Below are 69905 nucleotides of genomic sequence, written 5' to 3' on the forward strand. Positions count from 1 at the left end.
CATCAGCTGCTGGAATTGATTAAGCAAGATCTATATTGTAACTTGGTAGACTGCTAGGACTGCAGCTCTGTAACATGGTGTCATGGTAATTCTGAGCTTAGTCTGGAACTAGCTGGAGAAGGAGGAGCGTAACAGTGAGTCGCTATAGGCACATGACTCAGGGCAGGCAGATACTCCAAACCACGTGATTTTTTTTTTTTTTTTGGCTGCGTTGGGTCTTCGTTGTATCATGCGGGCTTTCTCTGGTTGCGGCTTACGGGGGCTACTCTTTGTTGTGCGTGGACTTCTCATTGTGGTGGCTTCTCTTGTTGCGGAGCATGGGCTCTAGGCATGCAGGCTTCAGTAGTTGTGGCACGCGGGCTCTAGAGTGCAGGCTCAGTAGTTGTGGCGCATGGGCTTAGTTGCTCCACGGCATGTGGGATCTTCCTGGACCAGGGATTGAACCCGTGTCCCCTGCATTGGCAGGTGGATTCTTATCCACTGTGCTACCGGGGAAGTCCTGCCTAGGCTCTTAATACGGCAGTTTGACCAGGGAGACAAAGTGGTTTCCACAGGGAAAGAGAGCAGCAGACCCTTTGATCTGAGCACGGCCTTTACCGTATCCACATCCATCGGAATCTCATCTTTCAAAGCTTAACTTTTGGTTGCCACCAGTTCCATATGAAGATGTTTCTGATTATTTTTATAAAGCTCAGTATACATTGAAATGGGAAGGTACCAAATAAATGTTCTCCTTATGAGTTGCTTGTGCTTTAAAAAGGTGATAATCTTCAATTGTCTGGATTTGTATGAAAACCAGAAGGGAATAAGGGAGAAGATTGCAAGTAAAGGGTAAGCACATGAAATGGTAAAATCCCTGAAGTGTAGCTCCTGGCTTCTTTGTAGGAAGTATAAGACATGGTTGCCTTCTTAGGAGATTTTGGTGTAGCTTAGGAGGCAAAGATAAATACTGCTGGGAGGAAATGAATAATAAAAATGTTCTGAGACAGAACATTAGTGAGCAAATGGGGGCTGCAGAGCTGGAAGGGTCTAGGAAAGGTTCCATGAAGAACTTGGTTTCAAAGGTCAAGTTGGATTTGGTTGGGGTGGAGGGATGGCAAGGTGAGGGAGAAAGCAGTGTGCTCAGTCTGGAACTAGTAGCAGAAGTTGGGTGTCATTAGGCCTGCTAGAGAATATAGTCTGGAAAGAGATATTAAAGCTGGATTGGTGAAAGAATTTTGGTGACACTGTAGGAAGAGTATTCATCATACTCATGTTAGGCAGTGCAGTTCTTGAGTGAAGCAGAATGTTTTTATTATTATTAAAGTATTCTGAATATTGAGGACTTTACAACTAGAGTCTTGATGCCTTTTTCTTGGTTACTATTGTTAAAAGTCACTACCTTCAAAAAACAGAACGAGTAAGAACTGTATGTGTACACAAGATGAAGAATGATGTAAGTTTAGAACATGTCCCTTAGCCCAAGATTTAGCCATTTGAACACCTAAGCATGTAGGCTGAATGCTATCCTTCCTGTTGAGTTGTCAGTGGATATCAGCATTGTTGGTGGCATAACGGTGTTGGTGAAGGGGCTCTTGTTTGAGCGATTTCCAGTGTGGGACTTCTTTTGAGTGACAGTTTGTTAACTTACGGATAACATACTTGCTTCCTTGCAGTATTTTGCACTGTTGGCTATATCTGGTCTGTGTGCCAATACTGAGAGGCATTTTGTAGGAGGAATATAGTTGCTCACAATAATACCTGCTTCCATGTCTCTAGTTCTTATGACCTGCTGACACTGCTGAACTTGACATGTTCAGGAGTCATTTGCTGAACTTATTAACCTGCTATATGCTGGCCTCTTCTTTCACTCTGAGGATCAGCCTATTCCATAAAAGTACTCTCACCTTCAGAACCTTCCACCTGTATATGTTGCAAATTGGTATTTTTCCTTTGTGTGCTGAATGTGCCATTTCACATCCTCTTTTACCTGCTTCAGATGCTTTGCAGATATTTCTGTCGTAGGAGGCTTATGGGAAGGGTGGGGATACAGAAGAAACTCAGATATATATATATTCAAGAGGAGTTTGCACAGTGGCTGTGTGTGTGTCTAGAACCTAATTTCTACTCCTCCATTCCCCCCCCGCCCCGCCATTGACTGCACATGCCTGAAAGAAGAAGACTTCAGATAAAGGAATGTGAGAACACCTGAATAAAAAAGGAACATCTGGTCCAGAGCCCCGGGGGAACTTAAAAGAAGTGTCAGCCTGAACTATCTCCCTTATAATTCATAGCTGCTGAAATATCCCTTACTTTAGGTTGCTAGTGACCTAACTCATGGGGACTGCTAGGGATAGGATAGTTCCTACCCTTACCCTAGGACAGAATTATGCCCTTTCCAGTTAACTCTTTGTCCAGTCCCATACTGTTCTTAACAACTTCAAAATGTCTCTTGATCTAAGGTGGGCTTTTATTCGAGGGAATTGACTATGGGAATATCCCCATCTATATTCTCTGTTGTAAAACTTCCTGCTGTACTCCCTGAGTACAGCATTCAGTTATAGCTCCTCTCAGACCCCCACTGCCCATTGTGGACAAGCAGACGAGTACAGACTTTGGGAGCCTGAGTTAAAAAGCCCATGGTGGGCTTCCCTGGTGGCGCAGTGGTTGAGAGTCCGCCTGCCGATGCAGGGGACACGGGTTCGTGCCCCGGTTCGGGAAGATCCCACATGCCGCGGAGTGGCTGGGCCCGTGAGCCATGGCCGCTGAGCCTGCGCGTCCGGAGCCTGTGCTCCGCAACAGGAGAGGCCACAACAGTGAGAGGCCCGCGTAAACAAACAAAAAAAGAAGCCCATGGTGATTTGAGATCTGAAAGAGAAGGTGATCAGAGTAGTTGGGGGACTTGACACAACCTAGGAACCAGGTTCTGCTTTGGTGGCCAGCTCTGTTTCAAGGACCCTTGGTGAACTCTTAAGCTCTCAAGAGACCTGAGAAACAGGCATGCTAAAGCAGCTTTTCTAACCTCACAGAAAAGCCAACTCAGCTCTTTTAATATAATGAATTAGTTTTTGGTCTCAAATCTTATAGGCCTGGCAAGTCTGTGTTAGCCTTGCTCCTTCTGCGCTGTTTTTTTTTTTCCCCCCGTAGAAATGCATGCAGGAACTGATTCCTTTCTTATTCTTTGGAACAATGTAAAGAACCATTCTGCTTCACTGTACATGTGGCCTTCCTAGCCAGGCTTATGGTACACTGAGTAGAGCTGGGCAGCGTTGCTTCTGGGCCATCCAGAATGTAGTTACAGTTCAGAAGAGAGTCTAGCCACAGAGCTTCCTGTAAAGGGGGAAACACCCTCAAATTGGGAGACTTGGGAAGGCCCTGCTAGCTTGTTGGGCTGAGCCCTCACCATGTCTTCTGAGCCTAGGAGGGCAGGGGGAGCAGCTGTAGCAGGGGAGGGATCAAGATCTGTATTTCAAGCAAATTTGCCAGTTGTCTAGGAATGTGTAAGGGAGGTTGGGATGTCTTATGTCTCAGAAAACGGCATGTTTTTGGCTGGAAATGAGGTGGGACTGCTGTGGTATTTGAAGTTGAATTTGCGGCTACACTCTGAAGTCACCCTGTGCCCCCACAGGAATGTGCTGGTATGATCTAGGAAGATTTGAGTTTCCTCTTTGAAGTCAGTTTCTTTTAAAAGGCTGGTTTGATTTTAGCAAAGTTGCCAAGGCCCCCCTCTTTACCCTCACATACACAAAGAGTGCATTGTTCATGTACCCCCTGTGCTGTAAATAAGACACCAGATCAGATGCAGCAACCCAGTCTTGCATAAGCCTTGGTTAAAATGTTTTTTGAAACAACTAGGCCAGTAGCCAGAGCGGAATTCTTTAAATGGGACAGATGTCAAGAGAATGGCTGGTCTCCTCTAGCACCCTTGCAGAAAAAAGCAAGTCTAGGATTACAGCTTTCAGTGGCCTACTTTAAATAGACACTACTCTGGAAGATGACTGACTTTCTTTATATTTTTAAACATAAAATCCAAAAAACTAACTCTGTTAAGTGAAAATTACATTATGGTAACCCAGCGGCTGGCTGTTGTAATACTTCTTGCCCACCATTTGTACCTAATGGTTGACTGACCTTTTGAGGTGGCGTTGTGACACCTTTTACATTCATGATGGGTCTCAAGAAGTTTATACTTTAACATGATGGAAACTGCTGTGGAAAAAGTAGATTGTAGATTTATCAGTCTTCAGAAGTTTTGTATAAGAATATTACTACCTCAAGAAATACTTCATGTACCTTACATTTTTTGGGAGGAAAGGGTGTTATTAAAATACCCATCTTTTGGATTTTGTGATGATACCAGGTTATAAGAGATTCCTGTGTGTTCATGTTTTCCTCCAAATAGGCTATGTACTTGTGTCTTTTCTCTCTGCCTTCAGAGGAAAATGGAGCCCAGTGATGATACGTGCCTATTTCTGGTTGGGTTTTCTTAGGGGCTGTGGCGGCAGTTTCCAGTCCATTCTCCTATGAGCAGTGGGGTAGGTTGGCCTGTGCCTGCATCACGGGTGAGCTCAGAGGACTGGGGGTTAAGATCAAGGCTTGCAATGGGAACTTAAACCTAGCATGAGCCCCGCTCTCTGGGTTGGAGCAGGGCCCAAGCCCCTTAAGGAGAGATGACAAGAATCAGTCCCTGGCTTGTGTAGGTTCAAGGTCTTGAGAACATGTGTACCATAGTAGAGAATAAACTTTGTGGCTGTGGAGAAGAGTGTTATACTCTGTCACTGAAACAGCTTATTCCTCAGAGTCAAGCTTTGAAAAAGAAACCCAGTAAAAAGTATCTTTATTCTCATATCAGAAATTTTTCTGTGTTATGCATTAATACAAAAATATTTTGAATACTACAATGGTCTTTTCTCTCTCAAGACTTCTTGCAGCACTACACCAGAACATATGATCTTTGGATTCTGAGAAGCCAGTGGCTAAAGTAGGAACTAAAGGCTTTTGTTGAGGGGGTGTGTGGGTATGGAGATAGCCCTTTCTCTTTGGACTCAGGCTATATGTACAGTAAAGAGGAGGCAAAAAACCCAACTAAGTTAAATTAAAAGAAGATTTGTTTTTTAAGGCTCAGGGTTGAAGCTTGGCTCAGAGATGGGTTAAAGTAGGCTGTGGTGCAAACCCGACGTCCAACACTAGAGGTTTTCTGGGCTCCTTGCTTTGGTTGTAATAGTCTTTCTTCCTGCAGCCCCATAGGGAAACTGAAGCTGGCCTACTTTCATGCTGGAAGATAGGCACTGGCTGTCCTGAGGTTTGGTTTGCCCTCTTACAACTGTCTGAGAGCTGGCTAGAATGATGTGGATAGGCTGGAACTGGATCTGTGAAAAAGGCTCTCAAGAGCGGGTAAGGATGCACACCAGATTTTGAGCCATGACTTACTTGAACCGTTGACTGCAGCTACTAGTGACTGAGGCATTTGGTTGGTATCAGGGCTTCTTAGGTGGTTGAGTTTCTTAGGAAACATTTCCGAGTAACTTGAACTAGAGCCACATACCCTCACCACCCACACTTGCCTTTAAGGTAGTGTCAGGTTATTCCTGTTGGCTAGGGTGATAGGCCTAAATTTAACCTATTCCATTCACTCCTCTTCTTGTAAGCTCCAAAGAACGTGGCAAGAAGCTTCCTTTGGTCCAGCTTACAGATAGCAGCTGGTTTTCTGTAAACAGGGCTTCTCCAGGCCCTTAAGAGAGAAGCACTGTCGTCTTGAGCTTTGTGGTTGTGACCATGCTTACATATTTGTTTGGTAAACCAGCTTGTTCTTGGTCCATGAAGTATCTGGTACGGGGAGGGTGTGGCAGTGGTGGGGTTGGGTGGGGGAAGTAGGGAAAGCAGTTGGGCTCAGTCCAGTCCATCTATGACCTATAGCAGAAAAGCAAGGGAGGCAGGGAGGGGCATCTGGCTACTAAGATAGATGGTAAAAAAAAAAATAGATCCAGTCTGCCATAGGCATGAGGGGATGCCCTTAATCAAATGACACAATGCAGATCTAATTCCCACCACTTGGAGCAGTTTGAATTGATGGCCCCATGTTCAGGCAGAAGATGTGCAGCCTCTGAAATCTCCAGGGCCTGGACTCTGAGAGGGAGCCAACAGGGCCCCTGGCCGGTTTCCACGTGCTTTGGGGCTCTGTCGTCTCCTCTCAGAGGGTGGGCCCCTGGAGGAAGCCGTGTGTCCTGTGCATGCTAGGCTGCCTGTCTCCGAGATTCCTGTTGCTGTACCTGTGTACTCTGCAGGTTGCTGTGAGGAGCCTGAGGGGGCCCAGGGGGCTGGGAGGCTGAGAGTGGCCGAGAGACCTGGTGATGTAGGCGCCGGTTCCGCAGGGCTAGCAAGCAGTTCTGTGGGGAAGTGGGGCAGCAGGAGGTACGAGGGCGAGTCCTGGGGAGCTGGGGACCCGGGGCAGCCTAGAGCACTGTCATCGGAAGGAACGGGGCTGGGGCAGCGGCCTTCTCCGGGTAAGTACCGAATGCATTTCTTTTTCCTCCTAGGAATAGTGAAGAGAGTTATCTGTAAACAGAGGGTGAATTCATAGTCATACTCCACAACCAAAAAATGCTGTCCTTGCATAGGCCTAGCTCCCCGTGACTTAGGTGATATGCCTGTGCCTTCATGCTTAGCGCTACAACTGCTGAGCCTGGCCCAGACCTGGGACAGGTGCAGCTCCCAGCAGAGCCACAAGGTGGCACAGGGACCTTTTGTAGCTTGGCCTGTGGGCTGCCTGCTGTCTTCCAGGGCAGCTATCTCCTAGTCTAGGCTGTTGAGGCTCTGCTTCACATGTTTGTGGGGCTCAGATCTGATTAAGGAAGTGGGGGATGCTGCAATGGGCTTGTGGCTTCTAGGGCTGAGCAATCCAAATGTTCAGAGCTAGGCTAGGGGCAGAGAAGGGAAAGAAATGGACAGTGACTTGCCTTATCCATTCCTACCATCTTATTCTCTGGACAACACTTTGTTTCTGACTAGCATGGAATGGATGGAATAGGGCCTCCTCTGAGAACAGGGTTGCCTCCCATCATGTGTACATACACACACATACTTATTTCCCCCAAATTCCTCTTTGCCCTTGGACAGGAGTATGGTGGGCATTCATAGGGGCTGGACAAGTATTCCCGAGAGTCAGTGAACTTACTGCCTGGAGCAGCCTCAGCCTTGGCCCTAGCAGGCCTGGCCTGAACCTCAACTAGGCAACTTTAGTCATTTGGTAGGTATACTTTCTTTTCCCATACACAAATATTTCTCTGTTGTATGGTGAAACATACAGGTTTAATGCCACAGGGCCTGAGTATGGCTACCAGGGGTACCTCTGTTCATCTCCCTACCTCTCTGAGCCCTCTGGTCTCAGTACGTCCATGATATGTCACATGGGCACTGGGCATTCAGGTTATTCAGGTTTTTCTCTACTACAGTCACTTTGTTATTCTTAGAATTAAGGGCTCAGTATGGTACAGCAGGGACCCCAACTGGAAGAAGTGAGGGAGCTGGTGGACCATGATGACTTTGAGGCCTGGGAACAGGGGCTCAGGCCATTTAAATGCTGTGTGTGTGATTTGTCTGCTGAGGACCTGCTAGGCCTGATGAGCATCAGACCAACATTACCAGGGAACCCTGGACACCAGGTACCAGAAATACCTTCTACGTCTGCCTTTCCTCCTAGATCATTGTCTCTCCTTCTCCTTCCTCTTAGACCCAAGTGGTCTTCCCCACAAGCTGTTCTGTGTTCACTCCCATTCTTAGGAGGCATGGGCTCCCCAGTCTGTGGGTATGTTGGGGGCTAGGGGCCAAAGGAGGGCAGCAGGCCCAGCAGAACATGTGCAGAGAGTAAGGGAAGCAGCTTGAAGCAAAGGGAGGACAGTGGTGGGGACAAACCCACCTGCACGGACCACACCAATCCGTCTGCTGGTTGAGGCCAAAGCGAGCACGGCATTTCTTAGGCGAGCCAGGGTCTGCTCACAGCCATGCCAGAGGGGCAGAGCAGGGCAGAGGGCGAGCAGGCAGGCAGCAGGGCAGAGCAGGGCCCAGAAAGAAGAGGTAACATCAGTGTTAGCCAGTCACAGATACCCCACAGTCCCTACAGGCAAGGGCTTCTCCACGGCACAGCCAGCCCTAGTGGGAGCCCCAGGGCCCAAAGCCAAGGTATCAGGAAAGGGTGGCACCCAGATGGCAGTGTAGAGGCAGTGGTAAGAATGGCGGGGGTGGGGAGGGAGGGGACCCTATCAGACTGGCTCCTCTCTGTGGCTTGTGGGGCCCCTTGCAGCAAGGGAGCTCAGAGAGGAACCTGGGGGGCCTGTGGGGATCAAGCCTCTTCTGCCTTAGGGCCCCCACTACCCCCACCAACTCCCTGCCCATTTTATCCAGTTTTTCTTCATCGTTGCCAGTGTGCAGTCTGCCTGACCCATATCCCCTGTAGCTGTAGCTTAAGCCTATGCTACATACTTTTCCAGAAGGAAAGTAAAGCCCATTCTTCAACCTTAGAAAAAGGACTGAGGACTCTCCCGTGCCCCAGTCCTAGCCTCCAGCTTCCCTGTGTGGGGCAGCACAGCTGAGAAAGTCACTTGTGGATGCGGAGTGTGAAGTATCAGAGTTGGGACAGGAATTCACCCACAGGAAGACTTGAGGCAGGGTGCGGCCTCCCGAGTCCTCTATACGGAGCACTTTGCGCCTCCGTGAGAACTGGGGGTGGGGAGAGAGAGAAATTGCTAGGCTGGACTGCTGGGCTCAGGCATGGGGCCTGGCTCAGCCTCCACCCAGACAGCCTGCTGCTCACCTCCGCAGAGCTAACCAGGATGCAGCATTTGGATTTAGTCTTAAACAGTTCCTCACTAGCTTCTCTGGCAGAGGCTGGCCGCTAGCAGGGCTTGCAAGGGGGTGTGTGTGGTGGGTCACAAAGCACTGCTCTAAGAATTGGCTTCTGCAGGTCTTCCCTGGGACTTGGTGTAGCTGTTTCTCCTGTGGGGGGTTGACTTGGGAGGTGCAGGCCTCATTTCCAGAGGGCCCAGGCCCTGAAGGTTCATGGCTCAGTACTCTGCCTCTCTCCTGGGCCAGAGCAGGGCCGCTCGTGAGCTGGGGACCCGGAGAGGAGCCTCCACTACTGCTGAGGGAAGGCCTCACCTGTGTTGGATTCCTGGTGCTTTTCCCGTGACCGCCTCTTCTTCTTCCCCTGCAGGGAGCAAAGCGGAGGATGCTTAGAGGATGCTGGGAGGTGGACACTGTAACCCCAGTGAGCGAGTGGTTGGGACACCTGCAGCCTGCTGCCTAGTCTGGCTGCCGCTGGGATTCCAGGTCCACAGTTCCCTCTGACTTGGGGGCCTTGGTGTCTCTTGATTGTGCTTTTTGCTAGGTTACCACGGGGCAGCTGGGGCCTCCTCCTCCCTTTCCCACACTGGTCTCCTTTCTGAATGCAGGAGGTGACTTCCGGGCCCCTTCCTCCACTTGTGCTGATGTAGCCCAATCAAGTACTGGACAACAGCCCTGTGTGGAAGTACATGCTGGGGAAAATGAGCCTGCCTTTAGGGGCAGCTCCCCTCATCTGATCCTCTTCTGAGCTAGCCATGGGAGGCCTTGGACCCTCTATTCCACCACCTCCCCTCCTCCTCTGTGCCTTCAGGACAGGAGTCCCAACTTCCCTGGTGAGACTGTGGCCTGGCATCTTGAAGGTTGCCCTACTGTGTGTTGGCCACTCACGTAGTTGTCCCGCGCCGACCAGCCTGGGTAGAGCTGCATGTGCAGCTGCCTCTCCTTGCGGGCTAGCTCATAATACTTGGCCTGCTCTTCCCGGGACAGTGCGTGCCACTGCAGAGGGGAAGGGGGGCAGATGGAGGTGCATCAGGGAGTCAGCAGGCTGCACCGGGGTGAAGGTAGTCAGGGCCCGCCCCTACCAGCCCACCTGCCCCGTGGCCTCACCCTACGGCCCAGGATCTGGTTGATGGCAGCGCTCTCCTTGAGTGTGCATTCTGCAATGACTTTTGCTCTCATCTCCTTCATGTACAGCATGAAGGCGTTGAGAGGCTTCTTGATGGTTGGCTTCTTGGCTTCCTTCTCTGCCTTGGATTCTGCCTGTGTCTTCCTGAAGGACACATGAACAGATCACTCAGGGGCCCCCACGGTGTCCTGATGCTACCACTCTCCTCTAGTGTGTCCAGTGTATGTGTAAGTGCCTGGATACTAGGGTTTTGTAAATGGGATCTTTTTTTTAGCTGCCCCAAAGTAGGTGAGCAGAGCTCAGTAACTGTTCCTTATAGGAATTCTGCAGCTAAGTAAGGAAAGCCCCTCCCCTCTTGGCTCAAACTAAATCCACCCACTCCCCTCCTGCTTCTGAGGATCAAAAAACTGGTCAGTGGCAATTGCCACAAGATGGCTTGGCCAGAGGCCTCCTGGCAGTCCCTGGAGCTTCCAGGCAGCAGGCTTGGGCCTGGTGGGAGGAATGTGTATCTTGAGGTCTGCTTACCTGTCCCACCCCCCATCCCCATTTAGTGTCTTTTCACTCACAGGCTGCGGTCATAGGGCTGCAGCTCCTGCTTCCCTGAAGGGGGCACAATGGCTGGGTGGGGGATGGCTGCAGGGTGACCAGGTACACCGGAACCTAGCATCAGGGGTGGATGGGTGAACCTAAAGGCAGAAGAAGAGTTAACACTGAGCCAGGTATGTACGGGCCAGATCTTTGGACACAGAGAGGCCCCTGCACAGTACAAGAGGGTGAACAAATACCCACCTCCACTGGCCTGCATACAAGTACACAGAAATACATACAAATACCTGCTTCCAACACACTGCACAGACACGATGCAAAAATCTACATGTATGTCAAATTCAGGTGGTTACTAAAGTCCTGAATAGCTTTTGAATCTATCCCCTTCTCACCTCCTGCCCTCAACAGCTCAGCCTCACACTGTGGCTGCCCTTACCTTCCTCCTTGACTCCTCCAGGCCTCTCTCTATATAACAGCCAGAGTGACCTTTTAAAAACACCCGAATGCTCTTGGCCACTTCTGTTGAAATTCCCCCACTGCCCATAGAATAAAACCCAGGCTCCTCCCCAGGGCTTGCACAGCCCTGTATGGCCATCTCTGCTGACATTTCTAGCCCCACCCCCCCACCCCATTTCCCATCACTTCCCACCCCCAGCCATCTCCAGCTACTGATGTTCCCTTTGTTCCCCTCACTCAAGAGATGTTATCCTCTTCGTGAAGCCTTCCCTGACCCATCAGACACGGCTGGGGTCTCCTCGGGGCTTCCCCATCACCCAGCTAGCCCATTCAACTGCTGCTGCTGTGTCTATACCTCCCACCCTGGGCTGTGGGCTCCAGTAGGGCTAGAAATGTCTGTTGAATTCCTTATTCCATAGCTGCGCACAAGCCTGTCACTGAGGGAGTGAGCCAAGTGAAAGGACACACATATACACATAGCTCCCACTTTACTTTCTTGATGTTCTATGGATACCAATCTGTCCCTTACTGCTTGCACAGGTATGGAATAACTGAGCAGGTGGCCCCTAAGGGCCAGAGGTTGGAGACACATGTAAAAGGTGCTGCCTCGGCTTGGGCAGAGCTCGGGGGATGCTGTCCTGACACAGTCCTTTGCTCAGCAGCATGCACAACAGAGTTGAGTGCACACACACCTGCACACGTGTACATGCACTGCCTCTGGCTGCTCTGTTGTGCTCTGCACTGTATGGCCTGGGCTTAGGCCTCCTGCACTCCCACTGGCTTCATTCTCTGGTATAGGGCAGCGTGGGGCTGGAGAATGACAGACGGACGGATGGACAGACGACTGACACAGGGCAAGCACTGGCCTGGGCATGGCCTCTTGTGGGCACTGAAGCCTGGGCAACAGGAAGCAGGAGCCTAGCTGCAGGGTAGGGGACTCACCTGGGGTAGGGGGCGCCAGGGGCTGCGGTGGGGGCAGGGAAGTGCTGTCTATATCCGCAGGAAGGGGACAGGGGGTAGAGAGGAGGGCTGGGCCTGTGGTTGGGAGAGAGAGCTGTTAGCAGTCTGGCTACTTGCCAAATGTGGGGAACGACTTCCCCACCTTGCTCGGGCCTGACCCCTAGTGTAATAAGGAGAATTGGCTTCTGCTTGGACCACTCTAGTGTATGTTTTAAACACCAGCCACCAGAGGGCAACCTTTCCCTCTACAGCAGCGGTCCCCAACCTTTTTGGCACCAGGGACCGGTTTTGTGGAAGACAGTTTTTCCACAGACTTGGGGCTTGCCCTGCCGCTCACCTGCTGTGCGGCCCGGTTCCTAACCCCTGCTCTATAGGCTTACCTTCCCTCTACTCGTGTATAAGGGGTAGAAATGGCAGCATTCTCCTGGGACCCAGGTTAGTAGGTCCCTGGGGTCCCTCCAGCCTCACCTCCTGAAATTCGGGCTTGATACCTGCACACCTGCCCTAAGGCCTTTGCACTCACTGTTGACACTGTTAGGATTGTTCTTCTGTCCCACTTTGCTTCCAACTCTCCTGGTCATCTGTCAAGGTCTTGCTTGGCCAAAACACCCTTTCTCCTGAAAGCCCTTGAGACCCCAAACTGGATGAGGTGTCCCTCCAGGCTTCCACAGTCCTCAAAGCGCTAACAGTGCTCTGTAGTTGGCCTCTTGCCTGACTTGTGCACTGGGTGGACTGAGTTCTGAGAGGGCAGGGACCTGAGGATCAACCAGCTTCAGCAGTGCTTCTCTGGTTCCCAGAACCTGCCTGGTGCACTTAAATCCTGGGGGTACTCGCAAGGGTAGTCCTGATTTGTATTCAAGCTGGAGCTTTATCCGGAGACAATCTGGACATGGAAGAGTGAGCTGAACGTGGATAAAGGGCAAGTAGGAAGGGGCAGGCGGGCCCCAGGTTGGGCTTCTGGCCTGCTCTGCCTTCCTGGGAAGCCAAGCTTTCCTGCCTTTGGGTAATTGCCCCAACCTAGAGAGGCTAGAGACCTGCCTAGGTCAAACTGCGCATGATGAACAAAGGGTCACGTACTCTGCCAAGGCCCAGATCCGGGTGAAGACGGGCCCTTTGGCTCACAGTTGGGCCTACTGAATGGGATCCAGGCTGTCTTTCCCTGGCCCAGCCTTAGACGGCTCTCCAAGCAGAATGCCAGGGGCTTGCACTGAAGCAGGCACCATAGGGGCAAGAAGGGCCCTGCCCTTCAAGCAGCTCAGCCAAGGAAGGGACCAGCCAGCAGTAGACACTGAGGCAAGTGGGAAGTATCCCTCTGTCCACCAGGCCACTGAGAAGCAACAGCCTCTCGTGGCCATGCATGCTGCCACCTCCCTGGTCAGGCCTACTTTTTCTTCCTCACATACTCATATGGCCCTGAACAGCCCAGGGTTCCCCCGTTAAAGTCTCAGACGTTACGGCAGAGTGTGATAGGGCTAGGACCAGGAGCTAGGTCTCCTGCCTTCCCAGAGGGAGTATGTCTGGCTAGCTGAGGCATGGATAGAGCTGCTGGCCAGCCCCTAGTACCTGTACAGAGCTGGCATCAGGTTGCTCAGCACAGAAGGGTGGAGGAGGAAAATGGAAGGGCAGGTGTGGGTCCAACCAGTGCAAGGTGCCCCTTTCCCACTGGGCCCTCACTCACCAGCTCACAGTGTGCGGGAGCTGTCCCATGCTGCCTGAGGTCAGAGAGTAGAAGCCAGAGAGGTCAGGGGTCTGCAGAGGCCTGTGAACTCCTGCAGTGGAGAGGGGCCGAGTAAGTGAGCCAGCCTGACCTGGAGGCCACTTCAGCTTGTTACTGCATCCTGGAGCCTCCTGTGGGGCCCTCCTAGGATCCCATCTCCATGTGCTAGAGGGAGGACCAGACATACTGGTTTGTTCAGGACTATCCCAGTGTGATAATAGTGCCCCATTTACAGGCTAGGGGAATCAAGGGCAGAGGGTTTGGGTGACCTGCCTACGGACAGTGGCTGGACAATGGCAGAGTTGGAGTCATTCAGGAGTGGGAGGCCAGACCTTGCCACACCCTGGTCCAATGCTGATCTGTAACTGGGGCCTCTCTGCTGGGGCCTCTAGCCTGGCTTTCCGGGCAGGAGGCAGACCCCCTGGCCTGGGGAGCCAGGGCTCCACCCGCCCCCCCATGCCCCCTCCTCCCCAGGGTTGAGTCAGCAGGTTTCCCACAGCCGACAATGGCTGATTTCAGAATGACTTTGCCCGAGGCTGAGGTGAATCAGCCATCACAACCACCACTTTCCATTTTCTCACTGGGGGAGGGAAAGACTACAAGTTTTATATTTATCAGCTTTACAGAGGCCTACTCCCATACTGGTATTGGGTAGTCATGCAGGATTTAGGCTCCTACTTCAACCTGAAGCCTTCAGATTTTGACCAGGTACCACCTTCCCCAACCCTTTGGTGCCCTCAGGCTCCTCAATCTTTTGGGCATGTTCGAGGGGCCCTGAGTTTGCACAGCCCCAGGTTCTCCATGGTCTAGCCACCTGGTCTCAGAAGGCTGGGACTTGATCTCCCCACTCCCCAGCTCTGGGTCTTGTTGGGCCCTTCCCATCCAGGATCCATACCTTGCTTCTGGCTGATGTCGGCTGGAGCAGGTGTGGGGTGTGGGCTGCTGAAATGGTCATAGAGAGGAGAGAGTTGGGGGACGCCGTGGGAAGGCTGACTGGCCTTGTTGTGCTGAAAAACAAGGAGGGTGGGTGAATGAAGGGGACCTGAGGGAGGAAGGCACGAGACCGGGGTGCACATACAGGAGCCCCAATTAGCTGTGTGGCGGCAGCCCAACCACCAGAGGAAAGTGGAGGTGATCAAAACCGCAGGCTTCACTGGACAGGACCCCACTCAGGCCACCTGGTGTCCAGTGGCCCTGCCCCCCCACCCAACTTTGCCCAAGCAGTCCAGTCTCCTAGAGAGCCTCTCGGTCTTTCTTGGCCCTCAGTTCTAGGAGGCGTTTCCCCTGCCCAGGAAATTCTTCCTGCCTCCTGGTTTCAGAGATACCCCAGTTTCTCTGAGGCCCTATGGCTTGTCTGGGGAGCTGCTCACAAGCCTCCAGCCCTAAGACAGCCTGGAGCTTGCTGTCCCCCTCCTCTAGCCCCCAGACTGAGGGGCTTGAGTCTGACCCTCTGGAACCACCTCAGGCTTAAGAGGATTTGTTGACATAGGGAAGGGGCTCCCTCAGCTCTCTAACTCAGGGGAGGTGGGGCAAGGTGGTGCCAGCTGTGGCCAGGCTCCCCCCAGGGCCAACCCACCCAGCCTCCACACTTCCTGTTTCCTCAGCACCACAGGACTCTTACTTTTCACGCTAGTCACATGGATTTGTCATGAGTTGACTCATATTCAGACTGGGACGGGGGCTCCCCTGAGACCCAACCACAGGGAGTTTGCGGCTCAGGGCCAAGGCCTAGCTCTGCATATCCTCGGTGCGCACCTTTGCAGGCCAGGGCCCTGGAGACATCATCTAAAACTGAAGGTCAGCTTCCACTTGGAAAAGTCCACCTGTGGGGATGCTGCTGGCTGGGAGCACAGATGAGTGACTTCTAACCCACGACACAGAAGAAATGGGACATCTTTGGGGCAAGACAGTCATGAGAGATGGTAGTCTGGGCTCCTCCCCACCCTGTAGGTGAAATTTCTCACTGGCTGAATTTAGCCAGACTCCTTAACATCTCTGGGCTTCCTCTCCTGTGTAGTGGATGGGGTTCATGATCCCTTCATCACCAGGTTTGGGGAAGGTGAGGGTAGCTCTTGGTGAGGAGGCCTGGCACTGGTCCTTTGGCACTGGCTGTTGGGGGTCCAGAGTGAGGCTAGAGGGAAGGGCAGGTATGAGCCACACTGTAGCCATGGCATGAGGCTCCCAGATGGGCACAGGATCCCACACCTCCCAGCAACAGCCCTGGCCACCCCCTTTCCCACATTCCTGCCTCCACGGGAGCTTCAGGCTGGGCTACAAGCTGTACCCTTCCCTTCAGGGCTCGGTAAATTGCTCACACTGCCACCTGTCAGTCCCTTGCTCATCCATCTGCCCACCAGGAGAAGTCTTAGATACCAGGGATGATGAGCCTGCCTTCTGTCCTCAGGCAGATAGGAGTTAATGCTCTAATAGTGGTGGCTCCTTCTTTGCGGCTGGCATGGATCTGGCATCACAACCACTTCCTGAGGCCGATGCCTCACCTTTGACCAGAGGCCTCTCCTGGCCTCCTGGGGCAGCGCAGGAGAGCTTCCGAGGACTCTCCACTGTGAGCCTGAGGAAGAGTCTGCCAACCACGTTCAGTTCCTGGATCTAATTTACTACAATACCTGAGCACCTATTATCTTGTCTCAAATGGCTCTTGTGAGGATAAAGCCAGGAGCTCAAGTAGTCTGGTGTCAGGTAATGAGGAAGGGACATGTAAGAAGCCCCTCATTCACCCTGAAGAGTGAGGAGGAAACGTTACTTAGAGTGCTTCCCTAGCCCCCTGGTGCCAGGCCTCACATGGGCCAGACACTTTGGTCTTATTATGCCAAAGGAGGTCTGCCTGGAGATGGCAGACACACCTGGCAGCCCACTGGCAGCATCACTTGGGAAGAGTGAAGACGGGGCCATGCTGTTCAAGGCTTTGGTTGGTGGGACCCTCCTGTTGCTCTGTGAAGGCTGGGCTTCCTGAACAAGCTGGGGGAAGCTCCTGTCATTCCCAGGCCTTCTTTTATCCCCAGCATGGACCCAGACACACCTGTGACAGGTTGGGATTGTGCAGGGGAACGGAAGGTGGAAAACAGGATCCTCAGGCCTGCAGGTGACCGGCAAGAGAGAGAGGAGCAGACTGGGACAGTAGGTGTGGGGTATGGGGTGTGGGGGAATGTGACCCCTTCATGTACTGAGTACTTGCCACATGCCAGGCACTGTGCCCAGCACTTTGCAAGCACAGTCTTATTCCCACCAGGGTACCAGCAGGTTGCTATTTCTCCCATTTGTAAGTCCTCCAGCTGCCACCTCCTGTCTTGCTCCCCTTTATTGCAGACCTCAGCAGAGCTGTCCCCATTTGCTGCCTCTAGTCCTCAGCTCTCATTATGCCTTCATCCAGGCCAGTCTCTTGCCCCATCACTTCCCTAGGTGACTCGTCAAGGTCCCCAGTGACTTCCATGTTGCTGAACTCAGCAGTCAATTCTCAGTCTGCATTTTACCTGACTTCTCAGCACACTGAACACAACTGATTTCTCCCTCCTCGTGGTAGTTTCTTCACTTGGATTCCAGAATGCCACACTTCCCTGATTTTCCTCTAACCTCAGAGACCACTCCTTCTCGGCCTTGTTTCTGGCTCTTCATCTTCTTCCTGACCTGACCCAAGCTTGGCCCTCAGTTCTCTATCAATCCTCCCCTCCCAGGCTGCTCTCATCCAGGCTTACGGCTTTAAACGTCTTCATCTGATGACTCCACATCTGTATCTCCAGCCCCCACTTCTCCTAGGAACGCCACTCTCCAAATGCTCCCCAAATTCAACATGTCCAAAGTAGAACCTTTGACTTCCTGCCCCAAACATTCCTCTCCATCTTCCTCAGTTAATGGTAACTCCCTCCTTCCAGTGGCTGAGACCAAACAGCTTGGAGTCACCTTTGACGCTTCTTTTTCTCACACTCCACCTCCAATTTGTCAGCAGATCCTAATGGCTCTACTTTCAAAATATAACAGAATCCAACCACTTCTTTCTTTCTCCCTTTCCCCACCCAGTCCAAGCCACAGTCCCTTCTCACCTGGCGACTGCAGCAGCCTCCTGCTTCCTCAGTCCTCCATCCAGCAGCCATATAAATCAGATCACGTTGCTCCTCAGCCCAGGCCTATGAAGCTCCAGGATCAGGCCCCCAACTACCTCTCTAACACCATTACCTTCCTCTCTCCTTGCTCACTATGCCCAGCACTTCTCATGGTTGTTTCAGCCTCCAGCCTCTTCCTCCAGCCTCCAGCCTCTTCCTCCAGTTAGTTACTCCAGTGGTCATTTTTAACTGTGCCAGGATGGGAAGTGGGTTGGGAAGTACAGCTCTAGGCTTGCTGACCTTTTTCACTGACCTTTCCTCTACAGGACCCTGGGCCAGTATGCCCCTTGTAAAATGAGCATGATCATATCAACCCTGCCTACCTCACTGGTCAAGGATACAAAAAAACCTACTGTATCCTAGAATTTTTGGGAGCAGGAGCCAAGGGCCCATGAAGGTGGAAAGCTTTCTGGAAACCTCGGGGGCCTTTTTACCCTGATAAGTTCCTAGGACAGGGATTAGCCAGATCCCAGGCCTTGTGGCACACAGGGAGATTAGCCTCAGGGCCCACTCCCTCAGGAACCTGGGACCCTGGTGGAAGGCATTCCACTATTCACCATCTAAGGGCACAAATGCCTGGAGCCCTGGTGCAATGGGTGGAATGAACACCCTCCACAGGGCCCTGCAGACCACGGAGCTTTCAAGTCTAAACTTCTGCTTCAGAGAAGGCCCTGCCATCCAGCCTTGGCTCTGGCTTTTCAGCCCTCAGAGTTATAAGCCTGGCTGGTGGAACAGGCAGCTCTGACCCGGGGAAATCGTAGGAGCAGAGCCTGGGGTCCAAGGTGCCAGCTCTAGGAAGACAGTCCCGGAGTCCCACTCTGCCCAGGGCAGGGAGAGGGTGGCTCCACAGCAGGTTTCGCAGCACACCACCTTCCCTGGGGAAGGCTCGTTTGGGCCAGGAAGCCCTATCACCTGAGGGACAGCTAGAGCTGACCCTCCTTGGCCAGGCTGGTTAAGCTCCATGTTGTAACACAGCTCATTCTAGGTCTAGGAAACCTCAGAATCCAGCTCAGCCTATAGCCTCTGGCCTGGTTATGTATGTGTGTGACAGGAGCGGATGGATAGAGGGCTCATCCTGTCCCCCATCCTTCCCTGGGAACTGGGAAAAAGCCTCATTGAACGGGAGTCTGTAGCCAGGCCACAGGAGAAGTGCCAGGTGGGTGGAGGTGGGGCTGAGAACCTGCCGGCAGGTGGAGGCCCTGAGGGGCCAGGGCTCCAGGGCAGAGCACTGATGGCCTGGCCAGTCCTTCCCACGTTCATGCAGGCTGCCTCTCAGCCTCACTCCCCAGCCCCCTGCATGCCCGGTGGTGGCAGCCAGGAGAAACTGTCTGGCGCAGGACCTGGTGCCCCAAGCCCCTCTCAGCCAATGGAACGTCCCGCTCCACGGCCTCAGCACAAGGCTGTCCCAGGGCTAGGCTGCCCAGCCAGCAGGGTGGAGTTGCCTGGGGCCTGGCCTGTGTCTGGGGAGCCCAGGACTGGAGCTCTGCTCCTCTCCTCCCCTGGTGGTGCCTGTGCCCTGCCTCCGAGGGAAGGAGGCAGGCCTGGGTTGATTGTCCCCACCGGTCCCTGAGCATCTCGACGGCAAAACCTCATCTCTTACCTCTAAGGGCAGAGTGCCAGGCAGAGCGCTGGGCACTCAGTAAGCGCTCCCAGCATGGTGGGATGTCTAAACAAATGAAAGACCTAACAGCAGACCATACTCCTTGATCAGCACACTCCAAGACCCCTGTTCTTGGCCTTTGCATACAGCCCCTTTCCCCTCTCCCCCTCCAGACTGCAGCACTCCAGGACTAGTCTAGACCCTTGGACTGGGAACAGCCTAAGCAGAGGCGGTCCTTCCTGCCACGGCATTGCTCTTACTGTGCTTCCCCACGCCGGTTCAAAACCTATCGTTCCAAAGGCGGTCCTCATCCTTCTGGAATCTTTTCGTTGTCCCATGGTTGGAAATTCCTCACTCTGGTGCCCCAGCAAGCCCTCCTCTTGCTGAGCAGGCTGGAGCCAAGAAGGGGCCCTAGGGCAGGGCCAGGCAGGAGGAGGTGGAAATGAGGGACTCCTGAGGTCGGTCTCCTCTGCTCTGAAGTCAGGCTTGGGCCTGGCCGGGCTGCTCCCACCACCTCCCTCTTCCCCAGCCCCCAACTTCCTGCAGGCTCAGGTGAAAAATAAACACGGTCGGCATTTTCCCTGCAGACCGCAGAGGTCGGCTTACAGGCTGTGTGCACCCTGAGAGCCCTTGCCACTGCCAGCAGAGAAGCTCCCTCGCCTCTAACGGTTGACTCTGAAAACCCCCAAACGCTCAAGAAGCCGCACAACACTTTCTTAGCGAAGAAAGCTGCTGCTTCCTCTGGTCTCAAGCCTGGGGGGTTGGAAGCCTGTGAGGCTGACAAGGCCCTCCCAAGAAGGTCTCCCCTTGGCAGGGACTACGCCAGGAGGAGCACCACCCCCCAACACACACATACACACACTGCACCAGAATTCGCAGTTGATCACTATCAGCAGACACAGTCAGTCAGGATGTATTTACTAAGCTCCTACAATGTATCAGGCCAGGAGATCAGCATCTGCTAATGACAGCTGATGGTTTATACCCTGTGCGAGGCATAATTCTGAGCACCTTATAGAGTTCAACTCATGTACTCCTAAAACCTATGAAATAGGTACAATTATTATCCCCATTTAATAAACGAGGAAACTGAGATGGAGACATTACATAGCTTGCCCAAGGTCACACAGCTTGTAAGCAGCAGAGCTGAGATTCCACCCACTGTACTGCAAAGGCCCTACGGTTATCAAGGATAGAACAAGGGGGAACAGGGGAAGGAGTCCCAGTCCTAAACTCAGTCTCTCCCTTCTTCAGCCTAGTTGGTCAGAGTCACCTGAGGCAGTGCTCCCCTGACCCTAAAGATGCTCCACTAAGTTCTGGGACCCCGGGATTGGGGTTCTAGCTATACCCCATGCCTGCCTGCCTGTCAGGGCTGCTGGCACGGGGAGCTTGCCTGATGGCAATAGTTGGGACATGACCCCAGGTCCCCAGCCCACATCTCCCCGACTCACTCTCGCACAGCCACACCCCAGCCATACCCAACCACGCAGGCCTGCCTCTCTCTTACCCAGGCGTCCAGCTCTTCGCCTCTGCACCTTTACCCACCCCTTACGCCCTCCCCTCCCAGCTTTCCACACTTCCTCCTACTCTTTGCCATATTGATTCCTTCTCATCCTGACCTCTGTCTAAGGGCCACCTCCTTAGGACTGTGACCTGGGTGGGGTTCCACCAGCCCAGCAGGCAGAGCTGCCCACTTGCTGCAGGGGTTGTTGGCCTGGGGGTCCTGGAGGGCAGAATCGGCTTGTTAGTCATCTCTGCCTCTCCAGGGTCTGTACTTGGCATGTTCATTAAGACTTGCTGAATGAAGGCCTCTAGAATACCTGATGCCCCAGAACCCCTGCATGCCTACCCACTCATCCAACCATGGACCTGACTTCAGTCTCTTGGCTCCTAGAAGGGGGAGGGGGGGTATTCCTGATGCCCGCTCTGGAGCTGCGGAACGGCCCTTGGGACGAGTCCACAGAAGGAGGGCAGATCCACACCTCGAACTAGACAGAAGGGTGGGCTACTGATAGAGTTATTGTTCTCTCTGCCAAGTGCACAGATGTGAAATTCAGTATTGTAAATGTCACATGTGACAACTGATTTGAGGCAGGCGTTATCCTTCCCGTTTTACTCAAGGGTCGTGAGGCTCAGTGACGCTGAGAAAATTGCAAGTCAGTGCCAGGGACCCCTTTAAGGTCTCTCAGGGTCTGCAAGCAACACCAGACAGCCACATTCTCATCTCTCACCTCCTCTCCCTCTGTGCTCCAGCCACTCTGGCCTCAAGGGCCATGCTGTTGCCTCTGCCTGGAGAGCTCTCCCCCAACCTGTTGGGCTCTCAGAGTTGGGTCTCTAGCAGTACGTGTAGGTAGGGCCCAGTGTGAGCCAATGTTTAGGGAGCATGTGGCAGCACTGGACAAAGCACCCTGGCTGGGGCTGGGCATGGTCACAGCAGCACACAGGAGGCTGGGAGGAACTGGGGCCACTGCTGGGAGTCAGGGACATCCTGCCTGGCAACTGAGACCCTGTGCCTCCTTCTACCCAATCTCCTCCTTCCTGCAACACCTTGGGAGTCAGGATTCACCAGACAGTCAAAGCCAGGGCTACCACTAGTTCATATGGTGCCTTTGTGCTAACTAGAAAAAGTACCCTTTCCTCTGGAGAGACAGCCGGGCCCACACCAGGGCACGTGGCTTGGGGAGCATAGTGCAGGCTAGATTTCAGCTCCTTGGCCCAGATCCCCTGCATAACCCCACACAGTGGCCCTGCTCAAGAGGTCCTCTCCAGTTCTCACTTCTCTTCCCTGCATTGCCAGAAACCAGGCCACGCTCCATCCAGGGTCTGCCACTGAACTTCTGCTCTGGCCTTGTTCAGTTCCTCTGGACTCCTCTCCCAGCTCCAGGGCCCACTAGTGCCCACCACACACAGCTCCCCCAGTCCTCTAGGTCTGGAGCTGGGGATCCACTGTCCAGCACCCACGGTGCTTAAGCGCCAAGGAGTCTGGCCAGTTTCTGAGTGGGAAGCTGCCCCACGGCCTGGGACCATGAGAATGAACTTCCCAGAAGGAAGCAGGTCCTCCAAAGGGGACTCGCCTGCGTATCAGCCAAGCCTTGATGTGCGGGCTCCCGCAGACCCCACGTCTGCAGATATCCCCCGGCTGGGCTCATGCCCTTTTATAGCCAGCCCCCGCTGCCCAGGACATGGTGCTCTCCAGATGACGGCCCTCAAGCACCCCGCCCACAGCGTGCTGGACACCTTGTGCTAGACGCCCACCACAGAGCATGGAGCCGCGGCCGTGTGGCCAGCTGAGCTGGAGGGCTGGGGTATGGCTGGGCCACACCCTTGTGGACCAGGAGGCTTTAGTCCCGCCTGCCAGCACAGGACTGTGGTCAGGGATGCACAGAGCCCTCCCAGGTCCACGTGGCCAGTCCAGCAGCTGCCTGGCCTCGACATCAGATAGGGGGTCCTGCCACAGCAGAGGCGAGGACTCGAGTCCCTGCCTACAGCCTTGGCAAACCACAGGCCTGCTCTAGACCCAGCCTGGCCCCGAGGCACCCCCGGAGCTAGCGGAACCTCACTTAGCAGAGTGGCCTGGCCCACAGCCTCCAGTGGTTTCTATGCATTCGTTTACTTTTGTTTTCCTTCTTCCTCTCTGAGGTAAACGCCCCTCAGGACAGGATGTTTTCAGAGGAAAATATAAGCTTCCGGGAGCTGCTGCAGCCGAGCTGCTAGTCGATGCTACCGACACACTGTCTGGGGACTCTGCAGCAGCCCGGGGGCTGGGCGTCCCCTGTCCAGGCAGTCGCCCCCCCCCCAGCTCCTCAAGGCCCAGCCCTCCAGGAGCCCATGTGCCTGAGGCAGAGGCTGGGGCACAACCTCGGCTCAGGCTGTCTTTGGCAGTAGGGAAAGCCAGGCTCTGGGAAGAAGGCATTTGAGGAGTTCAGAGGTTTTGTTCCCTCGGGAGCAAAACCAAAAGGCTTTGTAGAAAAGGCATGAAGAAAGCAGCGGACGTGCAGATTTAGACACGGCAGCCCCCACTAGTGGCAGCCTCCTGTGTGCCTAGCACCCTGCAGGGTTCGCCCCCCGCCCCCTGAATCCCACCAGTCTTCCCAACCACTTTGTGACGTGTGTACAGATTGTGCGGATGAGGAAAGGGTAGCCGGGAGAGGTTAAACGACTTGCTCAGCGTCTCAGAGCAAGTAATGACAGATCGGGATTTGAATCCAGCCCTTTGGGGTTCCTGGCCAGAGATCTTTACCACTCGGTGAGAGGCCTCACAGGCCAGCTGGTAACGCGCAGCAATGGAGACCACACGTGTGAGGCGCAGGAGCCGAGTGGTTGCCAGGTTCTCCCCCCGCACACTGGGTCTCCTCACTAAGACCTCCACCCACCCGGGAGCTGCTGGATTTTGCCAGCAACACCCTGGCCTCATAGGAGGTGATGTGGGTCCTCAGTCGTAAATGACTAAAGGAACCGTGAGAAGTCATTCTTCCCACCAGGTCTGGCCTCTTTTCCCAGTCCACGTGCACGCGGGGTGGGATGGCCACCCGCAGAAGAGTTAGCGTGCTGCCTAGGAGCAAGAGCCAGGACGGCCCGGCGCAGGGCCCAGAGAGGCGGAGGCTGATGGTCAGCAACGGCTCAAGGGTGGGAGGCAGAAGAGACTTGGAGATCTCATCCCCAGCCTTGGCACTGCATTCCTGCCCTGATTAATTCCAGCCAGCTTCTGACGAGCAAAGACAAGATGGGGGTCTCTGAGTTACCTGGTCTGTTCAGCTGCCTGTACCAGCCCCGGAGGACAGTTCTGCCCTGGGGCCACAGTCATGAAGCTCACTTGGGTCTAACCCTTGCAGCTACTGCCAGTTAAGGAAGGCCCTTGGGGCTCTGCCTGGACTCAGTCCAGCAGTTTATCCCAAGTGAACAAGGCAAGGAGTGGAAAGGAGTTGCTGGAGGCTTCAGGCCCCAGGATACTCCCTCCCACTCCCACCCACAGGCCCCAGGATACTCCCACTCCCACTTACACTTGGCCCCTCACGCCAAGTGTAAGCAGACGGAGGAGTGCAGGGCTGCTGCAACTGCCACAGGGGGCCTCTTGGGGTGGAGCCCTCTAATGAGGTTGAGTTAGGGGGTTCCAAAAACCACACCGAACAGCTTTTACAGATGCACACCTGAGTCTAACACTATAAAAACACAGGGAGAGGGTGAAACACTAAATTCCTGGGTGGGGGTGAGGAGTGGGGATGGATGGGATGGGAGAGCCAAGGCGACCCAGCTGTAGCTATAAAACCCAACTTTTCAAAAATGAGTGGATAGGTATGTTGTCTAAGAGGCAAGGTAGCAGGTGGTAAGGGCAGGGAACACAGAGGTAGATGCCTGAATTCACATCTCTCCTCCAGCACTTGCAAAGTGTGTCTCTCTGTGCTTCGGGTTCCCCATCTGTACAATATCCATATCTCATAGGAATTAAATGAAGTAATATTTGTGTCTGCTAATATTTTTTAAAATTAATGAAGAAGAAAACAAAAGACAAAGGCGAGCATGTCCCTAGACCAAAGCTTTTCAGGAAAGCCGGACTTTGTGCCAGGCCAGGGCTGCTGGCCCTCGATTTCCTTTGGACTACTGCCAGACTGCTGTTGGGCCAGACTCCTGAGCTCCTGACTAGCCCTCAGTGACCAGAGCCAGGGCAGGGGCTGGGGGAGGCGTGGGGGGTGGCACGGGAGGAACAGAGGAAGGCAGTGGTAGAAGAAGAAACTCTCAAAATGCCGCAGCAGGGTTGGGAGGTGGATCTGGTTCCCAAGGGGTTTGGGGAGGGGACAACCATGTGCAGGGATGCCCTCAGATTCCTCAGTCCAGCCATTCCTGTTGTCTCCGAGCCTAGGACACCCTCTAGCCCATCCCTGGACCACACAGAGGAGGGCACCTGGGCCAGAGAAGTCCAACAGTGAGCTCCAAGCTAAGCCAGGACCAGGACCAAAGTTAGAAAGAACGAACCAACCTATACATAGTTCTTAACTGTCCTTGAATCATGCATCAAACCTGATGTAATCTTTTTTTTTTAATTTAATTTAATTTTTGGCTGCGCTGTGAGGCTTGCGGGATCTTAGTTCCCCAACCAGGAACTGAACCCATGCCCTCGGCAGTGAAAGCACAGAGTCCTAACCACTGGACCACCAGGGAATTCCCGAACCTGATGTCATCTTAAATGTCATTTATAAACACTTTTCCAGGTAATATTTATTCTGGAAGCCCTGAGGTCCTGCTTTTAACCAAGAAACAACCCTTTTGGCCCCCGATAGCATGTGGTCCAGCCCTGACCCAGGTCCAGAGCTCTGAGGTCATGCCCAGGAGGGGCAGTAAGGGCCAAGTCTTTCCTTGAGGCCAGAGGAATTCAGCTCATAAACTCAACAGGAGTGGGTTCAGCTTTGCAGCCTGCAATGCTCCCAACGAGCTCCACACAATCGAGACCAAAGGGACAGAGCAGAGCCTGGGCTTTGGGGTAAAACACACCTCAGTCCAAGTCCTGACTCTGCCAGGTACTAGAAAGTTCTTAACCTCTCTGAGCCTCAGTTTCCCCATCTGTAAAATGAGAGCACTAATAGTATCTACTTTCTTGGCTTCTTGTAAGGATCTTGATATTAGGATTCAAAGTCCCCAGCACAGGTCTGGCACTTGGGAAGTTCTTGACACGTGCACTATTACTGTGGCTGTTGTTATTCTTGCAACTGTTTACGAGCACCTACTAAGGGTCATGCGCTATGCTGGCCGCTAAGATTCCAGCAGTGAAGAAGACAGATGTGGCCTTGGCCCTGTAGATCCTCTCCAGCCCTTTTGATCCCAACCACCATCCCTTAAACCCCACCTCAACATGGCCATCAACGCTTGTGGCCTCTGCAATCCCAGCTTCATCTGGCCCCACACCCTTTGGTCTATGTTCACCCCCCAGCCCCACCCATGGGGTTGCCCACCACAGCTGGGGGGCTCCCAGGCTGCAGCCTGCTTCAAAGCCTGTCAGCAAGCTCTGGGGTGGCTGCTGCAGCCCGGCACACACTCAGGGCCACCCCGCCTGGACCCTGGCTACAGCCACAGAGACCTCACTGCCGCTGCCTCAGAACTCTCCACAGGCTGCTTCTAAGCATCCCTAAGTGCCCACCCACCCCCTGCCTGCCTGGCCACCGGGCCAGCCACAGAGCCATCTGATTTGAATGAAACTTCAAACTTAATGACTTTCATGCTGGTTATTTAAAACGCAATGTAATTTTCTTAAACACCCTATTATTTCCTTTGATAGCTACAGAGCTTCCCCCAATCCCATAAGCATGTTTATTTTTAGGGAAAAGAGTGGTTTTGCAGTTGGTCATAGAGACTATAGGGAAAAGGAGCCTGCAGAAAGTAGGGCAAAGAGTCAACTGTAGCAGCCTGGAGACCCACAGCTGCCTTGCCTTCATGCTGGGGCAGACTCCACCGACACCACGGGGTCCAGGGCAGGACCCTGCCCTTCTCATACCAGCACATCCACCAGCGGCCCTCCTGTCTACCATCTGACAGTGGCCAAGTCCCCCTTCCTGTGCTTCCCCTCCACAGGGCCCCAGTGTGCTCATCTGTAAGATGGTTCCACTGGCTTCCCACAGACATGCCAGGCATCTATGGTCTAGGGAAGGGGTCCTGCGGCCACCGACATGCCCTCAGCTGCCTCCTCCAGACATTCTGCCCTAGTTAAGGCCTTGAGGCCTACAGCTTTGACCAGCTGGACGAGATCTGTGCCCAGATAAAGTGGCCTCCGGCAGTGGCTGCCCACACTGGGAGGGTGGGTGGGTGTGGCCCTGCCAGTCGGGGCCCCCTGGCAAGGGAGGTGGCCTAGTGGTGGGTGTGCGTGCAGAGGTCAGCTGAGCCCCGCCAATGCGGGGTGTCCTCTGGGAATGGCTATTTTTAGATCCCAGGCTTTCATGTGGCCGAATGATGTGCAGTTTACAAAGCATTGGTAATGCGTTTCAGATGGCGGCCCAGCAGACCGGGAGGCTGGGCCTCCTGCCACCAGAGCCAGGTCAGAGTTAGTCAGAATACCCTCAACTGGACTCCTGTCACCTGTCTCTCCCTCCCTACAATTCCTTCTTGCCTGACAGGGAGACTAGGCCTGGAGCAGTTCTTGCAATGCCCAACAAAGCCCCACCTGAGGCCCACCCAAGCAGCAGGCCTCTCCAGCTGACACTTATCTGAACTTCAGAAATCCTCATGGCCAGAGCTCCCCACCCCCGTTTACAGAAGGAAACTTAGACCCAGAGAGGTTAACAGATTTGCTCGAGGTCACACACCCAGGGGAGGAGGTGGCCTTGGTCCCTGGCTTCCTTACCCATCATAGCCACCTCCCCTCATGGGCAAATTGGGCTTCCTTGGGAGGGGTGATCGGCCAGCCCTGGCTAGGCCTCCCAGACACGGTGGGCTGGGGCAGCTGTAATCATGCACCCCCAGAACCCACTGTTCCCTGGGGCCACATCCTGCCCATCCACGCCTGCAGCCCCAGCCGCACACTCGCCATCAGCTGAAAGCAGAGAGTGTGGAGCCCAGACACCTCTCCGGTCCGTGGAGAGAGAGAGAGATGGTTGTTTTAATGGGGGGGTAAAGGGGTTGGCAAAGCATCTGCTTCCTCTGATCTCCAAGGAGTTTTGGCTGTGGAGTTGGCTGTGACATGAAGGCTGTGTGTCACCATCTCCCTCTGGGCTCTAAAGCCATATCTGCTGGCACAGCCCAGGCAGGCAGGCTCCATGGGTGGGACAGGCTACATGGCTACCTCCCCACAAGAGAGGGCCAAACTCACCAAACTACTACCTTGGGCCAGGGACCCTATCCAGCAGGGGACAGTCCCTCTACCCACCAGGGGACTGAGCCAACGGGAGCCCCATGTTCTGCAGGACCAGAAGGGGCCAAACCCTCTGACCAGGACAAACCCTCCCGGGCTGCAGCTCAGAGACTACACATGCCAAGGCTGATGTGGGCCACACCTCTTTAAGAGAGGGAGGCGGCACCCACGTCCAAACCCCAAGCATCAAAGGTCTGCGAGCTGACACAGCAAACTGCCTGAAGGAAGAAGCTAACAATGTCCTGGGTTCTCAGAGACCCTCCATTGACTCCTGGGGCCTTGGAGTCCTTCTAGAGACAGTGCTAATGAGACGTGCTCTCCACACCCTGGCTAAAGCACCAATGGGCTGCACAACCTGACCTCTGGGGTTCAGCTCCCCTCAGGAAACAGCGGACAAGACCCTGGACTCATGACCCTGGAGTGAGACTGAGAGTCAAAAGAAATAACACAAAACTTCCACCTCTGAGGCACTCCTGCCTTGCATGTGCCAGCTCGCTCGGGTCTGCCCTGCCCAAAGCCCACCCCCTCCCTTGCGTCCCAGCATCCACCTGCCCCAGCTGCCGGCTCTGCCCGCCTCACCCTCTATGTTCAACTCAAACCATCTCCCATGGGCACCACACTGCCCTTCATGCTGCCAACACACTGCAGGTACCCACCAGCCACTCCTGGGCTCTGGAACCAGCGCTGCCCGGGTATTAAGGTCACGTGCTGGGCCTTCAGCGCTGGACCTTCTCCAGCCTCACAGACCCTGGGCTTCGGGTGGCTCTTCCAATGACCAAGAACATACTAATTTCTGCCTCTCCTCCTCTGCTTGAGCTGTGCCCCCGACCTAGAGCATTCTAGGTCGATGGGGCTTCGCAGTTTCTGGGCCAGCCAGAACTCTCCCCTGTCAGGAAGCCTTCCTGGCTGCCCCCACTGGCCTCCCTCCCTCCTCAGTGCTCTTTATCCAACACTCTGAGCCCCCAGGAGAGTCTCTTTGCCTTGCCAGAACTGAGCTCTGGGGGTGGGGCAGAGGTAGCCATCCCCTCTGTGCTGAGCCAAGGCCACGTGGGGCTCAGTAAATACCGGTTAAGAGTCTTGACCAGGATTCTAGATACAGCTGGCACTATGTCGTCGACCAGCTGAGGGCCCGAGGGCTGGCTGGGCCGGACAGCTGTCCTCTTTGCCCTGCCCCAGGGGAACTGGCTGCTGAGCTGAGGACAGAGAGCATCAGGGGCTTCAGTCCAGCTGCACCTTCAGGAGCACTGCACCTACTGGCCCGGCGTCCTTTACAAGGGCCATTCCCACACAGTGTTAACAATCCCTCCCACAGTGGCTTCCACTCATGAAGCAACTACTATGTGCCGGGAACTCCACATACACTATCTCGTTCTATTCCACAGTAACCCAAGGAGGTAGGAACCTTCGCTATCCTCATTTTTAGGTGAGAAAGCTAAGGCCCACAGGAGTTAACTTACCCAAGGCCACTCAGCCAAGGAGTGGGAGATATGGTATTTGGGGGCGGAGCTTCCCGACTCAGGCCTTCCCCCTTCACTCCTCTAAGGGGCCTTGGATAAGTCCCTTCCCTGACCTGGCCTTACTGTCCCCACCTGCAGAGGAGGGTTGTTACCCAAGGATCTGTGCACTGTACCGTTGGGGGAGGGGGAGCCCTGTGACCTGATAAAACACCTGTTTCCTCCAACAGTCTTGTTTGTACACAGTGGCAGGAAGCAGCCAGTCACAAGGTATGAGGGAGTGTGACTGTATGGCTTCGGGACCGCAGCTGCCCGAGGAGGCTCAGAGGGAGGCTGCAGCTCCCCCTGTCCCCTCCATGTGGCTCTGTGCCCATCCTGATCCAGCCTGACCTCAGCAGTTATGCGACTTGAAACCAGTTCCCCTGCAACCCATCCTTACAGCTCAGCTAAACCTCCCTTCATGCAGGAACGGGGGTTGGGTGTGATCTTAGGAGACCCAGGAGGGCATGGGCTGCCAACTGGCCATGAGAGGGGACCACCAAGGCCCCCCCTTCAACTCCACTCACGCCTAAGTCTTGGAGCACCTGGGGAAGTAGGCAGAACTGGTATGGATATCCCTGTTTGCGAGCTATGGAAGCTGGCTCGTGAAACCCTGCTGGGGCCAGGGGAAGAATACCTGGGTGCTGGTGACCAACTCAGGGCTCTCTGTCAGCCCCTCCACCCTGCTAAGCTGGAGGAGTGGATGGCAGCCCTAAAACCGCAGCCCCTGGTGACAGGGTGGGGCAGGGGTCTGCAGGATAGGCCTCCTTCAGGGTGCTTTCCTGGCCCTGAAACCATCAGGGAAGCCCCCAAAACAAAGTTTCACCTTGGGAGCAGCTGGCTGTGAGGGGGTTGCTGCAGATTTTCCAAATACCACACAGCCTTCCAAGTCAGGAAGGAATGCAAGTCAAAATTACTTTTAAGTCTCACTGCCCACCACGAACCTATAAAATGAACAACAAAAAAGGGGAAACCACGTCAGCTATGCTTGGGCACCGCAAGGAACCCTCAGTGAACTGGGGCCTTGATTCTTCCTACCTCTTGAACCCATAATTCTCTTTGAACATTATGCTCCAGGAAAATAATCAAAATGGAAACTAAGGAGTGATTTGTATAGAGCATCGTTCCCACTGGTAAGGCAAGCTGCGGGCAAACTAGAAGCCACATGAGGGAGAGATGAATAATAAACATGAGGGAAAACAAGCAAAGAAGCCGTGCATGGGCACTGCCTGGGGGCCTGCACACCAGGGAAGCGTCGGAGCAAGACACAGGGGTGTTGCACACGGGGCACCATGTGAGAAAAGCTCTGGGAGTGGTTCAGAGGCTAATGGCCATGAAGGTCTTTTCCCTTTTTTTTCTTACAAAATAGCTTAAGCCCCTAACATCTTGGGTAAAGGGCTTCTATATGGCTGGGGAAGGGGAGCCTCTTTCCGAAAAATCTCTGGGCGGTGGGAGAGGATTCTCAGGATGGAATGAGTGGCTATGGCTCCCAATCTGACCCCAGGAATAACACTTTTCCTCCCAAGAATGCCTGGGTGAGGCAGGCATTGAGGAGGGGGCCTGTACACCTGAGTCCCACCTGAGGGCTGGTCCCCAGGGTTCAGACCCCCAAACCCCGTGGCCCAAAGTGGAGATATAGTCCTCCAGACAGGAGTGCACATGGAGCCTACCACTGAGCCACCACTGGTCCCAGAGGAGCCAGGACAGCAAGGGAGAGGGATCAACTGTGGCCAAACCCTGACCCCCAAGCCCAGGCCATGCTGGCACCTTCCTGGGCACGTCCCTGGTACTGCTGCCTCCAGTCCTCACTCCAACTCCGGAAGGAGGGCTTGCCACTCCCATTGGGCAGATGAGGAAACTAAGGCTCAGACATACTTCTGACACATGGGCTGTCTCTGGACTCAGCATGGCAAGTGCATCATAAACCTTGGCCTGAAGAGCTGCTGGGGTGGACAAGGCAGCCGAGGCCCGATGGGGGATGACGCAGGGCCCCACTTGGATGGTCAGAGCAAGTCTCTCTGAGGAGGAGACATCTGAATAAGCCCTGAGTGAGGAATGAGAAGCGGCAGCTAGGTGAAGAGCTAGAGAAGAGAATGCTGAACTGCGGGAACGAGCGCAAAGGTCTTGAGATGGGAAGAATCTGGTGGTTGTAAAACCTATCAGGCCACTGAGGTGGCTGCTTTTTAGGGAGAAAGGAAGAGTATGGTGCAGATGAGGAGGGGCGGTCAGCAGGGGCTGGCCACCCAGGCATTCAGGCCGTGGTGAGTGACTTAGATTTTACTTCAGGAGCAATGGGAGCCTCTACAGGGTTTCATCAGGCGAGAGATGGGATCTGACTTATGTTTGGCTGCTCTGTGGATCCTGGATTGAGGGTTAGGGTAGGGTTGTGGGGAGGGACCCAGGTCCACTGCAGGGACCCTAGAGGAGGCTGCCTTCCTGGGGGAGGGATGGTGATGGTTGCGACTTGGGGGTAGCGAATGAAGTAGAGGCGTGGAAGATTTGGGATGCCTGGAGGGAGCCCAGATGCCTGCCGGCCCCCTATTTGTCTTCATCGGTCAGACAACTCTACTCCTTCAGGAAGCTGCTCAGCAGACCCTCCCCACAGCCTAGGCAGGGGCCAGGTCTGCCCAGGACACGCCGGCAGGACCTTTTGTGACAGTACTCCTCTGGCCAGGGATTCAGGTCTATTCATCTGTCTCCTCCACTCAGCTGGGCACTCCAGGGGCAAAGGCTGCTTCTGCTCTGTCTAGTGCCCAGCCTGGTGCCAAACTCTCTCCTAACAGGCTTCATCCCAACCAGGGCTGGTGACCAACCATCACTACCCCTCCTCTGCGAGGCCCCACTGCTCACCCTCTGAGGGGTGTGGAGGGTTGGGTGGGTGCATCTCTGCAGAGGCCCCCCAGACCGGCTAGCCACGCGTCAGCAGCACTTCCTTCCTCTGCTCAAGTCTTGCTCATACCCTCACCTCCTGCTCCGCCAGGGCTCGCTCCCCTCACTTGGTCCTCAGACCTTGGAGTCAGAGAACATGAGCCTGATGGCCAGAAGCCCACTGCTTCAAGTGGGCTCCTTCACGTCAGATGTCTCCGGGCATGCCCAGACACCAGTACGGCACAGGGAAACAGCCCCAAGTCCCTGCAAGAGCCAAAAGGCTCAGCTCAGCTATTTTTTTAAATTGAGATGTAATTCACATACCTTAAAACTGACCATTTTAAAGTATACAATTCAGCGGCTTTTAATATATTCACAAGATTGTGCAACCATCACCACTATCTAATTCCAGAACATATTCATCACCCAAAAAAAGAAACCCCATACCCATTAGCAGTCACTCCCCATTCTCCTCTTCCCTCAGCCCTCGGCAACCACTCCTCTACTTTCTGTCTCTATGGATTTGCCTATTCTGGGCATTTCATCTAAATGGCAAAAGGCTCAGCAGCGTTCCAGGCCACAGATACCAAGCAGAGCCCATAGAAGGGGTCAGAAGAGTGACATGGCCTCATATCCTTTTTGAGATGAGGATTTGCACCAGACTGTCAGTTCTGCACTAAGACTCTGAGTTTCCCTAAGTAGTGATGCCTTACTCATCCCAGAAATCCCTCAAAGTCTGGCGCAGGACCAGTCATTGCCCCTCCCCACCTCAATCCCAGAGCGGAGCAAACAAAACAAAACAATAGTGGCTACTGGTCTAGGCCAGTAACTGTCTGCAAGCCTACATTAGATGCCTCAAAGACATCAGCTATGAAATTAACTTTGACCTAATTTCCACTTCCAAAAACAGAGTTTGCGAGAAACCAAGTACCAAAAAGAAGGAACCTTTTGGGAAAAAAATCCCTCTGCCCCCCTGGCAGTTGTCTGTGAGGTGGTCATTTGGCCCATTGCTCCTGACAACGTTCAAGTCTGCCTGCTTTGAGGTGTCCAACGTAGCAGCCGTGTGGGTATTCCACCCACACAAGGGCAGATGGTCCCTGGCATGAGTTTTCCCCACTGTCAGGGGAGGTCAAGCGTTCGGCCCTGAGCTACCCCGCACAACTGTTGACCACTTGGATTCTCTCAGAGAGGGCAAAGAGCAAGAGGGGCCAAGTTCTAAGGCTCATGGGGAGGGGCTGGGCAGTGTGTCATCTGTCCCCTGAAGAGGGGCTCAGGAAAGCAGAGCTTTGGAAAAAAACTTCCAAAGGTGATTTTCCTCAGGTCCCCTACAAGGGACTCCTAACCCATTGTGAGTTTCTTTCCTCATTCCAGACACATGAACCTTGAATCACATGATAAATGTGCTCCCAAAACATGGGGTCAGTTAATTTTGCTTTTTAAAACCTCACCATATTTTAAATATTCACACAACTCTGAGTAACACAAAGAACTACTACTCTTATTTGCTATTTGGTTGTAAGTTATCAGATTTGCTTAAAGGAGGCTCCCCTATATTCACGTACACCTTCCTCACCCAGCATCTCCCCACCTTAGGCCCTTGCCTCTGTCCTTGTCCCCAGCCCCATGGAGCAGCCGATGCCAGGGCACAGAAAGTCAGCTCCAGAGCCTGCCCTCCTCCTGTGTTCCCAGAAGCCAGGCTGCGGGAGGCTACAGCTGTGTGGGGAGGAGGACAAAGGGATCTGCCCCTATAAGAGACGGTGTGACATATAGAAATGCATCTGCTGTACCTTGAGAAAGAGCCCAAAGTTGAAAAAATGAATGATCCAGGCCAGGGTACTGATGGTGTGCCTGCCCTAGTTCCTACTCCCCTCCAGTCCTGACTGCTAGAGGCAGCCATCCATCTGCCTACACTTCGACCAGTGTAAGCTAAAGGACACCAAATGGTCCCATCACCACACCCTTACGAAGAACGAGGCACTCCCACTCTGGGCACTCTCCTACCACTTGCCCAGGCTGTGAAAGAAACTCAGAAACACCGCCTTTTCCCTGCACCTCTGTGTAATCATAAGATGCTGGAGGGAATCTGCCTGCTAGGTCTGCTTTGAGTCCTAGGCCTTTTGTTTAGTCATGATTATCAGGGATGCCAGCTCCCTGTCAGCAGCTCATGTGCCTGTGGTTTGGCAGTGGTGGGTCATGTCCCACCACTTGGCCCCAAATCTAAGGGTTTATACCTTGTAGGGGGCCCCCAAAGCATCCTTCAGTATCAGCTCATGGAGGGTAGAGGTCTCTGGGGAGAGCTGCTGTGTCAGGTGGCAAGGTCAGAAGGTGAGCCCCTTGCCCCCACAGACTTGGAAGGAAGCGAGTACCTCACAGACGGAGCCACCCCAGAGCAGAAAGCCAGACAGACCACTCAACCAACATGTTCCTTCACAGATGAAGGAATGGGAGTCCAAAGGGCAAGGAGCTTATTTCTAGTCAGCTGCCTACCACCAGGTTTTCCATCCTGGGTTTCTGGAGAGAAGGTTCAATCTACTTTCTCATGTCCCACCAGCTTCAGCATGAAACAGCTTTCAGAACCAACCCTCCTCACTCCTGATCTGACACAGCCTGGCAGTCACTCTCCGCCCTCTGGGTGACCCCCACCACTAGCCATGTGAGCCTCCTTCTGCTGGCCTGACCTGCCCTGGGTCTACATTTGCACCCAACACCCACCCACCACAGACCCCAAACCCTTACATGTACCCTAGAAGCTCTAATCTCACCCCTGACTTTGGCCAGCTGAGCACACTCTGAAACACTAATCTGAATTTTTCGTAAGTGTAGCTTTACTGCTGCTCCCCAGCACTCAGAAAAGGCTCTTCACACTTTAGGTCATCTGCACCAGTGGGCAAAAAGCATGGTTTGTAATGGTCATGGAATCTTCTCAAAGCACTGGGTACTTAAATTTAATTTGCAAATTCATTAGACAGGCTGCTTACTGACACTACTGATTTGAAACACCTTTGCAAACCCTTCCTGGTGCATTTGAGACCAAGCCAGCTACATAAAAACCCACTTTCCACACATCGTGTTCGGGTTGTTTCTCTCGTAAGGCCACATTCATGCCAGTAAGGACAGAGCGAGTAGAGCATGTTTCTCCTGTACAACCAGGAGGCCTGAAGCAGACCAGCTTTTCTGCCCGTTCCTCCAAACACTGAGGATTGGGGCTTAGTGGGAGAAGGCTAACAGCAAAGCTTACAACTCTGAGCACACTACATACACCACCCTCAGGAGGGGTGGGTGGTCTCAGCTTAACCGTTCTCCAAGCCGACTCCATCCCAGCATCACCTAGCACCAGGACAGGGCCCACGCCTGCTAGTGAGCAAGCTGGGAAGACAAAAGCCAACCGCTGGAGGCAGGTGGGGTGCCTAGGGCAGCCCTCCTTCCTTCAGGAAAGTTCTCCTTCTGGTTCAGATCCCGCTGGGTGTGGATGGGGAAAAAGACAAGAACAAGAGTTCTGTATCCATTTTGTTCTAGGCAAAAGTCACTTCTTGCCCATGCCTCACATACCTGATCAAGAAGGTTGCAGGCACAAGGCGGGCTGGGCTGCTGGGGCCACTTACCAGCGAGGGCTGCGGCTGGGGGTGCTGCCCTGCTCCCGAGGGGGGTGGGTAGTGCATGAGCAGATTGAAGGCGGAGTAGACGGTGTCTTTGTACATGCCGCTGGCGCACTCCGGGGCCTTCAGGCCTGGAAAAACCACAGCTGGTCAGAAGCGCCAGCCCGGGCGGCTCGGGCTGAAGGCTGTCTGCTCGCTCGAGAGAAAATCGGAATTGCCAAGGGGTCCCCTTCAAGTTCGTGACTTGAAGGGCTGGGGGTGCCCGCAGTGCCAAGTTTCGACGAAGGACCCCGAGTTCGGGCCTCCCTTTCTCGGCCCCCACTCCGCCCTCCGGCCAAGAAACCTTGGCCAACGCTTTCTCCTCAAGTCGGGGGATTAGTCAGTCACCTGGGCAGGAGGGGAGGCGGAGATGGCGGGGGTCTGTTTACTCCTATAAAGGTCAGGGCACCGGAAGTGACTCGAGCCCGGCGGCGCCCGGGAAACCCGCCCCCCACTCCCCCACCCCCTCGGTTTTACCGCCTCCTCGAGCTGCAGTTGGGGGGAGGCACCCCCTCGGCTCCCTCCCATCCTCAAAGGCCCCGCTCTCCCACCGAGGCCGGGCCTTAGCGGGAGGAGGGGAGTCGGGCCGGGCAGAAACTCACCGTCTCCCAGAGACTCTGTAAGTTTGTCGGGGAAAAGTCTCTGCGAAGTGTGTTCCCGCCCGAGAGCCTGCGGGAAGATCCAGAGGGGCCTTGAGAGGGCTGGGAAAGCTGGGGGCTCGGGGCCCGGGGCAGGAGGGGTCTGAGGGATGCGGACCCCCGAGGGCCGCGGGAGGGAGGGGCGGGGCAGCGCGAGTCGAGCGCCGGGGCCGGCGGAGCGCGGCGGCTGAGGGGGAGCAGCGGGGCGCGGGCCGGCGCTCACCTCGGCCCCGACCTCGGCCTCGCCGCGGGCACCGGCGCCCGCCCCCGGGACCCCCGCGTCGCCGGCCGCGCCCTCGGACTCATTGACGAGCGACGACTTGAGCTCGGCCAGGTCGCGCTCGGGGCCCGCGGCGCTGTCGCGGCTCTTGTCGTCCTGCTCCTCGCCCTCGTCCTGGAAGGCCAGCAGCTCGTCGGGCGCACCGAGGTCGTCGCCGCCGCCCGCGCCGCCCCCGCCCGAGTCCAGCTGAGGCATGGTGCGCTCCGCCCTCGGGGGCGCGGGGCGCGGGGGTGCGGGGCGCGGAGCCGGCCCGGGAGGCAGCGAGCCCGGAGTCCGGACCTCCGAGCCCGGAGCGCGGCGGGCGGAGCGCGGGCTGACTCCGCCTGGGCGGGCTGCGGGCGCGGGGCGCGGGCGCGGGCGCAGGGCTGAGAGGCTCGGGGAGCTGGCGGGTCCGAACATCAAAGGCGCCGCCGGCTGAGTGCCGGGGGCGGGGCGGGGACGCCGGGGGAGGGCCCGGCCGATGGGCGGAGCCATAGCGCCCCGCCCCTCCTCTCCCGGGAGAGGCCGGGACATACCCAGTGGGTAGAGACTTAAAGGGCTCGCTCTCCCAGGCATAACCTCAGTGAGGCGTCGGAGGAGCCTGAAAAGTATCACACTTCTCCTGAAATGCGGGGACTCTAAAGGAGATTCTTGACCTTGATTCCTCACCTACAACAAGGGAGTCCCTTCCTGCGCCCAGGTTTCTCCCCCAGCTGCGGAGGGCGCGGAGTTTGTGGGTGCCTTGGAACGGGAGCCAAGGTGTGAGCAGAGTCTGTGCCCCGGGTCCAGTATGTCCTGGGCTTGGAACTGGGGGCTTCCTAGAGCTCGGGGGCTGCTCGAGGCTGTGCTCGAACACCGGGCCGGCAGAGTTAGGACTCCTTAAAACTCCATTCTCTGAAGCATCTTCGAGCCTTCTGCCAATCTGGGCCCTCCTTCCAGGTCGCCCGCACACAGTGCGAACACAAGCATATACCCCTCACACATTTATTGAGTGCCTGTTGTATGAGGGACTCATACATTACACATCTGTGATGGGCCTCTCAGCCATGTGGCGGCTCCGAGGCGCGAACACAGCCAAGAGGGCAAAGAGGAAATATCCCGCCAGACCCCATTCCAATCCTCCAGCCCCACCCCCCAACCCCACCCCCAACACCTCGCTCAACTGAGTTCCCTGCCTGGAACCTGCGGCCGGGGGAGGGAGACTTTGGGCAGCTACGTGGGCCGCGGGATTCTGACGAGGGGTCAGTGGTCCCAGCAACTTAACCGGGAAGTCGCATTCCCGCAGAGCCCATTGACTGAGCCTGGCGCAGGCGGGCCCTCGCAAGATCTAGGCTGCAGGGTCTGTAGCCGGAGGAGGGCGGGAACGTGAGACACCTTCCATCGCATCTACCAGGCACCTTGTGTCACGTCCACGCGGGCCTCCTCAGCACACTTGACCTCAGCTCAGCCACTGCATCTAGGAAAGACACTGGCCCTTTTGGATCGCGGTGCAGTAAACCCAGCAGGTTTCGGTGCTGGATTCAGTGTAGACGTTCCCACGTCTCCCGAAAGCAACTGGTGCAGAGGGTATTTAGGAGGCGAGAGCGTCTTGGACGCGTGTCCGGTTCAGAGTCCCACAGGAGTCCTGTAGCGGCGCAAAGCCTGGCCGGAAGAGGGCCGCGCCGCCCCTGTGGGTCCAGGCCCAGCCGGGCTGGCTGCGGATCAAAGAGCCACGGCCGCCCTTCTCTGCGTTCAGATCCTATCTGCACCCGCCCAGCGGGGCGCCTCGGCCCCCCCACCTCAGGGCTAGAGTGCCCACTTTTCCTCCCTTCCCGGTGCTGGAGGGGCGAGGCGGGGGTGGGGGGGGGAGGGGGTTGGGCACTGGTGCTCAGCTTGGTGATGGAGATGTGGGAAGACCCTGCCCATTAGGTCTCCCCCGGCTCCTTTCCTGGCTGTGAGCTTGCTGGTCAGTCTCACTCATCCCCTCTAGAGTGTGTGGGGGGGAGGGTTGTTCCAGCCTGACTTGGCCCAGTTGAGAGGGGAGAGGGTACAGGAGGAGGGGCCCACAGCTTCCCCCCATCCCCTGCCCCTGAGGTTGCAGGGTCTGGCTTTGGACTGAGCGTCCTCTGGGAAGTTGAATGGGAATACAAATCTGCCTAATCCAAAGGCTTTGGAGGTCCTCCTCTGTTTGCGGGTGACCCCAGCTTAGCAGGAGCCTCCTTCCTCCAGGAGAAGGTCCGCAGACCCATGCCGTCGCAGTGGACATAGGCCAGTGGGGATTGAAGTTTTCTCCATGGAGAAAGGAGAGAAGTCAGGGCAACAGTGAAGTGGTTGGTTTGTTTTTCTCAATAAGGCTAAATTTTTTTCAGCTTAAAGTATTAGCCTTTAAGGCTTCCCTGGTGGCACAGTGGTTGAGAGTCCGCCTGCTGATGCAGGGGACACGGGTTCGTGCCCCGGTCCGGGAAGATCCCACATGCCATGGAGCGGCTGGGCCCGTGAGCCATGGCCGCTGAGCCTGCGCGTCCGGAGCCTGTGCTCCACAACGGGAGAGGCCACAACAGTGAGAGGCCCGCGTACAGCAAAAAAAGAAAAAAAAGTATTAGCCTTTAATCAGAGATTATGAACTTTCTGCTCTATTGGGATGAAAACAGCCTTTCTTTACTAAAATGATAGTAAGAATTGATTTTTAAAATATCCTTATTTGGCAAAAGAAAAACTTGGCTACTCTCTGTTCCCTCTGCCACCCCAAATTTCTTTGGACATTTTATAGGGCTGTGAAATCCCAAGGTCTGGGATCTGCTGCCCTATGGGGTCATGGCCCCAACCTCTTGCCCTGCTGGGTGGAACCGGGGGAGGGGGTGGGCGAGTAGGGAGAACAGAGGGGTGAGGTGGGGTAAGGTTGGAAGAGAGAAGCTGAGGCTCAGACATCCACAGCCACACTGGAATCAGCCTGAAGGCTTGCTGAGGGAGCCTCTACCCTATACCTGGACTCAGGCTGTGGCGAAGGGAGGGGCCGAAGTGGGGACCTGCCCTCCAGGAGGCATTGAGTGTTTGAGAGGCTCAGAAATTACTAGAGCTGAGTTTGTTACTGTATTAATCTGTACAGATGATGGGCAGAAGGAGCTCAGATATGGGGAGATCAATGTGGCTGGAACAGTCAGGCTGGTTTCCTGAAGGAGGCGGATTTCGTCTGGGCCTGGAAGGCTCTGTAGTGCTTGGAGAGATAGAGAGGAAAAGGTATTCAGGCTTGTCCCCATAAGATATATACCCACCTCTGCAGCAGCCCCTTGTCTAGTGAGCACTGAATCTATCATCCACACAGTGATTTCATATTACTGAGTGATTACTATGTGCCAGGCATCATGGCAAGAGCTTCACACACATTATCTCATTTACTCACCATACCAATCCTATGACATAGGGACTATTATCCCCATTTATGAATGAGGAAACTAAAAAGCTCAGAGAGGTTGAATAAGTCATTGCAGGTCTCACAGCTTAGAAGTGAGGGTATTAGTATTCCAAACCCTGGCAGCCTGACTCCTGAGCTACCCTAACCACCACACTCTAGTGTTCCATTATGACTTCTAAAATTCCAGAGGGTGTCCTTATCTGCTTTGTGATCTTTGCAGACAAATGCTGATGAATGAGCTGTCACTAATAGAATCCCAGCTTTCTGGGTGGCTCACGTTGCATACAGGGGCCACCAGGAGGATTGGGGAAACTTCCTGGCTGGTCTGAATAGGGTGGCTCAAGCCCTTTGCTGGTTGAGAGGGCCCAGAGCATCTGCCTTGAGTCAGACAGACCTCAGCCCATACCATCTCTCACTTGGACTCACCCTAGACTGCTTGCTCTGGGCGCTGACTCAGATCCCAAACAGAGATGATAGGCCCTGGGGTTCCTCTGTGGGGTGGCGAGTGGGATCTGCTGTGGCTGCCCCCCCGGAGGTGACCAGGGAGTTTGGGGACCAGGGCCAGCTGCAGGGAGGCACCAGAATCTTCTGGACTCACGCAGCCCAGGCTTCATTTTCACACAAATGAACCAGGTGGATCGCGCTGTCATCAGATGCTGAATGCGGGACAAAATCAGAGCTCTTAAGGGTTGAGGGATGGAACAAGAGAGCTCTAGGTTTAGGGGCTTCCCTGGTGGCGCAGTGGTTGAGAGTCCGCCTGCCGATTCAGGGGACACGGGTTCGTGCCCCGGTCTGGGAAGATCCCACATGCCGCGGAGTGGCTGGGCCCGTGAACCATGGCCGCTGAGCCTGAGCGTCCGGAGCCTGTGCTCTGCAATGGGAGAGGCCACAACAATGAGAGGCCCGCGTTAAAAAAAAAAAAAAAAATAGAGCTCTAGGTTTGGATTTAGACAGACCTGGTTTCCATCCCTGCCCTGTCATTTATTAGCTGGGGGACTACAGATAAATCACCGACCCTCTCTGAGCCTCAGCTTCCTCAGGGGTAAAATGGGTGTCACCCCAGAGCCTGCCTCGCGCACTGTGGGAGCAAGGCTGAGATGACTCATGTATCCTAGGAAAGAGCTTAGCACAACACCCAGCGCATTCCAAGCACTCTAATAAATGGGTGCTCTTGAGCTAGATATTTTTCAGAAGTTGTTAGGCTAATTGGCTCTTCATGTAACGTCATGTAAATCATCTAAATGTTCTCATGGCCTGAGCTCACTTAATCACAACTAAGGCTGAAAATATACATTTCCTTTCCTTTTCTTTCAAGTTCCTTTAACATGAAAGGCCCGCATGAACTCTCTGACCTTTTCTAACAGGGAGACCCTTGAAATGTGGTGTTTCCAGAAAACAGCTCAAAGGAGCCCCAGATGGATTTGGTAAATTACAACGGGGAGAGAGGTTCAGAGTGGGTCTCTTCCTGCCCGCCAGCCGCCTGGCATCCTGTTGGGGCTTGCTGAACACTGCCTGGAGGCTGGGCTGCTGGCTCCAGGCAGGAACACTTCCCATGGAGCTTTCTCTCTCGGGGCAAAGCCTGGTCACACGTCCTAGAGTCAGACTGGTTTGTTACTAGAAACACAGCTTGCTCTCTGAAAACTCTGTGTAGTTTCACTGCACGTCTGTGCATGTGTGTCTGTGTGTGTACATGTGGGAGGTTGTGGCCTGCAGAATGGCAAAGACACACAATTGCTGGGATGTGACTGCTCTGGCAGCTGCCTTTAAAATGAAGCAAGAGTGGTTAAGACTCCGCCTGCCAATGCAGGGGACACGGGTTTGAGCCCTGGTCCAGGAAGATCCCACATGCCGCGGAGCAACAAAGCCCGTGCACCACAACTACTGAGCCTGTGCTCTAGAGCCTGTGAGCCACAACTACTGAGCCCGCGTGCCACAACTACTGAGCCTGTGAGCCACAACTACTGAAGCCCGTGTGCCTAGAGCGTGTGCTCCGCAACAATGAGAAGCCCGCGCACCGCAATGAAGAGTAGCCCCCGCTCACTGCAACTAGAGAAAGCCTGCACGCAGCAACAAAGACTCAGTGCAGCCAAAAAAATATATATAAACGAATAAATTTTTAAAAAATAATAAAATGAAGCAACAGGGTTTGGGGTCATTTTTTCCATCTTTATAATCTTGTGTGTGTTCTCCCTCAGACTCCCTCCCCTGCAATTAATGCACTAACAGAGAATTACTCTTTCTTTTTTTAATATAAATTTATTTATTTATTTTTGGCTGCATTGGGTCTTCGTTGCTGTGCATTGGCTTTCTCTGGTTGCAGCGAGCGGGGGCTACTCTTTTTTGTGGTGTGTGGGCTCCTCATGGAGGTGGCTTCTCTTGTTGCGGAGCACGGGCTCTAGGAGCGTGAGCTCAGTAGTTGTGGCTCGCGGGCTCTAGAGTACAGGCTCAGTAGTTGTGACACACGGGCTTAGTTGCTCCGCGGCATGTGGGATCTTCTCATACCAGGGCTCGAACCCATATCCCCTGCATTGGCAGGCGGATTCTTAACCACTGCGCCACCAGGGAAGCCCGAGAATTACTCTTAAAATAGAAAGTTAATAATGAAGCTCGATATTAGTTTTTCCTGATGAAAACCCAAGGAATTTGGCCAAATTGGCTTGAGGGGTCGTAGTGGTGGTGAGATTATAAAGAGAGCTGCCCCACAGGTTCAGAGGGCTCCTTATGACAGTTTCCCGGGGCTAATCTCCCACATGGGACCAGCTATTGTTCCCAGTGAATGGGGCTGGGACTTGCTCACCCGGAGGAATAAAGAGTCCTGGGTTTCCACAGGAAGGGGTCTGGAGTCAGAGGCACCAAGGTGTCAGCAGCAAAAGCAAGCTGGGAGTGGCTGCTGCGTGCCAAGCACTGTGCCGCCAGGGCGCACTGGTCTCCCAAGAGCTCAGTAGTGGGAGGCTGTGTCCTGTACCCTGCTCCACCACTGGCCTGCTGGGTGAACTGCCTTCTCCGGGCCCAGTGCCCCTTACCTAGTTTCAGGGATGCAATGAGGAGCCTGTGGCGATGAGTCCAGAGGTGAGAGGCAAGAGGCACCCCAAATGCAACAAGAAGTGGGGGACACTGAGGTCCAGTGTCCATGTGAGAGTCGCTAGCAGTTTCACGGAAGAGTGTGCCCACGTTCGCTCCTGTTTGGGGTGTGGGAACGGCCCGAGACACGTTGACGTATGAACATCTTACCAGGAAAGTACCATTAGACGTCTCCTTTTGAAACAGGGCTGTCAGGGCTTTGCTGCTTATCGCTTGGGTCTGACACAGAGCTGGCGAACTGCAGTGCTCAGAAGTTTTTGGATGGATGACTTACTTGATGGATGGATGGATGAGTAGGTGGATAGATGGATGGGTGAATCATTCACAGCAGTGACCACTTAGAATTCAGGGAGAAAGTAGCAAGCCCAGTACCTGCTTTCTAGGAACTTGCCATCTTGCGGGGGACATCAGGCCAATAGAGTTCCCAGGAGCCAGGGGTTTGGAGACATGGCTGTTGTATGCATGTCATGGTAGACAGGGAGGGCTTCCGGAGGGTGAAGGTCAGCCTAGGAGGCAAGTAGAATTTAGGAGGTGGGGCAGTAGCCCACACTCTGGGTTGTGATGAACTTTGACCCCATAGGGTCTCTGGGGCCTAGGTGAGCCAGGATCCTGGGGGAGAGTTTGGCTATCTGTTGAGCCTTGCCCAGAATGGCACATCTTCACGCCCCATTTCCTACAGTCCCCTCAGCCCCCCACCAACTGGGACAATTTCTCCCAAGTACCACCTCCCCAGACACCGGCTCTCCCTGTTTACCTCCCCTCCTAGGACAGACTACTTCCTGGGTGCATAATCCACCATCTTGCACTGGGCTTCAAGGGTTTCCTGGCTCAGTGCCCCAAGTAGAGTGCCCCCTCTTTTCTAGCAGCTGGGCGGGGGGAGGAGCAACAGGACATGGGAGGTAGGGAGGATTAAAGGGGACCTGGGGGCTTCCCTGGTGGCGCAGTGGTTGAGAGTCCGCCTGCCGATGCAGGGGACACGGGTTCGTGCCCCGGTCCAGGAAGATCCCACATGCCGCGGAGCGGCTGGGCCCGTGAGCCATGGCCGCTGAGCCTGCGTGTCCGGAGCCTGTGCTCCGCAACAGGAGAGGCCACAACAGTGAGAGGCCTGCGTACCGCAAAAAAACAAAAGGGGGACCTGGGCCAGACCCTGGAGTCACTGCCAGTCCCAATGTACATGGCCAGTAAAGATTCTGAGAAGTCCTGCACCAGGAAAGTTCTGTCTAGCCTTCTTTGGTTAAGTGCCTTCCAAGCTTATCTGATTGTAAAACTATTTTTCCATGTATGATTTTCCAAAGAACGTGGCTCCCCTGAAAGTCTTTTGGGAAATGCTGGTATCCCTGGTTTCAGGAGGCAGAGACGGGCACTCCTTATCCAGAACATATTCCAATTTGTGTCCCTGATATGGAGGAAATTAGCAACAGTTTGCACCCCAAACTGGTCTTTACAGCTCTAACCAGGCTTCACTCTAGGCCTACTGGAGTCTCGGCTTCTTGGGATCACGGAAACTTCATCTGTGCCATTGCTGAGTGCTAATATGGACCAAGCATACTGTGGCACTTAATAAATGCCTGCTGCCCATGGGATGGGGCTGTTGTGTAAAGGCCCAACCCACCTCGGTTCCTCAAACTCCCAGGGGCTATTCCCATTGGTTTGTTAGCTGGGAATTCTGCAGTGTCTGAGATGCCTTGCTTTTTCAGGGCTCATCTCCGGTCTCTCCCTTATCCAGGAAGCCTTCCCACCTACTTGGATCCACAGGGATCTCTCTCCCTTCCAGACTCCCATTGCCTTTAGAACTGGAACCCCTCAACTGCTCCTGAGCTGTTCAGTCTCTGTTTCCTGTGAGTGAGTCTCCTGTCCCTCGACTGCTGTCTGTGTTGTCTGGTAGTCAAGAGAGGGCCTTAGAGCTCACAGCCTGTGTGTGAACTAGGGCTTCTGCACTTACTCATTGTGGGTGGGACCTTGGGCGAGTCCCCTCTTTCTTGGAGCCTTCGGTTCCTCATCTGTTAAGTGGGTGCAATAATAGTATTGCCTCAAAAGCTGGGAAGATGAGTTCCTGCTTGTAAAGTACTTTGCACGGTGTCACGTGTGGAGTAGGTTCTTGCTAAGTGGTGACCAGTTTCAATTATTATTATTGATCCCAGCCAGCAGGGCTGAGCTCAGGACCACCCCTTCAAAGTGCTTAGCAGAGGCTGTCCTGCCATCTTGCAGTCCTGCTAGTCATGGGTGGAGAGCAGGAACCAAGGTGGGGAAGGCACCAGGAACCCTGCCTTCTGAGGCCAGGCCGAGGCCACTGAGTATTCAAGTGGGGACTCCTGAGTAGGGACTCCTCCTGCCAAGAGGTGGCCATCCCATATGTCTGCAGGCCGGAGGGAGCCAGCTGGCCTGTGGCGCCTGAGGGCAGAGGCAGGACTAATGGGAGGAAATTACATGGAGAGATTTCATCTGGCTTTTGAGGAAGCACGTCTACCAGGCAGAACTGGCCAACCGTGGGCCGCCCAGGCCACCGACAGAGCCAGTGAGCTCTCCCTGTCACCAGAGGTGTATGAGCAGAGGCTGGGGGCTTCCAAGGGAGGGAAGCCACTGAGGGGATTTCTACCCTTGAGGCTCCTCCGAGGCTGTGGGCAGTCCCTTGTACTTCCTGAGTGGGCCTGCTGCTCCCTGGCCCATCCGAGTCCACCGCAGGTATCTGAGAGTGAGAGCAAAAGCTTGGATACTTCTGGCTCCAAACTGGGGCTGGAGGCTGGAGGGGAGAGGGTGTTGCTATAAGAAGCTGATCTCAAGGGGGTTACTAACCACAAAGTCACCTTTTTGAGGCAGCAGCTTAGTTCAGTGGCTGACATCGTGGAGCCGGAGCCTGTTCTGTACCCAGGCACCTGCCTTAGGCCCGCTGGGGTCACGGAGGACAGAGCTTGGTGGTGGGAGGGGTCTTATTCTTAAATCAGCCTCCCCTCTCTTGCTGCAACTTCTAAACCAGGGGCTGAGGAGAAAGAAGGGAAGAAGCAGGAGAGGAGAGAGCCTGGGTTTCAATACTGGTTCTGCCACTTGGTAGCTCTGTGACTTTGGACAAGTCACTTAACCCTCTGTGCTTCAGTTTTCTCTGTAAGACGGAAAGATAATAATACCTCCCTCATTCGGTTCTTGTGAGGATTAAGTGAGTTATTGTTTGTGGTCTATAATAGTCCATAGTAAGTACCATGTATTTGTTAAATAGATAAAAATTAATTGATAAACTCACCTAGGCCTAGCCTAGTACCGTGCAAAGGTCTCTATATCAATCACCTTTTTTAGTCTCCACAACAGCCTAATGAGGTTGAAACTACTATTATTAGGGAAATTAGGGAAAGTGAATCTGAGAAGGTCAAGTTCCTTGCCCAAGGTCACACAGCTGATGAGAGGCAGGGTGAAGGTTTAAACTCCGGATGGTCTGGCTCTCTGTCACTTGGCTCTGCTGCCCCACAGGTTTGCAGCCTCCCTAGGGAGGTAAGGTGCCAATGAGAGCAGGGTAACAACAGATCAGTGGGCAGGAAGGGGTCAGAGGCGTCCCCCAACCCCCATCCGCCTTGGTCAGGCTGGAAGCCCCCTCTCGTGGCTGCTGCCTGGGAGAGATTTCTCTGACTAATTTGTGGAAACGTTGCTGGGTGACTCCGGTTACAAATTACAGTCCTGCTTCCTCCAGCTGAGTAATCTCCATGATGGGGAGGAGGGGGCCTGGAAGTAGCCGGAGTTCTGGGCTGGCAGTGTTTGCCTTGGCGGTGACACTGCTGAGAGAGCTGGGCCACCCCAGACAAGCTCCAGGGACAAGGGACAGGAGCTGGACAAGGACACAGTCTCTCTGGGTGGTGTGGGGCTGTGGGCCTAAGGTGTCCTGCTCACTCCCATTTTCTCTCCTGTCCCAGCTGGACTCCTCTCTCTTGCTCATAACTGTGCGCCCTGGGCTGAGCCAGGGCCTGGCGGAGAGCAGATGTCCAATAAATACCTGTTGGATTCCAGAAGTCTCCAGACACTGCACTTCACTGTTTACAAAATTCCTTCCCCTCTGTTATCTCATCTGATCCTTACAACAACCCTGAGAGGTAGATGAGGAAACTGCGGCTCAGAGAGAGGAAGTGACTTGCCCAAGGTCACACAGCTCAAACCCCGGATTGCCGGGCTCCAAATTATCTGTAGCTCCGCAGCCCACAGAGACGTCTCCCCCTGTCCTTGTGTGAGGACAGTGGGAGGACAGAAGGAACCCCTCGTGGATGGAGGCTCCCCCATGGCCTTCGGCACAGAAGTACTCCTCAGAAACCGTCAGGGGAGATGGCCTTATTGTCTACTGGGACACAGAGGTACAGCCTCTGGGGCTTCTGACTGGGATGAGGAGGCTCAGGGATGCCAAGCTCTTTCCCAGCCTCTCCTGGCTGTCAGACAGACAGGTCCATGCAGTCAGAAGCTCTTTGCCAGGGAGGTGCATCCAAGTCACTGTCCCAAAGGCCAGTCTCCATTCTGCAGCGGTGAAAGTACACCTCTTCACCTCTGGATCACTGGTGGGCCTCTGCTGACAACTGCGGTTTTCCTTGTCAGCTCTGCTGTTTTTACTTTTTGTTCACTGCTCTATTATTACTGATATCTTAAAGGGTTTCCCCTTCTGGTCAAGCTTTGTCTTTTGTTTTTAATATAATTTTGGAACTTCTCTCCTCTCCTCTTTTCTTTCTCCTCTCAGCCTGTGGTTTTGGAAGATGCTGAAGCAGGAGGTAGGTGGGAGGCGGTTTAAAAGCAGCTTCCCCTGCCTCCCTCCTCTCCCTCTCCCTGCCCCTTACAGGCCTGAGGGGCCCCCAGGGTGGACCCAGCTCTGAGGGCAGCACTTGGGGGAGAAGGTGCCCCTTTGAACTGGGAATTCTTTTTCTTGTTCTAAGTGGCTTTGGTTCTTCTAGCCCTGCACATACAAGCCCCCTTGGTGCCGTGACCCACCCCTTCTCTTTCTCTCCAACATTCTCTCCCTCTTGGGGCTGTCCCCACTGCTGAGGGAAGCTTCTAGCACAGCTGAGACCACTGACCATAAACAAGTCAACTTACTTCTTGGGGCCTGTAGTGCCCTGGGAAAATGGGCACATGGCAGAGCCTGACAAAATGGGGGATGGGAAAAGGCTTTCGTGGGGCCCTCTGCTCATCCTGATTCATTGCGGGACTAGGTCTAGGCAGAAAACTCCCCTTCTGAAATTCGCAGCCGCTCTGGCTGGGGCGGGGGTTTCTGCAGCTGCAGCACTTGGGTCATAGCCACTGGCCCATTGCAGCAGATTCTGGGCCTTAGGCAGGGACTGGGATGGCCCTTCTATCCTGACTGTGGGGCTAGCGCTTGGCAGCTGGTTTTGGGAGGGTAGGACTGCAGAGCTCTCAGAGAGTAACTTGAATTCATACCTCCACCTTGGAGCCAGAGAAACACTCCTGGCCTCCTGCTCAGCCTTGTACGCAGGACCCCAAACTGGGAGGGACAGAAATTCCAAGGCTTTTTGCTCCAGCTCCTCCCCCTCCAAAATACTAGGGGCGGGACCTGGCTGGTTCTCAACTACTCTTGCTTTTGTGGCTGAGCTCTAACTTTTCGTTTTGTGTTCAAAGATGAGATTCAGATCTGTAGGGGGAAAGCACTTGAAACCCCTTTGGTTGCTGAGACCTGTACCTGAGACAGACCCACGGCATACCAGCGTGGGAAATGCTGTCTTGATCTTCCCTTTACACCCACAGAAAGTCCCGAAGATGCCCAGGGCACCAGCTCACGGGCTAGTCAGGGAGCTGAGCTGTGATGCCGGCACAGAGAGGGCCAGGACTGTCTTGTTGACTGCTGGTGCCAGAGCCCCCAGAAAATGGGGGATTGTCAGTGGGAAGTTAAAGAGTTCCACTGTATGGACGAGGGCCTGGTGTAACTCTAGGCCCCAGACAGCTGAGTCTAGCTGTGCAGGCCTCAGAGGGTAGGAGAGCAGTGAGGACCAGAGTGGTCCGGGAGGGTCCCTGGAGGAGGGGCCAGAGCTGCACTAGAGGGCAATGAGATGGGAGGCAGGGACGGGGGCCTTTGGAGCAAAGGTTAGGAGGTGCTCCTCATCCTTTCTTCCCTGGACCAGCCCTGAGCACTGAGGAAAGCCAGATGGCTAGAGCTCAGAGAGACTCAGGAGATTGCCAGGACCCCTGAATGTGCAGGCAGGGAAAGAGGCCCAGAGAGGCAGGTCTCACAAATCATTGGCGCTCCTTCCTCTACTCCATAGCTCAAAGAATTTAGGAGCCCCCTGCCCCAAGCTCAGGACATCGTGAAATGTGCAGCAAAATAAACAAAAATCCAAAGCACACATTTAGTATATTGAGCATGAGCTGCTTTTGTAATAAAAAATAAACCACTTAATGTCATTTTAAAAAAATGCAGGTGGACATAAACACTTTCGGGGTAGGGTGGGGCTTTGGAGCTTGCTGCATTACAAGTAGTTCACGCCCTCACTGCCGGGGCCGGCCCGGGTGACCAGGCGGCTCCTTCCACAGCCTCCTCCCTCCCAGTGTTGGGGAGGCTGGATCCTGCTGGGGAGCAGCCGGACCCGCGCACAGCGCCCCCTGGTGGCTGGATCTGGAAGAGGCTGTGTCTGAACGGCAGGGGTGGGAAGTAAGGAGGTTGGCGCGCGGACACTGGATCCCCGCCTCTCTCCACAGCTGCTCCCAGAGAATACTAGAGGACAGACGCTCGGTCTCACTGGCAGAATTCACCTCCCTCAGTTATCAGGGAGGTGTGACAGGGTTCTCACCTGGGCTCTGGAGCAGGCCTGGCGGCCGGATGTGCAGGTTCCACTGAGCCCCAGAAGGGGTCTTTTAGAGCAGAATCGTTCACACGGGGCCTGACGGGGGTGGCAGGCTGCACGAGAGCTTGGAAGCCTCCAGTTGCTCCTGAGCCTCGGTCTGAGCCCCACCTTCAGTGCTGCTGACAGACCTGTGGTACACAGCTGGTGAGGTCCCACGGTGAGGGCTGCCCCGAGAGTGACAGGGCCACGAGGCCCGGCTCTACCCCGGCTCAGCTGCTCAAGCTGGAAGGATAGTAGCAACAGTAATGGCAGTAAGAATGTCACCTGGCATTTACTGAGTGCCTCCTGTGGGCCAGCACAGCCGAAGCTTCACAACAGCTCCATGAGGCAAGTGGGGTCTTCTTTTTACTGAAAAATCTTAAAGGTAGAGAGAATTGTATAATGAACCCACCTATATCCCATCGTCCCAATTTCACAATTATCAAGATTTACCACAAATGTTTCGCTTTTCCTCCCTCCCTCCCCCTTCCTTCCTTCCTCCCTCCCTTCCTTCCTTCGCTTCCTTTCTCTCTTTTTAATTAAATATTTTAAAGCAAATCCCAGATATAATGTCATCTCACTCTTGCATGCTTTAGTATGTATTTCTAAAAACATGGACATTTTCTTAATAACCACAAAGCTGTTATCACCTCCAAAAAAAATGAGTAATAATTCCTTGGTGTTATCTAATATCCAGCCTGTGAGACAGGCACGCTTATTGCCCCCATTTTATTAGATGAGGAAACAGAGATTCTGAGGGGACCGGTAACTTGGCCCAAGGTCACAAAGCTTGTTAGTGATGGGGATGGGACCTGAACCCACAGAATCTGACTTGGGAGCCTGCCCTCTAAATCACTCTCTCTGGTCCTCAGTTTCCTTCTCTGTAAAGTGAGGAACAATAATGACTGCCTTACTACTTCACAGGGTAATGCATGAGTGTACCATGTTATTCTTGCCTCTGACAATAACAATGAAAATAATAACGACATAAAGCAATCAGAAGAATTAATAGAACATTGGTATGACTGCAAATATGACAAAGGAAATTAAGGTCTGCTGAGTCCCCACTCATCTCTCAGCTTGTGCTTATCTCCTGGAATCTTTACTCCAATCCTATGTTTCCTGATTAGCAGCTTCATTCTGCAAGTGAGGGAACTAGAGGCTCAAAGGGAGGAAGTGCCTTTCCAAGGTCAGGATACTGGTAGCTGATAGGAGAAGGATTTGGAGCCAGGCTGCTCTCTTGGGGATGGCAGACATCACTGGGGTGTGTCAGGAGCTGAAGATGACCTTTGCTAAGGACTTCAGGGCATCCTGCCGTCATGGGGAATGTGCCAGTTGGGTTTACTGCTTGTAAGCAACAGAAATCAGCTTTGGTAATTTGGGGGCAGAATAGGAGTTTATTGGAGGGATATGGGATGGCTCACAGAATGGATTAGAAGGAGAGATCCAGGCTGGGAAAAGATGAATGTGAAGTAGCCCTGTGGCCTGGAAGGCAGCAACTGCTCAGAGGTCTCAAATGACCCCCAGCTCCCAACACACATCCTGGGATAAATCCACTTCTGCCTATTTCTCTGTTTCTACCCAGAGGCCCAGGAGAGAGCATCAAGGAACCCAGCCTGGTGGCACAGCCCCTGCCCATCATGGCTGGGAAAGCATGGCACTTTCCTGGAGGGTTCCAGAGTGCTGGGTGGTGCCAGGGCTTTTTAAAGGAGTGAAACAGAAGGGAGCTGGAGGGGATTCCCCAGAGAAGGCTCTGCCATCTCTGGTTTTCACACTGTAATTTTGCTTTTAGTGCTTGGTGTGTGAGTCACATGTGAAAGTCTCTTGTTTTTCGAGGCCTGTGTCTGCTGCTGCTACCACCTTCACAGCGGCTGCCACCTCTAGGTAGGAGGCCCAGATCGCAGGCAGGATCCCCTGTCTACCACTGGGCGCTACAGATATGGGAGCAAAGCATTAGGGACTGTAATCTTGGGGCCCACTGTTGGGGAGGGGTTTTCCATCCTTTGCATCATATGCAAATAGATGCTAATGATATGCAAACGAGTGGGTGCCCTCAAAGCCCAGCTGAGTAAGATGTGAAGGCAGGGGACTTGGCTCTGGCTGGCTTGTGCCGTCCAGAAAATGCACTCGTGATCCAGCTTGCCCCCAGAGAGAGCCCTGGCTTTGGGCAGATCTGCTGACACCTCCTTCTAGAAATGTGCCCTGGGCAGTGTTAGAGTCTGTACCCCTGGGCACTAAGTACTCCCTGAGGGGCCTCAGATCCTTATGAGAAGTATGTGGGGAATAAAGTCTAAATTAATAAATAAAAGGCTCCACCTGTGGCCTATGCACAGGGCCGGACGCACAAAGCCTGCTGGATTGGCCCAGGGCCAGCCAAGGGGCCGGGCTGTACCAGCAAGGCCTGGGAGGTGTGGGACAGCCCCCTTCCCACTGGGCCTGGCCCCTGGGCCTTGACAACGGTTTCTGGTGAAGTGAGGGAGGCAGCTGGGAAAGGCTGACTCCAGGGAGAGGGTGTGAAGGCTGGTTAACAGCTGGCAGAGCCCCTGGAAACTTCCCAGACAGGATGCCCTGCTCTACTCAAGCTGTGCTAGGTAGTTCAGATGAGAAGATGAGCCAATGGGGGAAGTGGAGAGGAAAGGAGTGAGAGGGACCCCCATGGGTCTTCGGGGCCCCAAGAGGCAGGAGGGCTTTAACTTCTGGTAACTTAGAGGGCCGATCCCATCGAGGGGCAATTCTGCGGTGATTAGAGGGCAAGCCAGAACAGTCCCCTAAGCTAGGCTCAGCCAGATGCTGACTGGCCCAAATTACAATCTCCCCAAAAGCCCTACTTCTAAGAGTTTGGCCTCAACCTGAAACACTGCAGGCTCTGAGCTGTTGAGTTTCAATGAGTTCTGTCTTTCCTGCCTGTCTGTTTACTTCCCCTCCTCCTCTCCTTTCCCTCTCACGGCTTCTCTTCATGAGACTCCATTTCTCCTTGGCCTCAGAATTTTACCCCCACTGGGGCAGCGTCAGCAGCATCTGACCGTCTTGCTCATCATAGCTGCAGGATCTGAGCCTGGAACCCTGTCTGGCTTGCCCCCTGCTCCTGAATAGATATAGGCCCCGGAATCACAGGCCCTCAGACACAACTTTGAATCCAGTGTGGCCCACCTGGGCTGTTTTCCTGTCCCTTATGGACCCAAACTTGGCCCCTTCGGACTTGGCTCCCTCCCCAGTGCCTCAGTCTCTCTGGGGGAGACTCCAGGAGTGAGAGTAGGCACTGAGCCTGCCCTGGTCACCATGACTTGAACCCCCTACTTATGCAGGCTGCAGATACCTCCAAGGATAAGGTTGGGCCGAGCTCATTCAAGAAGCCTCAGAGGCCTGGGGCCAAGGATCTTCATGTGATGGAGATGGGGCTGCTGGTCAGGGCCACACAGGGGACCACTACCTGTCCAGGCACAGAGGATTGGAGGGTGAGAGGGGAGCAGTGTCAGAGGCTGGCGGAGAACTGTCCAAGAAAAAGAAATCCTTGTGTTGGCAAGACCTGTCTTGTGAAGGTTCCAGTGGGAAAGTCCCCGGGAACCTGAGCCCCAGTTGCAGGGGAAATGAGACAACTATCTCCTTGATGGCTGTGACCCTTATTCCGGACAAACACACACTGCTGCTCCTGTCCCCCTACCAGCCTGAGGGGCACTGCTGAGGTCCACTCACCAGCAGCCCCTCCATAGGTGGGGGTGTGTAGAGCAGCAGGGACCAAATGCACTCGAGCCACTGGAATGACCTCTCCCTGGTGAACCGAGGAGGCTGTGGGCTTCCAGGAAGAGATGGCTTCCCTATGCCTGTGCCCAGCTGCCAGTGTAAATGCACCCTCACCGTTTCATCATCCAAAGATTTATTTAAAAGAGTTTTGTGTTGTGGCTGTTCTGGGTGAAGTTCTCAACGATCTGATTTTAAAAGCCCTTTTCTCCGCCTGGACCCTCAGTGAGTTCCTCTAGGGATACTTTAGAGGCAAAAACAGAGCTAATGAGCTTGATTGTGCCCTTGTGATCCTGAATGTTTTCCATTCTGAGCCCTTAACATATAATTAAAGATTATTTAGCATGGACTTTTTCCTTTATTGTAAATTAATTTCAAAACCAAGTTCTGAGGTTAAATAATGATTGTATTTGTTAATCAATCCAACCTGGGTTTCCTTCCAAAAGAAAACCGGATGCCATTGTCGGAACGCTGGGAACGGGATGTTTGAGAACTTGGGGGTTTCACTGATTGCAGCGATGTTAAGGGTTCTGACAGTGTTGATATGTGTCGATGTCTTTTCATTAGACAGGGATGGGCTTTGGGAAAGGGTGAAACTGGAGAAGCTGATGGGAATATGAGCTGGGAGCTGTGAACCTCCAGCTATGGTCTGGGCCCCAGGAAATTCACAGCTTCCTGAGAGGGGGCCGTTAGCCCCTTGGCCAGGCCTCAGCTTGCCTGCTGGAGACCCCATATGTGTCTACTCAGACATGGAGAGGGGGTGCGAAGGGATTGCCACTCGGCCTGTGGGACAGGCTAAGTCGGCTTGCAGTGCCTCATGCTCCCCACCCCAGTCTCTCTGTTAGAGAGACTTCTGATGTTTTCCTCAGGGTTTTTCAGTCTTGGCACTATTGACATTTCAGCCAGATAATTCTTTGTTACCAGGGATTGTCCTGTGCATTGTAGGATGTTTAGCAACATCACTGACCTCTACCTGCTAGATGCCAGTAGCCCACATGCACCCCCTCCCCCACTGTTGTGACACCAAAAGTGTCTCCAGAAGTTGCCAAATGTCCCCTTGGGGACAGAATTACCCCCAGTTGAGAACTGCAGAGTTAAAATATAATACACATTCATGATAGAAAATAAGATAAAAATAATCTATAGGGCTTCCCTGGTGGCGCAGTTGTTGAGAGTCCACCTGCCGATGCAGAGGACACGGGTTCGTGCCCCGGTCTGGGAAGATCCCACATGCCGCGGAGCAGCTGGGCCCGTGAGCCATGGCGGCTGAGCCTGTGCATCCGGAGCCTGTGCTCCACAACGGGAGAGGCCACAACAGTGAGAAGCCTGCATACTGCAAAAAAAAAAAAAAAATCTATAATTCCAGTATCCAGAGTTAACCTCTTTTAAGGTTTTTGTTTGTTCGCTTGGTTTTTCGCCATGCCATGCGGCATGTGGGATCTTAGTTCCCTGACCAGGGATTGGGCCCGTGCCCCGTGCAGTGGAAGCCTGGAGTTTTAACCACTGGACCGCCAGGGAAGTCCCCCACTTTTAAGGTTTTGATGTTCTTCTTTCAGACTTTCTTTTCCATGCATATATGCATTTTGGCTTTTTTTCTGAAACCAAGGCCATACAGTACATTGTTTTGTCACTTGCCAAGCCATGGGCTGCACAATGGTTATTTCCCTTCATCGCCAGATCTACTCTACTGCACCTCTTTCCAAGCTCCGTTGGAAGCATCCCCCTTCAGTAATGGGCTGGAGGGCCTGGAAGTGTGGTATGAAGCTCACCACGATCACATCTTAAGCTTTCAGGGCCCAGGGGATCAATGTGCTCATTCCCCCAGAGGTAATGTGCTGTGGGGACGGACCCACACTCACACCAGTGCACTACTTACCAACAAGTCACCCCAGACCCACTTCCACCTGGCCCAGAGCCTGGGTTGTGCTCTGTTGGGCTTGTGTCTTAATGGGTAGGCCTGGTGGAGAGCCCACCTTTCAAGGAGGGAGATGGAGGGTAGGCCAAGGCAATCAGAAGCTGTCAGGTACCAGATAGCAGGTGGAGGAGGGTTCTGAACTTGTGATGGATTGTGGCCCCTTTGAGGACCTGATGAAAGTAGAAGACTTTCTCAGGAAAAAGAGCCACATCTGCCTGGTTCTGCATCCGATTCCATAGATCACCGGTTAGGAACTTCTGAGGGCAGCGATTTTCCTGAGGACTTGTGGTGACCTACAGGCTTACTCCTCTCTCTTCTAGGAATATATGTTCAGGTCCTGGGAAGGCTGTGACCTCAACCCTTCCACATTACACAGGGAAGGGTGTCCTTCACAGAACAACAGTGTCGGTCCCAGGCAACAGATGGATGGATGGATAGATGGATAGATGCACACATGCACGGATCTGGAGAACTGAGACTAAGATGTGAGCTTCTCCGCTGATAATGTTGATCAAAGCTAGCATTTGCTGAGCCTGTATCATGGGCCAGGCTACTCATCTAATATGCTCGACTACATCCAATCCCATGGAAAGGAAGGTACCATGATTATAAGTGAGTTGACATTTTACTGAGCTGGAAACAGGCTGAGACTTGCCCAGGAACATACAACCTTGTGAGTGGAAAGCTGGAATGTCCATGCTCTCAACCTTGAAAATATGCTGCACGTATGGAGGGCAGGACGGGGTTGCCTGAGCTGTGAGAGGTGTGTGTACACTGTGCCAGGACCCCCTGGGAACTTTGGCCCTGGGCCCATCTTCCCAGCAGGGATCATGCTTCGGGCATAGAAGAGGAATGTAGAAAGGTGGTTGCCAAGGGCTGGAGGAGAAGGAGGGGGAGATCGGTGTTTCATGGGCATAGAGTTTGAGTGTGGAAAGATGAAAAAGTCTAGAACTCTGTTGCAGAATAATGTGAATATTCTTAGCGTTACTGAACTGTACACTTAAAAGTGCTTAATATGGTAAATTTTATGTTATGTGGTTTTTACCACAATAAGAAAATGTGGGAAAAAAGACAGTTGTGGAAATCTGAATGCTGGAAGAAAAGAAAAGAAGTCTGCTTCTGGCTCTGGCCTTGTCTCTTTCCCCTGAAGGTGGGCAGCACCTCACTCGTTCCTCCATCTGAGTTCCTGGGGGCTGTCTCCACATCATCTGCAGGGTCTAATGGGGCCAGAGAGAAACTACCAATTTGGGGGAAATCTATGAGAGGGTGGAGCTTGGCCCAGCCTGAGGGCTGAGAAATGGGAAATGTGCACCCCAAGGGAGCTTTATTATATTTTATTTCATTCATCTTTTTTTTTTTTGCGGTACGCAGGCCTTTCACTGTTGTGGCCTCTCCCGTTGCGGAGCACAGGCTCCGGACGCGCAGGCTCAGCGGCCATGGCTCGTGGGCCCAGCCGCTCCGCGGCATGTGGGATCCTCCCGGACCGGGGCACGAATCCGTGTCCCCTGCATCAGCAGGCGGACTCTCAACCACTGCGCCACCAGGGAAGCCCTCCTTCATCTTTTGAAAAGACTACATAGGTAGTGGGACAAACTTCAAAAGGTACAAACAGATATGCAGTGAAAATTGTCTCTTTTCTACCCCCTTGCTTCCCCCATCCCCTCCCAAAGATAGCCATTGCCATCACTTTTCTGTATATCTTTTCAGAAATAGTCGATGTACCTACAAGCACATACGAATGCAATTTTTTTCTGCCATAAATGGCATATTAAACATATTGTCCTGCACTTTGTTTTTTTTCACCTAACAACATATCTTGGAGATCACTTAATGTTAGTATAGAGAGATGGCTCTCAATCTGCTTTAGTAGTGACACAGTATTCTACTGTATGAACCATATTCAAATGGATCAGTCTTTTCTTGATCATCATATGGATTGTTTTGTATATTTTTGGTCATAAACAATGCTGCAGTGAATGATGTGGTACATGCACCATTTCACACATAGGCAAGTATATCTGTGGGCTAATTCCCAACTGTGAAAGTGCTGGGCCAAAGAGGATGCGTGTTTGTAGCTGTGATGGCAATAACCAAGTAGCCTTCCCACTTAGGAAGGTGCCAGGCCCACCACTGCCTCACCAATACTCAGTGTGATAAAATGTGTCAGTCTTTTCTGTTCCCATGAAGAAAGATGGCATCATGTTGCAGCGCTCTTTTAAGTTCTTATCTGTGTCCTTATGCCCATTTTTTCCTTTGGCTTGTTAGCCTTCTTATGAGTTTATAAGAGTGCTTTCTGGACTACAGGAGTATTCCTGTGATTCAAATTGTGGCTTTTTAGAGAAAGAGCTGAAGAACCATATGAGGCTCTCGGCCTCTCCCAGCCCCACATCTCCTGCTAAAGGTCTGTGTTGGGCTCATTGAGGAACTGGCTGGGGCCGGACTCTGGGTTGAAGCAGCAGCTCCTTGGGAGGAGGGGCAAACTCGCTGCCGTGCAATGCAGACATCGAGGCTTCTCCTCAGGACGTGCCCTCCCATCAGCCTGGTTCTGGGGTTGCTGCATGTGGTCAACAAGCTTAGCCTGCACAACTCCAAGAGGTGTTGTTTATGTGGACTGTCATGTGAATGGTGACCCCGGGAGTTCTGTGACATGGTGGCCCTTTTGGGGTCCAAATGGAACCAGTGGTAGGCGGCTAAACTGGTCTCTACTTTCTTTTTTTTTTTTTTTTTTTTGCGGTACGCGGGCCTCTCACTGTTGTGGCCTCTCCCGTTGCGGAGCACAGGCTCCGGACGCGCAGGCTCAGTGGCCATGGCTCACGGGCCCAGCCGCTCCGCGGCATGTGGGATCCTCCCGGACCGGGGCACGAACCCGTATCCCCTGCATTGGCAGGCGGACTCCCAACCACTGCGCCACCAGGGAGGCCCCTCTACTTTCTTGATGTCGAGCAGACTGTGTGACTTCCTGAGCACCCAGGTCTGGGCAGGGCCAGTCCACAGCCATGTGTGCACTGACCTACATTGAGGCAGCATAGGACCGCCACGTGGGGTGTCTATGTTGTCACGGGCTTGGCTTCCTACAGAGATTAGCTCCCCAGCCTAGCAAGCTCCCCTGGAGGGGAGTGCCCAGGATCCCTTGTCCTGGGGCAGGGCTGATGCCCCCCAGGAAGGAGGCCTTAAGGGGAGCCTGGAGATCTGAGGACAGGCCCAAGGAGCCTGAGTAGATCTGGTGCCTGCTCTGGGCATTGCATGGAGCCCAAGTCCCCAGGGAGCTGAGAGGTAGGGGCAGATTGTCCAATCCCTGGGTCTACAGTGTCCCTCGGCTGAGAGCGGGTGGTGCCTGGGTCTATTCCCGGATGTACTGAGGAAGCAGCGGGCAGGGGTCTTTGGCACTGCTTGCTGGGGGTCGACCCCCAGACCAGCTCCCCGACCTCACAGACTGCCAGCCTCAGAGCAGCACTGGCCTGGGCAGCAAGGAGTCTGGAGGTCCACAGGGAAGACAGCCCCTTTTCTGGTTTCCCAAACAGCCAACATTGAGGGAGGCCTGTGGCGTCAGCCTGTGGCATCGCCCTGGGGGAAGGCAGGGGCGTGGAAACAGAGTATCCCTTGTTCCCTGGATGAAGGAGAGAGCTCGGTGCTCTACAACTCCCACCCCCAGAATAGGGGTTTGATAACGCTGAGAGTCCTGGAAGAGAAAGCTTCTGGAACCTGCTCAAATCCCAAAGCTAGGGCTGCTCAGTCAAGCTGCTGGCGTGGGGCCTTGACTGGGGGCAGAGGCAACGTTTTAGTTGCCTTGTCACCTGGCATGGAGGGCATCCCAGGACTGGGATTCCTCTGGCGAGCATGTGTGTGTGTGTGTGTATGAGAGAGAGAGAGAGAGAGAGAGAGAGAGAGAGAGAGGGAGGGAGGGAGGGGGGAGGGAGGGAGGGAGAGAGGAGCACGGCCCCTCCTTCCCCATCCAGCAGCAGTGAGGCCTGGGGAGGAGTTGGGAAAGAAGGCCCTGGGAGGGAACAAGAGAGTGGCAGTCAGGCCCTGGGTGGAGGAAGTGTGCCCCTCGCTGCCGTCCCTGTGAAATACCTGTGCTCCACTCGGGTAGAGGCTGCCTCAGTGGCCGGTGCCCCATGGCTGTTCAGGACTCAAGGGAGGCTTGTTCTTGGTTTCCTCGATAGGGCAGAAGTCCAGAGCTCTTTTCTAGAATTACTGTGTGGCTCTGGGCTATCTCCTAGCCTCCCTGAGAGTCTCATCAGCACCAACCAATAGAATTTTCTACAGTGATGGAAGTGTTCTCTGTGCTGTTCAGAAAGGTTGCCACTAGGCGCATGTGCCTACTGAGCATTTAAATGGGGCTAGTGCATAAAATAGGTAACTAATGAGAACCTACTGTATAGCAGAGGGAGCTCTACTCAGTGCTCTGTGGTGACCTAAATGGGAAGGAAATCCAAAAAAGAGGGGATCTATGTATACATATAGCTGATTTACTTTGCTGTACAGTAGAAACTAACACAACATTGTAAAGCGACTATACTCCAATAAAAATTCTAAAAGAATGGGGCTAGTGTGACTGAGGAGCTACATTTTAAATTAAATTAAATTTTAGTAACTTAAAATATAAATAGCCGCCAGTGGCTAGTGGCAACCTTCTGGACAGTGCAGCTCTGGTCCCTGGGCTCCATTAGCCTCTTGCAGCTCACTGGAGCCCCTGTGAGTGGGAGCGGATGGCAGTATCAGCTATGGAAGCAGGTCCCCCAATGATTTCAATAAACCACAGTCTTGTGATAAAGTCCATGAAACACCCTAATCTCTCCTCTTGGATTTTTGAGATGCATATTACCATGTGAAATAAGGGCTCTGCGATGTTTCTGCTCAGAAGAAACCCATTGGTTTCATTGAAGCTCAAATGTTCCACATGCATGTGAGCACAGTGCCTTTGTCACACTGCACAGCTAGTCGTATTCTGGGAACCCTTTGAAATGCTGCGAAAGGAGGCTAGACTCCCAGAGGAGCTAACACTCCCAAATGGGGCTACTTCTGGTTCATGCAGCGTGTGTAGGAAACCTGGAGCTCTTGGGTAAAATTGAAGATGTTCCCGTGGGTTGCCCCAGGGCTTCCTGGCCTGGGCAGGAACCCAGCGGGGACCCTGGGAGGCTCCATCACTGTGTGCTCTGCCCTGGACCTGGCAGCTGCAGGCCAGGGCAGCCCCTCCCCGCTCCATCCATTGCCCTTAGGGTGTGGGACGTGGGCCTCTTGGTGGGGAGCACAGAGACAGCTGCCCCATTTCATGTCTTTCCAATCTTCTACTGCTTTGACTGACCACGTGTCTGGACTGGGAGAAGCTCTGTTGTTGTTCTAGTTTCTGAGCTGGACCCTGATGAGAAGAGAGGGGAGACGGGGCAGGTGTCTGTCAGGGGTTCCCTCCATCTGCCCAGGTAGGCAGTGACCCAGAGCTGGCCAGGACTTGCACCTCCGCAGGGAGACTCCAAGGGCTCCTACGGGACACTGTCCATGATGATTCGATAAGCCCTGTCACCTGCATCAAGCCAAGCAGGGAGGCAGCTACAGCCCACCCCCACTCCCCATGGGCCCCAACAGTCTGGTCCTTGGGGCACCTCAGTGGGGTTGAAGCTCTGCAGATGTAGGAGAGTGACAGTTACTCTCTGGTGAGGCACGGCATTCCTGCTGGGGACGTTCAAAGGTTTCCTACGTGCTGATCAGAATAGGGAACTGGCCAACAGGAGAGGGGCTGCCATGGCCACTTTCTATCTCTCTCTGCAGGGCTGTGGCCCAGCAGCTGTCTCTCCCTCGGGGGATGGTTCAGTCCTCTCTGGGCAGCAGGGAAGAGGGCCTTCCCCCCGACTCCCCCTAGAACTCTGTGGGTGCAGGTCTCTGCCCTGCATGAAGGCCTATTCTCTCCTACCCAGATCCATGCTTTGAGCTTGATATGAGGAGCACTGATGGGAGATCTGGAACACTTCCTGCCACCTATTCTGGGAAGTCTGAAGGCACGTCTGGGAGGCCTGGTCGGGCCCTGTGATAAGATATCACCGGCCACCTAGGCAATTACAGGTCTGTAGGGCTTGGGCTGAGGTGGGATGCTCAGCTCTGCCCCAGCCTGGAGTCCTGCGGCTGGGCCTGTTTCCTGTGGGCTCACTGAACACACATGCATGGCTACCATGGAACAACTCTGGGGGCACCACTCACAGGGGACCCGTGTGACTGTGCTGGGGACACACACATACATACGTGTCAGTCTTGTCACCATGCACACTTCCTCACCACACCTCGGTATCGCCGACACACAAAAATCCAACTTGATTAAAAAGAACAGGCAGTGATCTTGCCCACCCTTGGAAACTAATGGCTTCCTTCAGAGCATTTGAAGTGGGTTCCGTTTACATCTAACTTTGCAGGACCACATCCAGCTCTTTCAGGTGAAGTGCACCTGTGCTCCAGTGACTCACACATACATTCAGGCTTGCCAAGGGCCAGGGCAGCTGCTGTTCCCAACTACAGCCGATCGCTGGTAGATTTAGGAATCCATAAATCACTTTTATTCCCTGGAAGGATGATGGTGTGTTAGATTGAAAGAGACCTTTGCCGCAAGCGTCTTTGGCAAACCCTGGTCAAAGCTACTAGCCATCATCAGGAAACTCCAGTAGTTCTGCTGGTCCCTGAGAAGTGGTAAAGCGCTAAAACCAAGAAAGACTTGGATGCGAATCTGTGATAACCTAAGCCCCAGGAGAGAATTTACTGAACTATGCAGCAATGCTACAAGTACAGTACCTGTCTTCCATCCTTGTGGCGGGCCAGAGGGGGTTGGTGGGGGGAACTGGCATGAGTGGGGGGACTCTAGAACCAGTGTTGGAGATCACCCAGAGAAACCTGCCCATCTTCTAGATGAGGAAACAGATCCAGAATGATCAAGACGTTACCCTAGCGTTTAACAGAACGCAAGGGGCAAAGCCAGGACCCCAACCTTGGTCTTCTAAGCCTGACCCCTGTCCTGGAGCCCTCCCACACACAGCTTCCTCTCCAGAACAGAGAGAAAGCCAAGATGGTGACTCACAACCCGCTTGGCAGTTTTGCTGATAGATTCTTTGTTTTGAAGCGAGATGTTCTGCCTCCATTAAAGTCTTTAGGAAATTATAGTGATTTTGACTTTTTGAGACATGTTTGAATTACTCACAGTCTGGAATTCCCAGGCAGAGGGTGAAACCCAGAGAGGCTGCAGAGAAGTTAGGGGCACAGGATCCAGGGTCAGATGGATCTGAATTCAGATCCACACTCTGCCACTTACTGTGTGAGTTAACCACTCTGAGCCTCAGTTTCCTTGCTGGCTTTGGTAACTAACACCAGGATTAGTTCAAGAGTTGCTGGGGCACTAAATGAGGTAGTGAGCAGAGAAGGCTTGGCCCCCAAGAGACCTGAACAAATGGGCAGTTGGGTTATTCCCTGGCTGAGCAGGAAGGGAATAACCCCTGGGGTCTTGCTCAGCAAGCACAGAATCAGCCTGCATTGAGACCTCAAGCAGAGCCTGCTCGGCCTTATGAATCACAAGCAGGGCTGCCTGAGTTCATATCCAACTCTGTCACTGACCTGGGGCCAAAGGACTCGTCCTCTCCGAGGCTGTTTCCCTGAAGGAAAAATAAAAGCGGATAATGATAGCGCAGGTCTGTTGCAAGGACCTCCATGTTCAGGGCTTAGAACTGGTGCCGGGTGCTCATGGATGGTCGTTTTTTCACTGTCCCTATTCTTTCTGCCTGCGTTTCCGGCAGGGCAGCAACGGCTCATACAGTAGTAGTGGGAGAGTTTCCATAGCTCTGTTTCTGCCAAATATGGTGCGAATTTGAGCTTCTCTTGTTCAGTATGTGGCTGAGCCTTTGCCCATGCTGTTCCATTGCTAAGAAGCTCCTCACTTCTCCATCCCTATCTATTAGCATCCTTCCAAGGCCTAGCTTGAAAGGCTGTGGGAAGAATGGGGAGAACTTTCCTGATTCCTCAGTCAGTATATTCATTGAAAGTTGAACAGATATTTACTGAGTGCCTACTCCGTTCAGCACCGTGCTGGTGGTAACTTCTCCATTCTTTTTTCCCAGCCCATTTTTGCACTTGAACACTTGTGTATTCTGCCTTATCCTATAGCATTAATATTTTAGAAGGCAAAGGGCCTTAGAAAACTGCATAGGGTTCGAGGGCCAATTTGTACCCGGCAACCTCTCTGTCTTTTCTGACTTTTACTGACTTTTCTCCCTGACCACAGACTCACCCAGGGGGCAGATGTGTCAGTCTTCCATCCCCAGCCAACAGCAGATAGATCTGAGCATGCTCAGTAGGACTGTAGGGGGGTACCACCACCCAGTTGGGGATTCAAAGCCCTTGAGAGGTAGCCCCCGAGGGAAGATGAAGGCTTTAAACTGTTATTGTAAGTGTGTCTTCTGTCCGTGGGTTGCATGGAGATCAAAGTCTGAAGGAAGTAAAAGGTTGCTCTCTGACAAAAACACCGTATTTTTAGAAGCGCTTGGTGGTTTAGGATGTTTGCCCCAATGCTGCCTTTCAGTGGCAGGGGGTGGGGCTGGGGTGGAGGCCAAGGGATGCGACCTCAGGCTGAGGGTTGGTGGGAGTGGGTTTCCTGGCAGCAAAGGGCCTGAGGGTGGAGGCTGAGGCTGGGAGACGTTCCATCATCACTTATCTTTCCTGAAAACCAGAGCCCCCAGACCTTACACTTGGGGAGCGGGCAAGGGAGAAGGGCCTTCGAGGCCTCTGACTCCATCTCCTTTCAAAGATGGGAGCACTAAAGCCCGGAGAGGAGCAGAGAACTGGCTAATCTCCACCTCCCCACCCCCTCCACGCTTCCCCATCTGGGGATTTGGGACTTGCACACATGAAACCGTTAAAGAACAATGTATGCATTCTGTAATCAGCGCTAATTGGTGTGGTTCAGAGGAGGGGGAGGAATGCCAGGCATTTGGGGGCAGAACATCAGTGGGTCTCTGAACCAAGTGCCCATGAATAGTCCGTGGAGAATTGGAATAACTCCTGGGGTCTGGGAATGGTAAAACGTGGGTAGCTGAGAGGGCAGCCCAGCAGTATGGGCAAAAGGTGGGTGGTAGAAACTCACTGGGCCTGAACATGGGGAATGATGGGAGTCTCCACGCTCCCAGGGCTCGGAGCCTGCCTCACTACGTTCTGTTGAGCCTCATTTTCAATGGTGGCCGGGAGAGGTGAACTGGCTACTCCCCGCACCCAAAGGGGAGCAGAGAGAGACATGTTGGGGGGCTTCCCAGCTCTCCCCCAGGACCTCTACCTTATAATCAGGGTGGCCCTTGCTTAATGTTTATGCCCAAATCCTAAACAGCCGGGCTGGGATGGTGAGCTATAATTTATATCATTTTTCATATGGGTTATAGGCTCCAGAGGCTCAGACTCCTTCAAATGGGAACCACACTGAAGAAGGGGTAAACCGATGTTAAGAAATCTGGTCCCAGGAAGCCACCTGCTTCTCATTTGGGATGTGTCTGGGTTTCTTGTTTGTTTCCAAGGCCCAGCTGGTTTTGAGGGACAGCAGGGCAGCCATGGGTCACTACCCTTGCCAGACATCCATGCTGAGGCTGGGGTGAGCCTCTGCTGTGAGCCCTCCCAGGCTCCAGCGTGCCCCCATGTGAAGCTCTGTGGGGGAAGTTGGGAGCACACTGCTCTTTGTCCTTGCCTGTCCCCACAGAGCAAAGCCAGCTGGAGACAACCGAGTCTGGGCAAAGCCCCATGGCCTGTGGGAGGCCTGGCGCCCCAGGCTGGTTCAGGGGAGTGAGGACTCTGGGCTCCCCCAGCTACTACCAAGAATCAGGGCACCAAAGCAGGCCAGGAGGCCGGCTGCACTGAAGATGAATGAACCAAAGCTCCACACAACAGCACGGATGGATCTTAAACGTGTGGTGTTGAGTGAAAGAATACGAATGAGGGACTCCATTCATATACAGTTCCAAACCAGGTAAAACTATTCTGTGGTGTTAGAGAGGTAAGCTTAGGAGATAAAACTAAAGTTGGAAGGGATTACCCTGGAGGTTGGGATGATGGTAGCCTTTAGTGAGGAGGTTGGGGATTGCATTGGGTGGGGCGGGGGGATTCCAGGGGGCAGGCCGTGTTCTAGTTCTTGATCCTGAGGTAGCTACAGGAGCGTTCTCTACAATCATTCATTAAGCTGTACATTTATGCTTTATGGACTTTCTGAATGGGCTATTTCTCACAATAAAAAAGGCTAAGAGGGACTTCCCTGGTGGTCCAGTGGTTAGGACTCTGAGATCCCACTGCAGAGGGCATGGGTATGGTCCCCGGTCAGGGAAATTGGCAGGCCGTGTGGTGCAGCCAAACAAAACAAAACAAAACAACACAACAACAAAGAAAAGTTAAGAAAACAAAAAACAGGACATTGAACGAGTGAGCATGGCACTCACTGCCCTCCCTGGCTTGTCTCTCCTTTCCATCCCACTTTGTCCTCAGGGCCCTGGAACACTCCCTCCCTCTTCTCCCCCACTCCAACTCCCACCCCATGAGCCAGCGGTCAGCCCCTTCCCACTTGTCCTACCCAGCCTGGCTCAGTCCCAGGCCTTCCTTGGTGCTGATGGTGTCACAGGTGAGGGGGACTTCCTGATCCTCAGAGAGCCCTGAAGCCCAGGGGGCTGTGGAGCCCTCTTCTCAGTAGCCCCTGCCCACTCTGGGCCTAGCCCAGCACTGGGCCCTGGATCGATTGGCACGACTTTCCTGGCTCTCAGAGATTCCGCATGGTCGCTCATCAGGTCAGGAATCGTCAGAGCCGCCTGGACTTCCCTGCCTCAGCTTCTGCAGGAACAGCCTGCAAGCTGAGTAGCTGGTCAGAGAGCCTCTGTGGACGGTCATCGGGTGGCCTCTGGTAACAGGCGTGCCCTGGCAACCTCAGCTCTCTCTGAGGGATGCCCTGGGGCACCCCTCACTGTGAACGAAGGGCAATCTTTAGAACAAGCATAGTTTTTGAAAAAAAAAAATCTCTGATCTTCAAAGTTCTGTTTGCTGTTTTAAAGGGCATTGCCTTTTAATGGGTGAAATGGATCCTTCAAAGTGGATGCTGAAGAAACTGTAGGAGAAAATGAGAAGCGTGGGGTTGGGGTCCCTAAGTGGGAGGGGTCGGATTCGGGGGGGACCGGCTTCCTCCACACTCCTAATTTCTGGGAGCAGATGACTCTCCCCCAGGGTGCCCAGGCCTCGGGGCTCTTCCACAGAGCTTTCAGGTGAGAAACTTTCCATTGTTGCCTTATCTTGTGGCAATCCCCGCCTCGCTGCCCCAGAAACCACAGGTGCGCGCAGATCTGAGGCCCTGATCTGTTCCATTCTCTTTGTGCCACGCGGAGCCGGGGACGTGAACCCCGGCATGAAACGGCGCCCACAACCGCAAGGCCCGCTGTGCGCCCTCTGAAACTGTAGGTAAAGACAATTACCGGCAATTTCCACAGCATGGTTTGTTTTTTGTTCAAAGGCCATGAAGGCATTCTCAGCAGCGGGCCCAAAATATAGTATTCCCACCGCACGCCGCCCTCATAAATGTGCGATAAAAGCTGTGGTCACTTTGTCCCGGCTCTTCCTTTTAACAGTCAACCCTTCAAGTCTGATGCTGAAACTGCTTTTTTCTTAATGTGTACTTTGATGGCCCAGATAACGCTCCATGATAAGGAACTGCCTTCAAAACTACTCACTGTACCTCGTGCTCACCAATAGGATGTGCGTCACAAGAGAAAATCAGGTGCCCGAACTTATGAGAAGTGGGATAGTAATGTGCTGAGTCTGTGAAATTCTCCTCTCTGATGCCTGTATTGAAGATTTTGCAAAGAGGGAAAAAAAAAAAAAAAAAGAACCAGGCACCGATCAGAAGAGGAGAAAATGGTGGGCCATGTCCTAGAAAGAGCTATTTCCCCTTGGCAACAGTTGCCAAGAATCTGTGCACTCAGGCCCATCAGTTCTCCTTAACGGAAAAGACTCCGTGAGGCTGCTGTTAAGCGGCCTAGAGAGCTTAGGTATGTCGGAGCTCTCCCGGGGGAGTCTTGAGGTTCTGGATTCATCAGGTGTTGCACCTCCTGTGGTTGACTTTAAGCTATTCCCTTCGCTCATCGGTATTTGGAATCTACCAAGAGCTGCCCACACCTGGAGTCATTACCTCACAACGGGAACAGACCCTTGCATTGTATAAGCAATGGTTGCTTTTTTCAAAGCATTTTCATGTCCATTATCTCATCTCCAAACCCATGGAGAAGGTTGACATCAATATGGCAGCCAGCACAAACCCCAGTAGGGTACTAGGCCCATTTTACAGAAAAGGTAAGAGTGACTAAAGTGACAATTGCAAAAAATACTCCAAGGCCAAGAGAAGGGCTTCTCAGTGGAGGTCTCATAATTGTGTCTGCAAAGACCAGGCATTTTCAAAGACTTCTAAGATTCGGGCTAAAATCAGTGGCTTCTCAAGTCTCTTAAGAGAGATCATCCTGTCTCTTGACTTCATTTTTAGCTTTGCCTTGTTCCCTGGGACCCCAAAGATCCCCAGCCTGTGAGGCAGAGGGATTAGAGCTGGCTTGGATCAGACAAACTGAGGCTTGAATCTGCTTAACCAGCTGTGTGACTTTTGGTGAGTTACTTTACCTCTCTGGGCCTCAGGTGCTTCATCAGGAAAATACAGGTGTCATGGTTAAAGCTCTTCAGGGTCCCTGCTAGGCATGAGCGTCTGTGATTTTGTGATTCTATGAATTACCCTGAATTTGCATAAGCATAACATCTTATAGGTTTCGAAGCACTTTCACATACCTTTTAGCAGTTCATTTGATCTCAGCCACAGCTCTGTGGGGTAGGCAGGCAGGCATGCCATATTTTCATATCCCCATTTGAGAGATGGAAAAGTTGAGGTACAGAAAGATTAAGTAGCTAGCCGCAGGAACTCTGGCAAGCTGGTGCTGGCCAGGACCTGAGCAGACATGTGGAGATTTCTGGACTGTCTGTGGGCAGCCCCTTCTGTCAGGGATCCCTACTGTGTTATCCTGGAGGGGACTGAGAAGCACCAGAACTTCAGGGTCTGGCTTAGAATGCCTGGCCCTCTGGGCCTCCTTATCATGTGCAGCTTCAGTGGCTGGACCCTTGGCCTCACACACAACAGCTGGCAGCATTCTAGGAGATACTTCAGGAGGCAACTACAAAGGCCTTTACGAGGTGGAGGCAGGGGAATCACTGCTCCAGCAGAGTCTTCTCCCTCAGCACCTCTCCTGTGTGTCCACGCCCTCTGCCTTGGATCACACAGGTTTCCCCTGCTGGAATCCCCTCATTCCTCCTGCCAGTCAAATTCTTAGCTATCCTTAAAGCCCAGACCAAAAAGCCCTCCTTTGAGCCAAGGGCTCTACATACATTTTTGTATTTAATCCTCTCTGTTTCCTTGCCTGTAAAATGGAAATAGAAATATACACAGCCAACATCATTTATCACCCATTTTGCAGAGGTGGGTACTGAGGCTCAGAGGGTTAAGCCACATGCCTGAGGTCATGCAGCTGACAGGGGCTAGAGCCCGGATATGAATCTTATGACCTAAAGCACTCAGGGTTGTAGGCACCACACAGCACTGACTTCTTTGTCCCATTCACAAAGCACTTGGGGACCACCCCTCTGTCTTCTGAGCACTCCCATCCTCGCTGAGTGTGTGTTCCATGGATCTCACTTATCACCCTCTCTGGGCTGAGCGTTGCAGGTCAGAGGTTGCATCCTATTCAGTGCCATCCGCTCCACATACCTGCCTGGCACATAGTTGGTCTTGGTAAGCCCTTGCTAGTTGAAGGTTCAGAGAGTGAAGGCACCTGGTGTGTGGAGGGGGTACCAAGGCCAGTGGGGCCTGTAAGACTGGGGGCTGGGACTTCCCTGGTGGTCCAGTGGTTA

The 69905-nt window shown here is 53.6% G+C and overlaps 1 protein-coding gene across 5 annotated transcripts; it reads right to left on the reverse strand.

Annotated features, from left to right (window-relative positions):
* Positions 1-4547: 4547 nt before the first annotated feature.
* Positions 4548-37436, reverse strand: TCF7 (transcription factor 7). Of its 5 annotated transcripts, none has more exons than XM_082624041.1 (11): positions 37028-37436; positions 36769-36835; positions 36134-36258; positions 14518-14629; positions 13584-13674; positions 11888-11980; positions 10510-10629; positions 9925-10087; positions 9706-9813; positions 9133-9181; positions 4548-6511 (listed from the first exon to the last, which is right to left on the reverse strand). In XM_082624041.1, the coding sequence occupies exons 1-11, from the start codon at positions 37277-37279 to the stop codon at positions 6432-6434; spliced, it is 1260 nt and encodes a 419-aa protein (XP_082480167.1). In that variant the 5' UTR covers positions 37280-37436; the 3' UTR covers positions 4548-6431. The 5 variants fall into 5 exon arrangements, with proteins under 5 accessions (XP_082480167.1, XP_082480169.1, XP_082480171.1 ...); XM_082624042.1 differs by having other exon boundaries at positions 6400-6534; XM_082624043.1 differs by lacking the exon at positions 11888-11980 and having other exon boundaries at positions 4549-6511.
* Positions 37437-69905: the final 32469 nt, after the last annotated feature.

The sequence above is a fragment of the Mesoplodon mirus genome (genome assembly GCF_964341445.2).
Source record: "Mesoplodon mirus genome assembly, chromosome: 5".
Taxonomy (NCBI): Eukaryota; Metazoa; Chordata; class Mammalia; order Artiodactyla; family Ziphiidae; genus Mesoplodon; species Mesoplodon mirus.

Coding starts and splice junctions, on each gene's coding strand:
- TCF7 (XM_082624041.1), bottom strand. CDS start 37,279: ATGCCTCAGCTGGACTCGGGCGGGGGCGGCGCGGGCGGCGGCGACGAC. Junction 36,836..37,027: donor AGGCCGAGGTCGGGGCCGAG/GTGAGCGCCGGC, acceptor ATCTTCCCGCAG/GCTCTCGGGCGGGAACACAC. Junction 6,512..9,132: donor GCACCAGGAATCCAACACAG/GTGAGGCCTTCC, acceptor CACTATTCCTAG/GAGGAAAAAGAAATGCATTC.